The 72089-nt window shown below is 36.1% G+C and overlaps 1 protein-coding gene across 1 annotated transcript; it reads right to left on the bottom strand.

Annotated features, from left to right (window-relative positions):
• Positions 1 to 43376: 43376 nt before the first annotated feature.
• On the bottom strand, positions 43377 to 45035 carry GK2 (glycerol kinase 2). The gene has a single exon (XM_090268088.1). The coding sequence runs from the start codon at positions 45033 to 45035 to the stop codon at positions 43377 to 43379; it is 1659 nt and encodes a 552-aa protein (XP_090124214.1).
• Between the last annotated feature and the right edge of the window lie 27054 nt (positions 45036 to 72089).

Raw genomic sequence — 72089 nt, 5'->3', positions numbered from 1 at the left:
TGGCATGTCCACATCTGCTTGTCCTTCAGGTGGGGTAGCTTTTTTGGAACATCACAAACCCTTAAGCAGCTTCCTGGTTTTGGGCTCCTGTGCTACAGACTCATATTTGACTAGAGTCACCAACCGAAGGATAATACCAGTAAGATGCTCCTAATTCAGCTCCTAATTCAGTTTCATCTTAATAAATTAGTAAATACTTTCTGTCTTAAATCATATTTTAATTTAATATAAGATTTTTTTTTTTGGAATTGTGTGTATAAAGAAAATTTTCCTGCGTTATATTCTTCAATACGCAAATTCAATCATTGTTAACTTACTAGATTTTTCTTTGAAATAAATGGTTACGTGTTTTTTACTATTAGCAATTTAAAATTATTATTGGATGAAAAGTATATATAGTCTTCAAATAGCTATAATATCCCCAGGCAACCATTTACCATGACAAAATACTGGTTGTTCAAATCAGTATTTTTCTAGTCCTTGGAGATTCAAGTATATATAATCCTTCCTTTTCTCTATTGACAAACTTGTTTTTTAGAGTTAAAACTTGCTTTTCAAAACAAATTATTTCATAAGAATTGCATACAATATTTTTACTGTTGGCTATAAAATGTTAAAAATTTTAATATTGACTGTAGTTCAGAAAAGTGACATTTTCATAATATTAAATAGGATCAGAAAAGCATGTCATATTTAAAAAACTGTTTGTTCCTGCAAAACTGTAATATTGGAAGGCTTCTGAAGAGGGTTGGCTTAAAGCACTTCATTATTTTCAATGCCCGATGAATGTTCATAGTTTTCTGTTGCTCACTTTTATGTGGGGGTTGGTCTGAAGTGCAGTATATTATGCAATGGTTTTGTCATGTATCAGTGAAGATATTAACAGTCTAATGCTAAACAGGTTCTGAGGAAATGAAGAGGGAAAAAAATGACTTACGATATTTACTCTGAAACAAGATTCAATCTGCCACTGTATTTAATGCTATATTTTTCATTATCTCACAAGCATATGTTGAAACGGCTACAGATGATGAAGTTAGCTGCTGGGCAGAGTTATCATCAATGCTTTCCATCTTTATTTTAATAAGAGGAGCTAGCAAATTGTTTGTGACCTTTGTCAAGGGCTTCCTGGAAGACAAGAAACCTAACCACCAAATCACTAGCCTGGAGCCCTACTGAATATTCAAAACCACCTTTCCCTAGAATAAAATGTCTGATAATAAAACCATTGTTTCTGATAGAACCTTGTCTTGAACAGAAGGTCCAGAAGCTAAAGGGAAAGATGTATTTTTTTCTTTAAAAATATTATATGTGTAATGATGGTTAGTGGTCATGTCAGGTCTGTAGAGAAAACATATTTCCTTAAGGTCAACCCGTCCTTAGAAACAATAATGCCTGCTACCCCTTAGGACATTGTTAACCTTGACACATTTGTAAAATGGAGCCTCCTGGGGTAGGTGAAGTCATTATATTTAAATAGCAATAGTAGCATCTATTGAATGCTTAACCACTGTTGCTGTGCTAAACTCTTTACTTGGTTATCTCAAAATCCTTACTCTGGAGACAAATCCTGTGATTATCTGTTTTATAAATTGGTGAACTGCACAGAGTAAGGCCAAGTAACTTGCCTAAGGTTATCCAGTCAGTGTTGATGCTCAGATGGTGAGGATCTGACCCAAGAGGTCTGATTCTGGATGCCTAGTTACTGCTCTACACTAGAGGGATCCAGATTTCCCACATTTTTGTTTTTTGGAATGATCTTAGTGTAGGTTGCCAAGGTGGCTAAGAAAGAACCTGGAGCCAGAAGAGTCCAATTAAGGGTTTTATTAGGAGGGGACACTGTGGTCAGACGGGCTGAGTCTGTACAGAATGCAGCACCAAGAGAAGGCATAGAGGGATTTTTAAGGTCATGGAGCAGACTCACAGGGGGGTGAGTCGCCCAGCTTCCAGAGTGTAGGTGTTTGCGAAATAACAATGTCCTCTGATTAAGGATGGTTGCTTTGGCAACAAAAAGTCCAGGAGATTTATGGCTCTTGTTTCTGGGAAATGCTCAAGGGGGAGGGGAAGGAGCAAGCCAGCAGCTATGCCTCAGTTGTCTCTGATAATAGAGAATCTTGTGATTGGGAGCATGGCCGGTGATGCAGACCCTCTTCGTTTCAGCACAGATGATGTCTCAGGTCCTGCTTGACTGTAGGCCTTAGTTTCCAAGGACACTGACCACTGACTATAGCCTGTTTTGTAAGTCTTGACACAGGCAGCAGGCTACAGGGAAGGCAACACAGGATCTCTGTCCCTAACAGTTGTTACAGAAATGGTATATCTGGTATTTCTGTTAATTAAAAAGTTACAAGACTGTAAGAAGTCTTTGGCCTTGGTAGCACATACCCAATTATCCTGCTAAATTATAAGAACAATGGAAAGTCTATGTTTCATTGTAAGAAGATAGCATTTCCACCCTGAAGTTATAACCCATCTCTAGCTTGAAAGTATTTTAGACATATATTGGTCCTACCTGGAAATCAGTATATTTTAGATGACATTCACTTTATTGATATGACTTAAATGTGTCCCTACAAAATTCATATGTTAAAACCCTAACCTCTAATGTGATGATATTTGGAGGTAAGACCTTTGGGAGCTAATAGGTTTAGATGAGTTCATGTGGGTGGAATTCTTGTAATGGGATTTGTGTCCTTATAGTTATGAGACCAGAGCCCCTCCCCTCCCCTACCCACTGTTCAAGAAGGCAGCCATACAAAAACCAGAAATGAGACCTTCACTAGACACTGAATCTGCCGGCACCTTGATCATGGACTCTCAGCCTCCAGAACTGTGAGAAATAAATGTTTGTTGTTTGAGCCACTCATTCTATGATATTCTGTGACAGCAGCCTGAACTGAGTAAGACAGATGTCATTCACTTTATTGCCATCACAAAGCAAGGAAGCCCAAGCTAATGTAAGCAGGTGCTTGCAAGTTAGAGCTCATCATTCCTAAGAGGAAAATGGCCAGTACTCTTTGATTTGTAACCATAGGTATAGAACTGTTTAATCCACAAAGAAAGAGAAATGTATATTCACCGCTGTCCTCACATGTCAGTTACAGGATGATTACTGAAGTTAATCGTCTCTCGAGACGGACGGCTGCCGACGACGACGACTGAAGTTAATACAACTAACACATGAACTTTTGGTCTTTTGTGTTCATTTTCTAAATTTATTTTTGTAGTGTTTTCTATTAGCAGAAATATAATTGTCTAAAACTTTCCTATAGTTGAAAATAGTGTAGGTTAAAGAAAAAGCAGTTCTCAATTTTAAAATCTCACTGTTATTCACAAGTGATTTTTAAATCTTGACTAATGTTTAAATGATAATGCATTGAAATCACCTTTCTTTAGACAAATGCTACATAAAATGTGGTTAGCCACCTGTTGACAGTATCTAAACAATTTGTTACTAGCCCATCATGCGCTAGGAAGTTTGTCCCAGAACAGAAATTAACACATTGCTTTCTTTATTGAGAATATCTTGTAATAATAATTTTTAAAGTGTAGCTGAATCAGTGACTTCTTATAAACTTGACTAATATTCCCAGGCAGGCTTTTGAGTAGGAATGTCATTGGCCACTTTCAAGGTAGACTTTCACAATTTAAAACTATTTTTCTTACTTGACTCTTTGCTAAAAGCATTTATCTATTGCCTTTATTTAGTTTACTTAGTCTCTATATTTCTCAAAACCTTGATAAGAACATGAAGCAAACCTCATCAATGGTTCTCAATGTCCTCATTTTTTAATTAAATAACTGCAAACAGTCCTAATATTTCTTAATTAGAAAGCATATTATTGTTGAAGTTTTAAGATGAAAAACTCTGAACTAAAAGTTTTAAGACATAATTTGGTTTCTCTGTTTGCTGAATAGCCATATAGTTCTTGCTTAATCTCCTTATGACTTGATTTCTTAAAGAACAAAGAAAATCTGGTTTCATTTAAAATATAAATCATACTAATTAAAAATATATTTACATAAACTATCCTTTTAAAATTTGATAAACACTTCCATATAACTATTGCATAGAAATACTACTCTCTCATTATTAAACAGGCATATTACAAAGCAATGCCTTCAGTTTGCCCAAATGAAATGACTAAAGCCCATGACACTGAATTTCAATCATATAATTTTATGTACGTACATCTGTTAGTTGAAAAATTGAATATACACTGTCAAAATTTTTTAAACCAAAAGCTGTTTTGTAACATATTTTAAATGGAAAAATGGAATACAGTGTTATAATCTTAGCTTGTTTTATTCTTGTTTGTTTTTTTTTAGCTTCAGCAAAGAATTTCTGTCACAACATTAAAGAAATACGGACAGTCTTCAGCAATTAAATTGATAGTGAACAAAATGGAAAATAAAACCATGGTTAATCATAAAATACATAGTGAGAAGAACCAATGAGGATTTGGAAGTAGGGCAAATATATAAGTAGTTACTTATGTAAGAGTTACCTAGTTGGAACTGTGCTGTTCAGTCCAACCTGACAATCCTTTAAGCAGTGACATACAAATGACATGTCTTAAAGATAATCATGTTGATATACTTTAGACTTACATAAAGAAACTTTTAGAGAACTATTACCCGAAAGTAGTTTATTCATATGTCTTCGTATGTTATCACAGACTTGGCTAACTGTCTTTTGCTATTGGAATTATAGTCCATTTACTCTAAGGTAAAAATCATTATTAAAGGAGGAAAAGTGTTAAAAAAAAAAAAAAAGGAGCAGAATTTTGAGTCAGGAAGACTAATTCTGGAGTATCTATTGAGAGAGCCCAGATGAGCCTCTCTGAGATGTTTGTGGTTAGATGTCTGTAAAACAGAATAATTAGTTCCTACCTAATGAGATTTATTTATTTAACATTTGAAGAAAAAATACATTGAAGACAGCATAGATCCTAATAGGCAATTAAATGATCGATTAATGCTTAAATATTTTTCATCTAGGCACAATACATTCATTTTTGTTTTATAAATGTAATTCTAACTTTCCATAACATACTAAAATCATTGCTAGGTCCTAATATGAAAGTCATATTTATTCACTCATTCATTCATCTTGCATATTCAATGTATATTTGTGTATACATAGAAAAGTTTGCATACACACACGCACACCTCATTTGCCTTTAAATTGAGATGGTTTGTGGACTCTCTGAAGCCCATATAGTATTTTTCTTTATGTCCATGATTCTCAGGATAAGAAATTTGATTCTGAATCTGTATCTCAGGAAATTTATTTGGATGATTAACTTGATATAGCATCCACTAATAATGCTCTCCGCTAAATGGTTCTGCATTCCTTTGTCTTCAGTGTGCCTTTGTTGGCTAAAGAATCAGAGAAGGAACTTCTAAAATTTAATTTTCCTTTGCAAAAACTGATTGGCTATATTTCAAGCATGCAAAGCCAGATCGTCTTTGGAAATTGAAACTAAAACCCTATACTTGTGATCAGAAAACTCAGTGCTACCATTTATTAATACTATTTTGGTTTCCAGCACTTGAAAAATGATCTGTATGAACAATTGGGGAGTCTAGCAAAATAGTTTTGACATTTTGCTAACATTAGTGCTTCAACACTGAACCATCTGCTAGAGGGTTCTGAGTCTGAATGAAAGGTGTAAACCTGGATTAGCACCGATATGGTTTTCTATCAAGTTTGGCTTATTCTCATCTCACTGGATGCTTTCCAGATCCCTCTGGAAGCCAAGATTGCCATTGTAGAGTGTTATGCCATATGTTAAGATTCACATGACATATTACCTAAAAGTCATGAATTATTATACCAAGTCTCTTTACGGAGCTGTGATTAGAAATGTTTATGTAAATGCACCTCCAAAAAAAAGTGGTATCCACTGTTAGGCAACACTGTGCATAGTAGCACTGAAAAGATTCCCTGACTCAAGTGTATCTTGAGAACAGTCTAATCCTGGAAAAATGAAAAATTGACACCTTTTTCTAAGTATACAGATCTTAGAGCGGGAAGTACAGATCAGAGGAGTCAATAGGAATAAGCCAGGAACTTCCCCTCTGGAACAATAAAATCACTAAGAGAAATGACTCCCAAAGCTAACCAAAATGCTATGTCTAAAGTCAGGTCAAAGTGGCAGAACATACTATGTTACTAAAGAAAACAAAGGTGGATGTTTTGTTCTGTTGAATATTTTAAAATGTAATATATACATACACATTTATCCACACATACAAACACCCACATGGTATTCTCTAGTGGTTAATTAAAGATTCCGCAGGTTATAAGTGGAACTTGACACTTTTCTCTAATGTTATTTATGAAATGGATAAGTAAAGCTAATCTTGGGATCTAAAAATATTAAATAATATTTGGACTTTTAAATGGCTTTGAAATTGCTTTCTTTGTATTTCTTTATACACAAATAGAAGGTAAGTCTGTTAAGCTACTATTCTAGTAGAGGCAATAGACTTGCACAGCTCTAGTTACATTCTCTTATTCTAGTCCCTTGCTATAAAACTTGTTATGGGTTAATGCATAAGGATTAGACTGATTTTGGGTAAAGTGCATGTTTCTATATTCTAACCAATGTTCTATATTCTAACTAAATGTTTATAGACACTTACAGATACACATTAATACTTCACTTAGAGTATGTGGAATAAGATCATTTTTTGATTAATGTCAAATGTTAAAAGAAAATACTAATCAGTGTGGAAAAAAAAGATAAATCTTTGAGGACAAAACTGCAGTGTGCTGGCTTGTTTAATCTTCTGGATATGTGACATTTATTTGTTCTATACATGAATTAGTAATGAAAGATTAATCAAGACTGGTAATCCAATACATCACCTGCAGGAGACAAATACATTTCTATACTTGATAAATAATTGACTTTGTTAGTAACATTTTCTATGTATATTTGAATGACCTAATAAATATGTCATTCAAATGTAAGGAATGTTCCCACATATAACTAGTCTGAATTATAAAGCTTTTCAAATTCATAAGAAATTATATGAAAGATTTTTTAATATATACATACAGATAAATATGTATATAAATGTAGTTATGAAATGAATAGCTATACCCAAATTGCTGGCCCATATTCTCTTAGCTCCATAGATTTAGTGGGCATACACTCAAGGCTCAGTGTCACTGTGGGATCAGCATGATCGGCTGTCACTGGTTTCACTGACATCTGTCCCCACAGTGAGACAAGCTGCAACATGAATTATTGAAGACATACACATGCAGATCTGTGTCATGATTATGCCAAATAATACATGTTGCCATACTCTTGAGAGCTAAAGGAAGTCATGGCTGACATGTCTTTAACCCTTTTTGACAATCTGCTACTGTGTTACAGATTTCAAAGATACTAACACTTTGTGATTGGCTTTTGTCTCGGGTCAAAAAAGAAAAGTCATCTACTCCTCCTACCCCCAAAGAGTTTTTATCTGCTCTTGTTAGCAGATATTTGTCAAATGATTTGAACATGCTCATTTTGTTAAATCTTTGTTTCAGCAGGTGATTAATATCCTATAGTTATATGATAAAAATAGAATTAATCTTATTTGTAAAGTTATTTCAATTTGACAGATTAGTGTATATTACTTAACTAAAAAAAGTGTTTCTAATTGGGGTGTGTGTGTTGAAGCTGCTTACAAAAAGTAACAAATACTTGCATCAATAATCTTCTCTAAAGTTACTGCAGAACTTAAATAAGCTGGTTGTTATGCTTATCAAACAGGATGTATCCTCCAGAGTAACTTCTCAAGGGTTCATAATTTGAATATTTTGAACAACTCTGAAGCAATGCTGTTACAATACAACCCCATAATCTCACAAAAGTATAGCTAACACTTCATTTTATCTAGTATATATTTTTATACTTTATGTTTATCTATTAAAGGTTGAATGATATATACATATTTGTAATACTTGGGGAAATTATATTGCTATGCTACCAATACTGTTACAATTTAATTTAATAACATGTTTAACCTCTCTGTGTCTCAGGTTTATTCTGCTATTAAATGGCATAATAGTTACATACTTGTCTGTCATGTAGGGTTGGTTGTATAGTTGCAATAAAACAGTAGATGTAAAAATGCTTAACAGATTCAGAACACTATTATTTAATATCCATAATAGCTCCTTCATTAGCTAATAGTTGTTATAATACTATTCCTCCAAATATTTGCATTTTAACAGGAGGATCTCAGAAAATTTCCAGTAATTCTAACTATCCTGTCTTATTTTCCACTCAATTTCTATTTCTATTTCTAAAGTAATTCTCAAGCACTCAGGGACTTGAATGGTGCCTGTGGCTCTTAGAAACATGTTTTTGTAAGGCACTTGTTAGGCTAGAGTTGGACTGTCCTGTATAAAAGATTTGGGTTTTCCAGGGTCAAAGTTCCTCTCTGTAGTGCAATTAGCTACAGGCGCAGGTATCATCTGGTCCTTTCTGCATGGCCTTTGAGGACTGGGGCTCAGAACAAATGCTAATTCTCTGGCTATTATTGCTGTAAATAATAGACTTGGCCCAGGAGTCATGTCTTTTGCCAACATTACAAAACTGTCATAGGCTAACAAGTTAAACTGCTAGTATAGTAAAATCTCAGACCTATTATAGTTCTTCATAAATGTTTCCAGAAAAATCCTCCACTGTGTTCCTGTCTTGGAGTGCTATAGAAAAAGTGACTTTGAATTACACGGTAACAAAGAATCAATGGAGAGGAGTCTAAATTCACTGCTCAATCTTGTCAGTGCCAGACTGTCAAGAAAAGAAGGTTTAAATGTAGTGCAAACCTGATGGTATTGGTAATAGCAGTTTCTTGTGGACAGATATGGGTAATAAATTCCTGATCTACTCCTTTAACCTGTCTTCACCCACCACACAGCAAATGCCTGGGTTCATGAATGAAAGCAGCTCCCAGGTGGATTGTAGCCATTGCCCAGAAAAGAGCTCGTTTCCCTCCTTACCTGCTCCCATTTCCCACCCAGCTCCTAGATCTTGACATTATTATTTGGTTGATGCCCTGTTTCTTCATTGTAAACCTACTGTTTTTCTCACTATAAGCATCAATACATTTAGCTTCAGAGGTATCCTTTCATTTCTTTCTTGAATAATATGGTAGAAAATTGTTATTTGATAACTAGTATATTTTTCTCCCCTTTTTGGTAAAAATATCACAAACTTCCTTTGGAAAGATCATTCATTCTTCCCATATTTTCAGCCATATAATTGGATCAGTTCATTTTTATTCCAAGCTCTAGGGCCATGATTGGTTTGGTTAATAAGCACATTTTACACCCTTCTTGACAATGCTTCTAAGATGGACATGTAACTTAACCAATCCTGAATTTCAGGTATTTTGCTAGTTATGCTGAGTCAGATCTTGATGGAGCTGAACAAGGAGGCATAGTTCTCATTGTTGCAGCAGCCATAAACAGACCTGAGGAATTGGAGGAGACAAATAGAGAAATATAGAGAAACAGGTTTCTGGTCATATATTTTTTCATGTTAAATCGGGACATATTACCTAGTGCTATTGATGGACTTTTTATTCAACCAATAACATAAACTTCCATCCTTTTGTTGAATTTTCTGTTACAAGCAAAGGGAAGTACTCTAATTAATAGAGCTAATATATACTGCCCTGGATTCAGTCCTTTAGGGCTCAATTCTTGGCATTGGCCCTGTTGTTCTGGTTGAGCCTACAACAGATCATTGTGAAGTGATGTTTACAGTATTCTGGAGAAAGACTATTTAAAATGGGATATAGGAAAAGAGTATAGGTAGCAATCATTGTTTGGGAATATAAGTTGACCCAGTTAATTTGTATTACTTCTGGTTGGCTTGAATAAAATTTTGAAGCCAATAAAGTTGGCTTCTATAAATTCAGCATCTTTTGTATATGTCTTCTTTGTCTGTTGGAATTCTGGAAACTTTGTCTCCTTATATCCTGCTTAGGTGCCAGGCACCTGACACTCTTTCTTTTCAGACCCCTGTCCAGTCTAGTTCTCAAAAACTTCATTTACACTTAAACATTGGTTCTTGATTTGTGTGTGTGTGTGTGTGTGTGTGTGTGTATGTATGTATGTGTATGAATTCCCTTGAGAATATGTCAGATTTATGAATTCCTTTCCTCCAAATATTTACACAAATGTATTTAAACAAAATTTTTCATGTAGTTTAAGAGGGTATATTATTCCCCTAAATCGTGCCCATGGTTCATGGGTTTCAGGTTAAGAGCCTATTCACTAAGTTATAAATGCCACATAATACTTTTACTTATAGTGTTAAGACTGCCTCAAAATATTTTTATTTAAACAACATTAAGGATCTTAACAAAAGATACAGTTCTGTTGTGTAACTTTGTACATGCTCCAGTGGAGAATATAAGATAATTTGGGTGGAAGTGTCTTTTCTGTCTTCCCTGGAAACTCATTGGTCAAGGCCTTACCTATTCTAATCTCACTGACCTAGTATATGGAACTGGGCATTAATGGGAATCAGGGAGCTAGTTTCTAGTCATTATATTAGAATAATAATCTTTTGTAATAACATAATAATGCATTAATGTATTATGTTAATAATGTAATAATTCTGACTCTGTACCAAGCAGATTTGACAGCTGTCTATATGGAGTAATTTTCCCATTGTGCTCCATTATTCCCCAGGCTAGTGTGAGACCAGAATAAACATTGAAGAAAGTAAGTTTCCTTTCAAACTTCAAGAATTGAAAGCACATGGTTAACTAAATGAAACAAACCAACAAACCAACAAACCATGATGTACTTCTTGATACTTAACTAGATATGAAACTTACCAACATTATATGAGTATAAAGTTGTTGTGCCAGAATGAGAGAAAAAGATGCAAGATCTACTTTACTCCATATGTTTCATAATCCATTGTAAGCATATGTTACTATAACATTTTGTTTAGAGCCTGTCATACATGTCACACTTTAAATATTATTTGCACACCATACCTGCAGTATATATTTTTTTGAACATTGAAGCGATTTTAATTATGTTTGAATTTCTGAGATCAGGGTAGAGAAAATTAGGAAAGAGGAATCTTTATAAAGAATTCATAGTCTCATTTAAAAGGTGATTGAGTGAGAAAGTCATTTTTCAAACAATCTGTAGTTCTCTGTTCTAAGTCAATTATAAAAAGGATATATGGAAAATACTTGCATTTTTTGCAGTTAATGTACTTGCCCCCCAATGTTAACTTATTTATGAGTATGCAAATTTTATGCAAAGTTAGGAGACTCCCTGGGGGTATAGTATTCTACTGTCAGTAAGATATTTCAAAAACAGATGTTTTAATATAGTCTTTAGGATTTGATGAGGGAAATTATGAAGTGCTATGTGAAGTCAGTTTTCTGTAATTTGGAAAAATTTCAAAAGCATATTGATGCAGTCTTCCTTAGAATAGATATAAAAACCCCCTTTTACTGCAAAAAGATTTGTATAGCAGAAAAAAAAAAAAACATAATAATAAAGATGTGCCACTTTAGAGAACTTTTCAGAATTCAGTTACTTCTTTCCTTTTACAACTATTATTATAATCCTGACTTTTGGATGTTCTATATCAAAAGCCTGGACTAATTTGAGCTTTGTGAGAATGGGTTAATTATTCAAATATACTCTAAATGAAAGTACAGCTTGTTTAAAGAAAATTACAATGATAGATTCTTCACCATTTTCAGAGATTGACAGCCTCTATACAGTTACTGTAAGTTTAACTATGGAACAAAATTTCTTCAAAATGGAACAGAAAAGCCCACTGATTTGATATCTCTTCCCCTAGCTCTCATTTAATTATAAAAACAAACAAAAAGCATTTCTCCTTTTGTCCCTCATAAATGTGTGAATTAGTGGCTTTGACATACAGCATGTCAAGTGTGAGGGACAGTAGCCATTTCATCCCCTATTCCCATTTCCCACTCACCCATCCTCTATTTCTCCAGTTAATTTCTTTTTTTTTTAATGTGTTTTATTGATTACAGTATTACATTTGTTCCAATTTCCCTTCCCTCTGCTCCCCTCCACCCGGTGGCCCCCCTCCCTCCCCTTGTCCCCCACTTTTAGTCCATGTCCATTGGTTGTACATATAGTTCTTCTCAACCTCTCTCTGTCTATTCCATTCCCTCCTACGATGTTTCTTAATTCCTATACCATCTCCCTCCCTCTCCCCCTTCCCCTTCCCTGCTGACCTCCCCCCAATATGCTCCCCATACCTATAGTTCTTTTCCCACTCTCGTTGCCTGTTTAGTTTGCCTTTGCTTCAATTCCCTAGCTTCTGTTGTTTCTTGTGATGCAGTTTTCATTTTAGTGTTCATAGTTTTGATCCTCCTTTTTCTAAACCAGTCCTTTTAACATCTCATATAACAGTGGTTTGGATCTAATGAACTCTTTCAGTTTTATTTTGTCCTGGAAACACTTTCTCTGCCCTTCTATTCTGAATGACAGCTTCTCTGGATAAAGTATTCGTGGTTGTAGGTTTTGGATTTTCATTGCTTTGAATATTTCTTGCCAGTCCCTTCTTGCCTGCAGGGTCTCCCTTGAGAAGTCAGCTGATAGTCTAATTGGGACCCCTTTGTACATGATTCTTTTCTTCTCTTGCTGCTTTTAATATTCTCTCTTTATCTTTAACTTTTGACATTTTGATTATAATGTGTCTTGGAATGGTTCTCCCTGGGCCCAGTTGTTTTGTAACTCTCTGTGCTTCCTGGACCTGTAAGTCTATTTCCTTCCCCAAGTTTGGGAAGTTCTGCTTTATTATATTTTCACTTAATTTTTCAATTTCTAGTTCATCTTCTTCACCCTCTGGCAAAGCAATGATTCTTATGTTGGGCCTTTTATAGCTGTCCCAGAGGTTTCTGATCCTCTCATCATTTTCCTTGCTTCCCGTTTTTTCTCTCTGCACTGGTTGACTGTTTGTTCCTTCTTTGTGTTCTGGTTTGTTGATTTGAACTCTGGATTTTATTTCCTCACCATCTGTCTTGTATGTGGTTTTGTTCCTTTCAGTATGAGTGTTTTTCAATTCTTTCTCATCTTTTTCCAGATCTTTTGTTAATTCTGTAAGCCACCTGATAATAATGGCCCTGAACTGAGCCTCTGACAGGTTTCTTATTTGTTCATCTGTCAGGTTCTTCATCTGTTGCCTGGTGAGCCAGGTTCTTCATCTGTTGCCCGGTGAGCTGCGCCACCGGGATTTCTATAGTTGTCTGCCTCATTTTGACAGATGCGTTTTGTTTTCTTGGGCCAGCTATAGGGGGCAGTGCCTGTGTACTCATCACAACCCAGCGACCAGCGGCGGTCCAGCAACCTTTCTCGCCACGCTGTGGCACTTTGTCATCACTGCCCAGTGACCAGTGGTGATCTGCAACCTATTTCGCAGAGCTGTGGCGCTTTGTGTGGGGGCGGGGGTCCAAGATGGATTCCCGCAGTTATTCTGCTAGGAGATGGGGATCCATCCTCCCGCCCTCTGGGCCTCATTGTTCAGGGCGATGTGGTGGCTGCTTTTCCCAGCGTTGGGGTCGCAAGCTGCCGGGGTTCGACTGCAGCTGAGACTGCTCTCCCTGCCGCTGTCCCAGGTGCGACCGCAAACAGCTCCGCCCCCTTTCACTCTTCTTACCTGCCCAAAGGGCGCCACTGGTTTATAACTTTGTACATTGGGTTTCCATGTAGTTTTATTTTCTGGAATTTCTAGTTATCTTTTGTTTTGAAGTAGTTGTATACCTCTCTAGTTGTAGAGGGAGACCAAGCGTGTCTGTCTAAGCCTCTATCTTGACTGGAAGTCTCATTTCTCCAGTTAATTTCTTATTTTAAATTATATTTTATTGATTATGCTATTACAGTTTTCTCAGTTTTTTCCCCTTTGCTCCCCTCTGTCCATTACTCCCTGTCCCTCCAGCAATACCACCCTTCTTAGTTCATGTCGCTAGGTCATGCATGTAAGTTCTTTGGCTTCACCCTTTCCTATATTATTCTTAACTCCCCCTTGTCTATTTTGTTCCTACCAATTATGCTATTTAATCCCTACACCATTTCCTCATTTCTCCCCCTTCCCCTTCCCAGCTGATAACCCTCTAAATGATCCCCATATCTATGATTCTGTTCCTATTCTGGTTGTTTGCTTAGTTAATTTTGTTTTTAATTTTTAGATTCTGTTGTTGATTATTGTGAATTTGTTGTCATTTTAATGTTCATAGTGTTGATCTTCTTTTTCTTAAATAAGTTCCTTAGGCATTTCATATAATAATAGCTTGGTGATGATGAACTCCTTTAACTACCTTGTCTGGAAAGCACTTTATCTGCCCTTCCATTCTAAATGCTAGCTTTGCTGGATAGAGTAATCTTGGTTGTATGTCCTTGCTTTTCATCATTTTGAATACTTCTTGTCAGTCCCTTCTTGCCTGCAAATTTTCTTTTGAGAAATTAGCTGATAGTCTTATAGAAACCCTTTTGTAGGTAAGTCTTCTTTTCTATTGCTGCTTTTAAGATTCTCTCTTTATCTTTAACCTTTGGCATTTTAATTATGATGTGTCTTTGTGTGGTTCTCTTTGGGTCTAGCTTGTTTGGGGCGCTCTGTGTTTCTTGGATTCCTTCATTATTTTTTCACATAATTCTTCAATTTCTTGCTCTTCCTCTTCTTCTTCTGGCACCCCTATGATTTGGATGTTGGCATGTTTAAAGTTGTCCCAGAGATTCCTAAGCCTCTACTCATTTTTTTCAATTCTTGTTTCCTCATTCTGTACTGGTTGACTGTTTTTTTTCCTTATGTTCCAAATCATTTATTTGAACCCCCGTCTTCCTTCTGTTAACCACTGGTTTTGTGTGGACTTTCTTTTGTTTCACTTAGCTTAGTCTTCATTTCTTTCCTTATGTGTTTGCCGTACTCAATCATGTCTGTCAGGTCTGTGAGCATTGTTATCACCAGTGTTTTGAACTCTGCATCTGTTAGGTTGCATGGCCCAAAAGAGGGGGCAAACCAAGTTTCCAGTGGGAAAACTAAACAACAAGGAGATAGCCAGCTAATTTCTTAAAGCTACAAAAATATATTTGTTCCATAAGGAGAATTAGGCCAAATATACTGAAATTGTTAACTGTGTGACCTCCAATATTAAATATTATATAAGCTTGCATTCACCTATAGCCATAAACTAGATTAAACTATGACTCTTCTAAACATCTAAAGCACAATAGGCCTGTGAGAAGAACCTATTTTTCCAATGATGTATTCCTGTTTGTTTTTTTTTTAAAGGTGAGTTTTTGGCTCTCAATACCAATTTGCATGCTTTTTTGCATATATTTACATATGACATTCCTGAGCCCCTAATTCCAAATATGCAAAACAAAATAAAATTAATTAAATAGGGTAAGTGACTACAATTGAATTTCAACTCAGTGGGAAGGGCATGGTACACACAAAGCACATAACAGATTTAAAAATCAGTCACTCTAATTGCATCCCTGGTGAAGAATCAGTAACCCTGAAGCTGAGGATGGTTGTGCATCAAATTTTCTAGACAGAGGTCTTTTCAGGGACTCCTTTGGCATATCCTGCCCTTCTGGCTCTCCTAAAAGATGTCTAGAAAAGTCACCATCTTCAGCATAATCATCATTCTGCTTCTTTACATTTGTACATCTTATGTACATGATCTGATTTGATTTCCACATTAACCCTCTGAGGGAAGCAAGAGTAAATCATTTTTCTTAATTCAGAAATGCAGAACCTGAGGGCAGGAGAAGTTAAATGGTTTTCCCAGAATTATATTTATAGCAAGCAGTAGAGTTGCGGGGGGGGGGGCAGACTGAGATAATTTAATCCATATTTAATGTTCTTCCCTCTACTCCTAAGTGCTTCCCATATCTCCTTTAGTCTAGCTTTATAAATAAGATTATAGTTGATTAGTTTTGTGTATTTAATACCCCTATCCCCAAGCTCTTCTGGGGCTCCCTTATGTAACCTCTTTTCTCCATCATTTCAGATTCTTAACGTTTGAATTTTTTCTTCATGTCACTTCTTTGACTTGTTTTGAGGAAAATATCTTATAAACTCATTTGTGCTCCAATGCTTGTGATTTAATGTATTATAAATTAATCTTCAGCAAACTTTATGAAGATGTATTAATGAGTGTATTGAGAATCTATTATATGTCAAGTACTTCTCTAGATTATGGCTAAACAGCATAGAACAGAACAGTTAAAAATATTGACTTCATGGAACTTCAATAGTAGATTTGGAGGAAGTGGAGATAGGCAATAAATAAATTATAATGTACATGAAATGTTTATAAATGCTATGGAAGAATGGAAAGTGGAAAGAGGGTAAGGAACACCAGCGTAGTGTATGGTTGGGAAGGATTGATTCCATTTTAAATAAGGTATTCAAGGAAGGTCTTAATGAGAAAGTGACTTTTGAGCAATGATGTTGGAAGAGAACCCTACAGACATCTTAGGGAAGAGCATTTCAGTGCGATGGAAGAGCAAGTATAAAGTTTCTAAGACAGGAGTAGAGTTGGCATATTCAAAGGACAGTAAGGAGACCATTATGTGCATTGAGAGGACTTGAGCTTTTGCTCTGAGTGAGATGGAAAACCACTGGGGAGTTAACTAAAGGAGTGTCATGTTTTGCCTTGCCATTGTTTGTAGATTGAAAAACCTGGCTGTAGTATGTTTTAGGTCTTTCTGGAAAGATGTGGAATCATATGTCAGTCAGGGTCCAGTCAGGAAACAGAACCACAGTGGTTACTTGAGAGAATTGTATATAAAGAAATGTTCATACTCAGGTATAGAAATGTAAGCTACATCACTGAAATGGTGACCTAAAGAATTCTAAATTATCACTAAAAAGGGAGCAGCTGCATCCAATAAGACTGGAGGAAAGGGAGAAGATTGGACAGATACCAATTTCTGCTTTCACATGGAATCCAGATCTGATTTGTAATTTTATTCCTTTTGTTGCCAATGGGATAAGTAAAGAGATGAGACTGAGAATGAATGGATGATTAGAAGGATGGATGAATATAAATGAATGACTCAATCATTTGAACTCATTTATACCCTTGACCCATGTTTTCCATATTCCTAAAAAATTTTTTTCCTCTGAAACTGTTTTTCTGATGTACTAAGATGAATTAAGGGAAATTTACTGAAACATATCATAAAACTGTGCAGGTAGCAGAAATATGCCGTATTGTTTGGCCTGATTGCCTTTTCTTTTACAATAACTACCTCATGATCATTCTCTTCCATTTCAGAATTCTCATTACTTATCTCAGCAATATGTTTGTTTTATTAGTTCCTTTTTTGTGCATATTTGAGTGTTCATATGTAAGGTGCTTTTTACTTACTTGCTAGACCTTTCTTAATCTAAACAAAGTCTTTCAAACCATAAGCTTATTCTTGATTTCTTAATATGAAAACTCCCTCAGGTACTTAAAATAGGTAAATGAGTTACCCAAGACTGTTACACAACTGCAGGGCCCAGTGCAGAATGAACATGTAAACCTCTTGTTGAAAAGTTATTAAGGATTTCAAGATCAGGGCCCTTATAGGCAGAAGGCTGTGTGAATGCATGGGGCACCCATACATTAAGTGGGCCCTGGAGTTACCCTCAACTTTTTTATTTGTAGCCTCAGAACGTAGCTCTTTTACCACGTAGGTAGACTGAGAGACCTACCTACTATACTTTCCAGTGAGAAAAACATGTGATTTAATCATGAAGTGTCACTGAATATGTGTATTAGGCGTAGTTAGGTTATGTATATTTCTGGCCTAGTTATTGAGGTATTAAGACTTTATTGGAGCACAATTTAATTCAGATAAGTGCATATGTTAGAAGTATACAGCCTGATGAATCTTCACAAATTCATTATTCACAAGTAACCAGAAATAAGTTAAGAAAAAAACAAAAACAGAAAACAATCCACATCTAGGATCTCTCTTGTGTCCTCTTTGGTAATGTACATGCTGCCACCCCAAGTTAAGTATTATCCTGACTTCTAACAGCATAGATTAGTTTTGTATGTATTTATATACATGTAATAATGTGGAATATACTCTTTTATTTCCAACTTTTGTTGCCTCAAAATAATGCTTGTGAGAATCATATCTGTTGCATTCAGTTGTAGCCCACTCATTCTCGTTCCTGTATAGAATTATATTGTGTGAATAGATCATAATTTTTAAATCTATTCCATTGTTGAGGGATATTTGGACAGTCTCCAGTGTTTTGGGTATTAGAAATAGTGCTGCATGGAATAATGGGGCTATGAACCTTTTAGTAGTCTATTTTTGTGAGTATATATATATATATGAATCTATTTTTACTGGGTATATACCTAGCAGTAAAATTGCTAAATCTTGAGTATCCATATGTTCAATTTTAATGGAAATGGTTTTTCAAAGTCATTATACAAATTTACATTCACCCACATTGTATAGAATTCTGATCTGCCACATCCTTGTCAACACTTGATACTAATGCCTTTTTCATTTTAGCCATTCTAGTGTGTGAGTAGTCATATAATATTGTTAATTCAATGTTTGTTCCCCTGATGAGTATTAAAATTGAATCATTTTTGTTGGGATTTTTATGAAGTGTTTGTATAAGTCTTTTGACCATTTTTCTATTGGCTTGTGTTTTTTAAATTTATAAAAATTCTTTATGTTTACTGAATATATGGGTCATTGTTGGGTATAAAGAACCCGTATAAAAGACTCATGGACATGGACAACGGGGAGGGATATGATTGCGGGAGAGGGGGTGGGTTGGGTGGGGGAGAGAAATTAGGGGAAAAGGGGACAACTGTAATTGAAAAACCAAAATAAAAAAAAATATATAAAAAAAAAAAAGAAAAAAAGAATATCTTCTCCCTGTTGCCTTTTTTCCCCTTAATGCTGTTTTTTTGATGAACACTAGTTCATATTTTAAAGACATGTCTCTTAATGGAACATTATAGGAAGAAAAGAACTTCAAAGAACGAAAAGACTATAAATATATGTATCTCCATTTGTGTAAATAATACTAAATTGATAATGATGAAGCTTAAAGTAATAGAAATTTACAGTTAAATAGCAAGAATAACAGTCATGTTGCATTAAAAGCAAAATCAAAGAATTCTTCATGGAAACTGGGGAAACTATATCTGTATGCACAGTAGGAGCTTTGTGATAATGTCAAATGTTGTGAGCAGTCAGACTTCTTAGCAGAATACTAAATATTGAGTAAATTCTAATAACACACTAATTTTAACTCCTAAATAGTTAAGTTTAATAACACCTCTTAATTAAGTGGGTTATATTGGCATTTAGTATTTAGACCTTTATGAAACTTAAAATAAAGCTCTTTAACACAGATCTAATTAATTCTGAATAATGAATAATAAATGCATATTAGTTCCTGACTTTGAGTTATATTCAAATATGCCTATGGTTAACTACAACTTTCAGACTTTTTCCTCTTATAAAAACTTCTGTTAACCAATCTTTCCAAAATAAATTTGTATTATTGCTTTTTCTAACATGACACAAAATCCCTTGTGATATGCATCTTGCATAGACATTTATATTTCATCACCAGAGTATAATTTTGTTTGCTGCCTGTTTATGCTCATTTAATTATTTGTTTATGCACCCAATAAATATTAATTGTACATCTGTTAGACAGTAGGAATATAGCACCAAACAAAGATCTTTGCTGCAGGAAGCTTACATTCCAGGTGTGGAGACAAATAATAAACAAGATACATATATATATATATATATATATATATATATATATATAAACATAAAATATCAGATGACAAGAAACTCCATGGAGAAAAAATAATATGGATAATGTGGATGGGGAGTAGGGGATGTTTGCCGTTTTAATTATTGTGGTCAGGAAGGGCCTCCCTGAGAAGGTCATATTTGAGCAGAGACATGAAGAGGTGCAAGAAGAGCCCTGGCTATCTGGGGAGAGCACCCTGGGCAGAGGCAACCCAGAGAACACAGACCTGGAGGCAGGAGAGTGTTCACATTGAAGTGAGTTTGGTGCTGTTGTTTTTAATGACTTCAATTTAACACTTACTGAGTCAGAGCAACCTTGTAATCAAAGTTACCATTTGGCAATTAGCAGGTTTGACCCAGAAACTTTAGCTGGAAATAGATCTGAAACAAAATTATTTACCTACAAGATATACTGTACAGCTCAGATAATTAGAAATTAGAAACACTACATTCATCAGGCGTTGAAGGTGTTCTCTGGTGATTTTGAGGCAATTTGAGATCACAGGCAAAGTTGTGACCTGTAATTTTTATCATTAGGAATGAGAGATAAATTGTTTCTACTTTTTCACCAAAAAAAGGAAATGAAATTGGGGGACTGCTTTACTTGCTGGGCAGTGAATTATTCATAGTTTAAAATTAAGGCAGAGTAATTGTATCAGAGTCTGTTAGGAATTCAGTGCGTCAGTGTATTCCAAAGGTCACAAAGAATGAGGCAAAAAGCCACGTGTTAATGGCAGTGACCTGCGCAGACAGATGGGTGATTACCAGGCACTTTAGATTTCAGGATTCTTCTCATTTCAGTGTTCTTTTCCACATCTTCATCATTTGAGTAAATGGATAAGTTGTTAACAAAAACAGTTATTTATTCAATGTAAACGAGTGAATATGTTATAAATGTGATATTAATAAGAAAGAAGCAGTAAGTCTATTGATCAGAATTCTGTAAACCACTTTTTTTTCACCTTAAAGGTGGGATTTTAAAAAGTTATCATGTCTATGAAGTTTATTTTGATCTAGCTTAGATCAACTTTTCACTATCACTCTAAAAGAGTAATGACTTTCTGAGAATTTAAATAAAAATATTTTCATAAAGATTTGCAAGGAGTGATTATGAAAAATGTTGAAAGAGCTGTAGTGATTAGTTAAATATACCATGATTAAATTTGGTTAGCCAGAATTACTAAAATGATTTTAAAAAGTGATACATGTACCTAACCTGACAGTGCATCATAATTCTTTTTGTTGAATTCATTGAATATTGAATTCTTAGTTTAATAATTCTCAACAAAATTATAAATGACATCATTTACTTGTGAATGTATTTTTCTTACTGCATTGGTACATTTCTAGAACCTCCCTTCCTTTCTCCTCTCTTCCTTCCTTTGTTCCTTCCTTCTTGTCTCCCTCTCTCCTTTTTTCCTTTCTTGCCTTTTCTCTTTCTTTTATGGGCTTTTATTTTTATCTGTGCAACATACCTGATTTGTGTACCTTTCAGGAGGGCAGTTCTATGAGCAAAAATCACTGACATACACTTAGGACTGTGCATGTAGCGATATTATTGATACATGATGTTCCTAAGGCAGTCAGTACACTTTAACCAACAGATAATTATGTAAGCAATACATTTTACTTTTATCCTAAGCAATAAGTTTACCTTTCTATTTGGTCAAATAGGATGGATTTCTTTTTTTAACTTTTTTTTCTGTAAGCTGTTATAAAGCTCATCAAAGTTAAAATAGGTCTCTGAGTTCTTTTTTTTAATAATTTATTTATTTGTTTGTTTATTTATTTATTTTTAGAGAGAGGAGAAAGGAGAAAGAGAGGGAGAGAAACATCACTGTGTGGTTACTTCTCACTCTCACCCCCAACTGGGAACCTGACGTGCAACCTAATAATGTGCCCTGACTGGGAATTGGACCAGCGACACTTAGTTCGCAGGCCGATACTCAATCCACTGAACCACACCAGCCAGGGTAGGTCTCTGAGTTTTGATGGTAAAGTATCTTTTTTGTAGAACATGACATAATACTTGCTAACCAGAATGATATTGTATAGTATATAATGTTAATAGTTTTCAAAATAATTTCTCTGTTGATGTTCTTCATTATTTACATGAAATTTAATTATTTGAAATTACTTTTGAAAATAAGATTACCTTTCCGTTATGTTTCTTTGGTAAAATTAGATTTGTTGTGATACATCTAAGACTTAAAATGAAAAGAAAACAAGAATTTGGATGCATGTATATTAATGAAAAAGAGTAGAATTAACTAGCTAATTCATGCAGAAAATTTTATTATACACCTACAGACATGGTTCTTGTCCTCTTTGAACTTAAAATAACATATGGAAGGACAAATGACCATGGTGTGAGCAAAGAACAAGTACATAATCAGAAATTGTGATGTATGGTGTGAAGGAGAAAAGAAAAAAAAAAAAACGCACTGTGAGTGTGGATGTGCCAGGAAGGACTTAATTTAAGTCAGATGGCTTTGAAAGTTCTCCGAAGAGCTGACATTTGATTGCAGACCTGATACCAGTCTCTCTGAAGAATGCTCCAAAAGACTGGTATGTGGAAAGGTCCCAAGGCAAGGAAGTCTTATAGCTGTTTTGCTTCATTTCCAAGAAAAGCACATGTTTCCATTTCCATAATATCTGAGCAGCTACAGGACTCATTTGCCTTCCTTAATTCTTTTTTCATGACCTGTCCTATTTAAAATGTCAGTGTGGCCCTCAGTGTCAGTGATAATGTAGTTTACACGTTTTTTACTGCTGATATAATGTTGAACTAAATAAAATCACTATATATATCATATATATACCATACATATAATATATAACATACATTTTTTCTGAGTAAAAACCAGATGACTGCTGGTATTTTCACTCAGTTCAATCTGCATATTGTATTTCTTCTGTGGATCCTGGAAATATTCTAGTACTAATTAGATCACTGAGATGTTTTTGGAGAATAAACTGGAGAGAATAGACTTAATTTGAATGTTATTCACCATCTCACTTTCTGAAAGTATTGATGTTGTAGAGAAAATTTGGCTATGTGAAAGTACTTTAACCTAATTACATATCAAGTTATGGAGGATATTATGCATACTTTTAATATTTATATTTTTGTCACACTGTTGCATCACAATTCCAATATTAGACAGATTTTAAAAGCATAAAATGTTTTAAAATGTTTTTTATACCTCAAGATATTATATTTTTGTATGCAATGTAAAATACTTTTGAAGTTATATGGTGTTGTTTGGTTCAAAGTTATTATTTTTTATTTCTACCATTATTTTTATTACTTCTCTATTTATACCCTAGAGGTTATATTTCTATGATTCTGCCATAATCATGTAGGGAGCTATTCAAGTTTAGATTATGGCATTTCATTTTATTAAACTGATACCAACTGAACCAGGATCTTTGGGTATCTGCATTTTTAATAATCAGTATAGGGATTTCTTATGTACCTTAAAGTTTGATAAAAAATTCTCCAACCAAATAAATCACAGGTAAGTGTATATTGGCCTTTTTAAAATTCATTTTAAGCATGTCTGTTGTGCAGATAAGGATTAAATACAATAGCAGTTATAGAGGACAGCAAAAAAGTTTGCTTTACCACTTCAAAATGCAAAGATATGTTTGCACCCATAAAAGTAAAAAATCTTATGTAATATAGCATATGTATTTCTAAAAAGTGCCTGGAAAGAATATGGGTCCCCTGTTTTGAAAAGTGTGGTCTATAAAATAAATTAAATTTGTCAATAAATAATCCAGATGCCACACCATTTAAAAGTTAATCAGAATTATAGCAACTGCCATCCAGATTTTCAGATCAACATTAGCTATCAGTGTTGTCACCCTGAATTGGTAATAGTTCATCCGAAGTGGAAAGGAAAGGTTGTGGTTGCTTCTGTGCAGTTTGGCAGAAAAATCCATGATCTACCTTAGATCTGTTGACATATGAGAACATCCCTGGGACCCGCAAATTGACAACTACTATGCTAGTAGATACCACTTGGTCACATTTCACAAGAATGCGCAGGATTGGTGGATGATATCACTTATTCTCCCTACCATAAGTAAAAACAAATATGTTTCTCCAAAGCAGTGAGTGTGACTATGTAAACCACAGCAGCAAGAGCACTGAACCATTTAAAAATAGAGATAGATGATAGATAGATAGACAGACAGATAGGTAGATAAATGTGTAGATAATTGTATATGCCTTTCAGGATGGGGGCAATTATTTTGTGAAGAGAGTTGTGTTTTGCTCAAAGTCAGAAGTGTGATGCGTTGCTGCTTGGTGTGCTGCCTCTGCTTCCTGAAGCCTTCTCAGTGTTTGGTTGGTGAGCTTCATAGTTTGTGATTTAGCATTGGGGTAGGTTCCTTATTCCATTGAGATCAGTGCATTGTCTCTATTCTTCACACTTCAATATTTTTTTATTTTGTGTGTGTATAGTGTACATAGGATGTATCCTTTTCTTTGAGCTTGTTTTTAATGGAGTTTGACTAAAGAAATTGAGAAAAATGTCTTAAAGAGACATGCTCCAATGGATATAAGGTGCTCTTCTATGTGCAAAGTTGGCTGTAAGAATACTGAGGGAAAATATTCCAATGGTATAAGAAAATAATACATTTTGGACAGAAATCTTGGGGACGACAGCCCAGTAGTCTGCTGACCATTTCAGCTCACTATACAATTTCCTCATAGCTACACCACTAATCTCCAGTAAGTAATCTGTTTCATTTCTTCAAACTTGACTAATAATAGAAAGAAATGTGAAAAAAAAAGTAAAGTTGCATATGCAAAGCAAATGGAGCACTTCTATTAAATGAGATAATTAGCATAAAGTGCTTAGAATTGTGTCTGCAAATAGCAAACCCTCAATAAGTGTTAGACATACATCACAAAAGTAATCATTCGAGGAGACACAGGCAATTGGCTGACAAATAATTGTTCATACTCTCAAAGGAATTATAGCTCTCTCTCTCTCTCTCTCTATATATATGTATATATATATATATACACACACACATATATACACACACACATATACACACACACATAAACACATACATATGTGTAGTATGTATATGTGTTTGTATATATAGATACAGATATAAATATAGATATAAATGGGTATATAAAACTATGGTCTGAATGTGTTCCCTCCAAATTTGTATGTTTTAATCCTAGTGACCAAAGTGATAGTCTTTGGAGGCAGGGCCTTTGGGAGGTGCTTAGGTCATAATGGTGAGGCCCTTCTGAATAGGATTAGTGCTCTATAAAAGGAACCCTAGAGAGTTCTCTGGGCCCCTTTTCTGCCATGTGAGAATACAAAAAAACGTTACAGTCTGCAACCAGAAATAGGGCCCTCACCTGACCATGCTGTTGCCCTGATCAAGGATTTACAACCTCTGGAACTGAGGGAATTCAATCTATGTTTAATAAGTTATACTGCCTGTGGTAATTTTTTTATAGCAGCCCAGACTGCTATATATATATATACATCGTCGGCAGCCGTCCGTCTCGAGAGACGATGGTGTAGCTTCTTAAGAGTCTGTCTGCACCGCCGAGAATGGCTGTGCAGTCCGACTCGGGAGTGACACAGTATCTGTCTCCTCCGGTGTTGAATCGACATCTTGCGATGACGCTGGAGTGTCCTCTCCAGTGAAGCTGAAGCTACAGAGCCTGGGCAGGGTGATATGGAGGGTCTGCTGTTGCCCATGCAGCAGACCCCCCCTCTCTTCGCAGCTGAAGGGTCCAAGGGAAAGACGGAGTCAATACAGCTTGGCTTCAGGTGCGCCGCAGGAGTTGCCGCTGTTGACTACAACGTCAAACCGCCTTAGGGACTCCGGCTCCGGATTTTCTGTCGGGGTTTACTCCCTTAGCCTTTCCCCTGAAGAGGTATGCCGCAAGGCAGCGGAGGTTTTTTGGAATCAGAGTTTTCCTTCTCTGATGTGCCCTGACTGGAAGATCGAACCAGCGACACTTAGCTCGCAGGCCGACGCTCAATCCACTGAGCCAAACCAGCCAGGGGTATATATATATATATCAGAGAAGGAAAACTCTGACTCCAAAAAACCTCCGCTGCCTTGCGGCATACCTCTTCAGGGGAAAGGCTAAGGGAGTAAACCCCGACAGAAAATCCGGAGCCGGAGTCCCTAAGGCGGTTTGACGTTGTAGTCAACACCGGCAACTCCTGCGGCGCACCTGAAGCCAAGCTGTATTGACTCCGTCTTTCCCTTGGACCCTTCAGCTGCGAAGAGAGGGGGGGTCTGCTGCATGGGCAACAGCAGACCCTCCATATCACCCTGCCCAGGCTCTGTAGCTTCAGCTTCACTGGAGAGGACACTCCAGCGTCATCGCAAGATGTCGATTCAACACCGGAGGAGACAGATACTACCATGTCACTCCCGAGTCGGACTGCACAGCCATTCTCGGCGGTGCAGATAGACTCTTAAGAAGCTACACCATCGTCTCTCGAGATGGACGGCTGCCGACGCCGCCGCCGCCGCCGCCGCCGATATATATATATATATATATATATATACTTGTGTGTGTGTGTGTGTGTGGTGTGTGTGTGTGTGTGTGGAGAGAGAGATCTATAATTTCTTTGAAAGTATAGATAATTATTTGTCAGCCAATTGTCCCCTATACACCCCTCCCCCCAGCAATTACCACACTGTTGTCCATGTCCACGAATACATTTCTTTTAAAAGAAGAATTTAATTATGAAATCAAAATAGCTTTCAGTGCTCCCAGGACAGACTGATATCTAATGTTTTATACCAAATTGTATCTGGGTGAATTTAGTAACCTAAAAGAATAAAGTAAAAATCCATCAGGCCATCCTGAGTGATGGGAAGTTACAAAACCAGTCACAGACTGGAGGAATAAATGTGATAGGCCTGAGACTTCACACAATGCCCCATTCAAATACATAAGTTTTAGATTGAACTCTGTTCTGAATATTGAGATCATATCTCATCAGTGCTAGAAGACAAAGAAGCAGTATCTACAAAGTTTTGAGGAAAAGGAAGTATGACTTGAGAACTTTATACCTAGCCAAATTGCCCTACAAGTTTAAATAAAAAATATTATTCTCAATAATGCAAAAACTTAGAACAAGGAGTCTGTTATTATGGTAAATTAAAATAAATGCTTTTGTGCACTTGGCTATTGTAAATAATGTTACTATGAACATAGGGGTGCATAGGTTCTTTTGAATTGGGGTTTCAGGATTCTTAGGGTATAATCCCAACAGTGGAATCACTATATTAAAAGGCAGTTCCATTTTTAGCTTTTTGAGGAATTTCCATATGTTTTCCACAATGGCTGCACCAGTCTGCATTCCCACCAACAGTGCACTAGGGCTCCCCTTTCTCCACATCCTTGCCAGCAGTTGTTGTTTGTTGATCTGTTGATGATGGCCATTCTGACAGGTGTGAGGTGGTATCTCATTGTGGTTTTTATTTGCATCTCTCTGATGGCTACTGATGTTGAGCATTCTTTCATTTGCCTATCTCAGATTTCTGAGATTGGAAGGTTCTCCTTATTATAAGTCTTTCTTCTGAACAAAGTCTCTCTTTTTCTAAGTCTGGGCTTGTTTTGTTTGACAATATCTTATACTAATATTGATTTCATGTTTAAATAAAACTTGTTATTTTTATTATCTTTCTATTAATCTACTTAGAATTAATGCTTAAAATTAGATGATTTGAAAGATTATTTTGTTTTCAATTATGACGTGTCATTTTTATAAAAGCATAAAAGTTATTGTTGAAGTAAAACTTCCATGAAAATAAACAATATATTTTTATTTCTTATATAAAAGACAAAAAGAATGACAGCTGGTGGTGAAATGCTTATTGGCAATATAAAACTGGAGTCTATGTCTTAATTAGTTAATTCAAAACAAAGCTCCCTTTAAATTAGGAACTACAGTAGTCCCTCACTATATCACAGTTCACTTATCGTGGCCTCACTGTATCGCAGGATTTTAAAAAATATTATATGTAATTATTTATCGTGGATTTTTCACTATATTGCGGGATTTTGCAGAATGGTATATGTATGTTGTTAAAATCACGTAGGTTTTAGAGTGTAGAATAAATGTAAGGTTCCTACTTTGTGGGGGGGTCTGGAATGTAATACCTGCGATAAGTGAGGAAATACTGTCTTTACTTGGAAGTTAAAAATTTAGCCATTCATCTCTATGATTGCATTGGGTTTAATATATTAAACCAAAATCTGCGTGTCTAATAATCTACACTGTATAGAAGACATTAAAATGTTTTACTCTTTGTCCAAACTTTTTTATTATAATCTTCAGTTTTGAAATTATTTTCCTTGGAATTTATAATATAATGTAGAAGTGAAGTTAGAAAACAGGAATGTTGGTGGGTAACCCAGAAATGAGCCTTTAACATACAGTCTTTGTAGGGAGGTTATATTAAACATACAAGGAAAAGATAGGTCACCAAAGATGTATAAGAGTAGTTTTACAGCAGATATCTTTAATAAAAACAAATTTTGAAATTTCAACATTTTCTATTTAGATAAATGAAAATAAATTTCAAAAGAGAAAAAGAGTCTTAAGTCAGTGATTGATCTTGGATGAATTATCTCAATTGGAGAATAGTAGTTATGAAAATAATGAAGCCATCTAGACAGCACCAAAGTAAATTTCACAACTAGAGTTAGGAGTAACTTGGGGTAACAAGAGTAACTGTTGGAATAACAAGAGTTCAGTAACTTTGGAAATCTATACAGGAAAATAATTTCACACAAGAAGGAACTGTGGTTGTTATTGAGAAGAAGAAATAAGAAGGCGAGCTCTGTAGTTAATCATGGGAAGTCAAGAGATGCTCTTAGAGTCACACAAATACTATGGCACCTCCTTAATACTAGTGTAACCTCCCAGGGACTGTTTCTGAAGAGTAAAGTGGAAATATAGTAGTCCATTTTATCCACACTTTGTTTCTGCAACTTCAGTTACCTGTGGTCAAGCATGGTTGAAAAATATGAAGTGAAAAATTCCAGAAACAGACAACTCATAAGTTTTAGATTGAACTCTGTTCTGAGTATCAAGATGATATCTCATGCCATCCTGTTCCCTCTCCCCCAGGATGTGAACCATCCCTTTCTTTTTGCGGTGTATCTACATTGTACACACTCCCTGCATGTTAGTCACTTAGTAGCCACCTTGGTTATCAGATCTACTGTGGTATCACAGTGCTTATGTTCAAGTAACCCTTATTTTACTTCATATTGGCCCCAAAGTGCAAGAGTAATGTTGTTGGCTATTCAGATATGCCGAAGAGAAGGGTGAAGTGCTTTCTCTAAATGAAAAGGTATGTATGTGTAGGACAAAACATAGTGTATGGAATTTGGTGCTATCTGTGGTTTCAGACATTCACTGCGAGTCTCTCTTGGCACCCCTGGGGTAAGGGAGAACTAATGTAAGAGCACATAACCCTCCAGGTTGTTATAAGGATTAAGAGATATTAAATCCTTATTTCATTGTGTTTTTCATAGTCTATTTTAATCTTCCCCTAATTTCCCTTCCACCACATAATTTTCTATCAATGGCATCATGGGATAGATTGATCAGATTTCACTGTGTCTCCCAGTTCAGAATCAATTCAGCAATCCCATTCAGAAAACAGCACAAAGCACATATTTATTTTAAAACTGTATTCTTTCAAAGGAATTGCTATCAAAGTTATTTTTATGCTCAAATGCATCTGTGCCTTTCTCAGTCAAAATGTAAGTTTTTCTGTGTGTGTAAATTTATTACTTAACATCTTCAATATATTTTCTATGGATGAAACCTATGAATGAGTGATATTTAAATTAATGCATTTGATAAATAAAGTAGCCTTTGTATTCCTAATAGTAGTGCAGATGACCATCTCTTGTAATGGAAATCTGGAACTATTGCTTTGAGTTTTAACTTGAGTTTACACATCATGCAAAGGTGCTGACTAGTGGCTTATTTATGAAAAAAAGAAGCTAAAATGTGTATTTTGCATGACAGCAAGAGTCCTAATATTACATATCCACCTAGTATGACATTATCCTGAAATATACTTTATTCATTTATGCATTCATTCATTTATCCTGCACATTCACCAAGGTATTTATTGCCTACTATGCTGTGTCCTGTGCTGTGCTAGACATGGGTTCAAGCACATGATTAAACACTATAGACAAATGCCATGTTCCAGAAATTAAAGGAAGTTGCTGTGTCTAGAACACAGAGAAATGAGGGGGCACTAAGTGAGAGTTGAAGCAGGACCAGACCATGTCTAGGTCTGAGGGTTGTGTTGAAGGTTTTGGTATTTATCCTAAGAATAGTGAAAAGAATACAAAAGACACGATTAAGATTGCATTTTTAACATGCAAAGCACTCTGGTTTTAGAGCCAAGAATAGTCTGGAGAAGATGAACCACAACACTGCTATTAAAATAAAATTTCTGAGGAGAAACAGTGGTAGTTACAACTAGGGTATTGGTAGCAGAGCTATACAAATGTGAATGGATTTAAGAAATGTTTATGAATTAAGATTGGCAGGATTTTATGAAAATATGGATATGGTCTAGACAGCAATGAGGTATCTGGTGAGAGGGAGGGAGATGTCAAACAGGATTGTCAGATTTCTGGATTCCCTGACTGGGTAGTGACACCATTGACTGAACAGCTAGAGAACACTGCAGCAGGATCATGTTCAGGATTTAATCTGTTGGGATGGTTCTAGTCTAATCTCCTTGTCTTTCTCCCATACCCAAAGTTTGTAATATGTAATTGTTTCTATCAATTTTTTGCTAGATTTTTGCCTAATTATAAAAGTAATCCAGTACATTGCTTTGTTTAAAAAAAAAGAAAACTACAGAAAAAGACTTCAAAAACATTTGTTATTCTATCACTTTTAATAAAGCAATCTTAATGAAAATAGTGGCCAGCTGGTATATGCATCTTTTACTTGAGATTAAAGTTATTATAAGAGAATATTTGTTTTCAGTCTAACTTTTTGAAAAGGGCCTAATGTGCAAGTTCAGAATAAATTTAATGTGTAATTGATAAAAGTAAGAAGTCCTAGTTAACCTTAAAATTGACTAATGCTATTAAGAATTTTCTAGTCAATTGAAGTAACTTTGAGTGGTCTTAAAAGCTTTCCTATTTTTTCAAATTCATTGTTCACATCACATATAACTACAGCTGGTATTCTGGAAGCTTGTCATGGTTGCCTCAGGAGAGTGATGACACATTCAGACACGTGGAAATATTTTTACTAGTTTATATAATAAGAAGATTTATACTATGAGATTTTAAATTGCAGACAAGACCCTTGCTAATGTCCCACTGTTCAGTAGCTCCAGTTCTATTAGGTAATGTTGATTTTTCCAAATGTGATATTTTATACATAGTGGTTCTTTAGTATAATCACAAAGTGTGTCATTAAGAAAATGTGCTACATTTGGAAAGAAAGAAATGCAGACAAACATAAGTACAGATAAAACAAAATTATATCATGAACTTCCTTCTGTTCTACAGCTGGCCATAGTTGAATAAGTTTATTGACTCTTTAGCCTTAAATCAAGAAAGACAGATAGAAAACTTATTCAGTGAAAGGTACAGTTTGTCCAAAGATTCAGTATTTACAGTGGATAAAATTTAATGTCTTTAGAATTGTAGGTTTACACTTTTTTTTTTACTATGTTTTACATCTGACTTAAAATACTGCCAACTTTTTGACAGACATACAGTTCTAGAATTTGGTAAGAAGGGCCATAGGAAGATGAGCCTGCTAAGTGGTGTTTGAGATCCACGGTAGATGTGCTGAGCAATATTAACATTATTTTTAAATTTTAATTAAAACAGAGTTTCTTTGTAGCCATTTTAGAGTTCTGGATATTATTTCTGTTGGAGAAAGAATAAAGAAAGACTATAAAAACTTCAAATAAGAGGAAAATATTTGTTTTTTTTTACTCATTCATCCATCAAATTTTGTTTTGTTTTTTAACTGAACACCTATTCCCTGCCAAACTCTACTACAGGAAAACAAAGAGGAAAAAAGGAAGAAGAGAGCTCCTACCTTAAAGAAGCTTATAGTCTAGTAGACAAAAGAGACAAACACATAATTAAGGTGTAACTTATCAATTATTCCTAGAGGGGTATAAAACTTTTTATGGAAATACTGAACAAGCAGCCCAAATTTCAGCCTAGGCAGGAGCTTTATTGACTAGGAGTCTTTTGAAATGCATATGATAGAATTCAAACTCAGATGTAGCCAAACCTGAATTAATTTGCTCATGTAACTGTGCAAGTGCTCTTATATCTCCTTGGAATGGACTGTTCCTATCTAGTCCTGGAAACTGTGACAAGATAGAGAAACTGCCTTTCATTTTAGTAGACATGAAAGATGGTCAAGATTCTAGCCTCAGTCTCTTTCCTGAGCTGCTGAGAAGTAATTTCAGAACCCAAAAGCAAGGGATGAAAAGGCCAAGCCAGACTCAGAAGTCCTTTCAATAATTTGTAACTCAAATGTTTTGTTGTTCATACCCTGGTTTGGTTGGTTGAGTCGAAGAATTCATTGTAGTGGAGAGTCACTTAGGATTGCAGTTCTCGAACCTCGCTGCAATTCTCAAATCTCACTTCCATATAAATATATTTTTTAAATGGGTGTGGGGGCAAATAATTAAATCAGAATTTATGGTGATGGGGCTCTGGTATGAATATTTTAAAGTGGTTTTTTGAATGTGAACAGAATAAGAAACCTAGAGGTTGTTTTAGTTTCAGATGGTGCAGAGACTACTTGCCTGCAGAGGAAAGGATACAAGCAAGATTGTGTTAAGAACGATGAGCAAAGCAAATGACAGTCTTGTGAATGGAACACTCCTCTTTGCTTTTGCTCTAAGATAATGAACTCAATGTGAAGTTTGAAACAACCCACCACACTGACTGAAGACTAAGGGCTGGGGAGATGGCATTTCACAAGATAACTTTCAAGAAAACACATTTATTATTATCTTACCTTTGGTGTTATCCCCACTGTGATATGGCTTGGGGGCATGGAGTACAGCAACCATATTTTTACATTTGTTTGCCTATGCTACAAAAGAGTATATTCTTCAAAAGTAAAGCACTTATTTATATTTGTATTTCCACAGCCAAGCTGACACAAACCTGGTACATACTGGTTACTCAATAAATTATGACAACTGAATGAATGAATCTCAGGAGGACATAACATTATTTCAGGTTTTCTATCCTGTAGTTATTTGGATTTATTAGAAAAAGCTGTAAAATAGTTTATTTGTGAAAATAGAAGTACTTATCAAAAATGTACTTTTACAATATTTCTGCTTTAAGCATTAGCAACTCAGAAGCGAGTTATAATTCAACATAGAACAGAACTTCCCCCTCAACAAATTTTTCTGTTGCATTGTTTTTAATCAGCCCTAGGATTATACCCTAGAGGATAATAACAGGAATTATGTCTTTTCATATAGTTTACATATTCTATTTAAAACATTCATGAAAATAATAACCTCTGAAATACCAGACCATTAGGAAAAGTCAAGTTTACAATGCCACATTTGTTGAACATTTGATGCTTTGTTTTCTGTTGCCTAGTATTCATCTTTAAAATTTATTTTGATAGCAGGTCAAATACCTAATATATTTTTTCCCTGCAGAGTATTCCACATTCTCTCTAGTAATAAAGGTTCTGAATCCAGACAAGGGCAATTCTTTTGAGGACACATAAGGCAGTGGCTTATAATGCAGTGTACTTGTCCAAAGAGTTCTTGGCTCTGTAGTGTTGACAGTAACAGAAATGTGTTTGGACATCCTAAACCCAGTCAGATATGACTAGAAATACATAAAAGGAACAGTTGGATATCTTTACAAAGCAACAATTTCAGATCCACAGTTGGGGTCATGCTCATTTTTTCAGGAGATACGAGGAAGGGAACAGACAAATGTCAGAGAGAAGGTTTTAACACTCTCTGTTGGGGAAAAAATATCTATCTTCAGAGTCCTAAAGATTCTGGAAACTTAAATGCATATTATTTCAAGTTTATTATGCAAAGAAACTGAAATTTGTAACTATTGCTTTATGAATAATATATCATATTTAAAGACAAACTAACTAGCTTTAGACAATATATTTTAGCATAGAAATTGCAAGTTCTTTATTATTAGGATATGTTTTCCTAGAAAAGATGATAAGAATAATTGAATTAGTAAGATGAACCCTAAATCCTAAGACTTCTTTGGGGACATTGTAATGAGAATCTTACCATGGATCATATAGTCTCTCTCTTTCATTATTCCCTGATTGTTCATAATCAGCCATACTTTCATATCAATGCATATCACTGGTGGTGATGGTTGATGAAGTTAACCTAGAAGAATAAGTTGAAGGCATACTATAGTATTCAGATCTTAAATAGCATGGTGATTAGCTTATCTGGGAAATGGTGAAATTAGCACATGCTTTAAAGCAGCAAGGTAAAATGATCAACTTTCTGGTGTTATAGGATAGGTGTGGTTGTGTAGGGCCTGAACTGTCAGAGAGGTGCCCAAGGAACCCTGTTGGCAGCAGAGGTTGCCACATGGCCCCTCAGGCTCAGAGCCACCAGCTGCACTGAGCAGAGGTCTGCAAGTTCCAGTCTGAGTCAGGCACTGCACCAAAGCTGGTCTGTCCACATGCCCAGACAGGAGGATGACTCTCCTTTTTCCATGCCGCTCCCAAACCACCAGAACATCTCTGGAATGAGTGGGTTGAAATGTCAGAATACACTCTTATCTTTGGAGACGCCAAAAGGGAAACATGGCTGAAAATCAAGCATGAGCAGCAGATGAACAATGTGGCAGCAGACCCTGGGGACACTAGCCCACAGGGGGGCTCGAACTGTAGCCTTGACCATGCATATCTGCAGTTATTAAGAACCCATGTGCCAACATCAGAAGGTCAGAATCCATAGATACTCTCTGATGATGAAAAGCTCCTAGAGGAAGAATATACTCAAGAAATGTTCGGAGGAACAACCAGGAGGGTTTTGGGAGAACGAGGAGCTGGAGATTGGCAACTCCTTTCCCTCAGTGCCTCTGAACAGCTCCTGCACCTGAGACCTAGGGGTCTTCCTCCTGGGACTCAGAGGGTTGGGGGTTCCAAGCCAGATATAGGGCACTAAAAAAACTCAAATTATGTTAAAATCAGAGAAACAAAGATGGAAAGGGGAGATAATAGGAAGAGAGGGAGACCCACGGTAGAAATGTAGAGGATAAATTAAGGACATGGGACAGGAAAAGTTACTTTATGTTACTATACTGGACATTGTTATCAGGAGATCATGGTGATGCCTGAACTAAAAGAGAGTGAATTCAGAGAGAGGAGCAAAGAGAGGAAACCTCTTAAATTCAGTTCCCCTAAGATAATTCCACAGCACTTAAAATAATTTTGAAGGTTTAAGGGAAAATTCTGTGCAATTACCACTGCATTTCTAATTATCTGTAAATCTGATTTTAGAGAAAAGCAACAGTTTTTATTCTTAAAATTAAAATCTTCAAAGAATATTTGGGATATGGAAGAGAAGAAAGTTGTCCTAGGTGCTCTTCCCAGTATTTCTAGGCACAAGGTAGCCCTGAGACCATGGGCCATCACCTCTCCTGAACCTCACTTTCTAAATATTTAAAATAAGGGACCTGGCCTATATGATCTCTAATTTCTAGCCCAAATTCATTGAAAATCTGTTTTAAGTTTAAAGCTTTATCTGTTTAAATCTTAGCTTCTCTTCTTACAGTAGTCTCTAAGATCTGGAAAATGAAAAGTAAATGTCTCATAATATACCCTGGGGCTGGAAGGAGACGTTGAAACTGCAGTGAACTCACAGAAACAAATGGGAGAGGAACGTACAGATAAGCAGTCAAAGTACTGACAGCGATAGAGCTGAAGGGTAGAGGCTGAGGGGACGAATGAAAGGCAGATAAAAGATGGTCCAACTACTTACCAGGGCAAGCACTTAGTACATAATTCATTTTTTATACAGTTGTAATGAATGTCATTCTTCCCTATAGAACAACACACAAGATACTTAGCATGCCCCTGCTTGGTGTGTGGTAGGCAGTGAGTGCCCAATTGCCAATGCCACTTTTTAGTGGATGCTTATCTGCAGGATACTAAACAGATAACTGTCCTTTTGATGTTGGTGAATATCAGTAATAAATACCATGTGATATGACTCTATGGGTTTGTTTCAGGGAAAAGAAAAAGGCAAAGTAGAGGATAAGGAAGGGAAGGAGGAGAGGGAAGAAATTTGCCTCTCTCCCTGATATGAAGAAATGCAGTAGCTAAGTCTCAAAGGATATCAATGTTTTAGAGGGGAGTGGCAAGCTTTGTATCTAGAAAAGAATGGTACATCTACCAGTTTACCCCCAAATTCCTGGCATTTTTTATGACTAAGGAAATGGCTCCCCTTAGAATCTATAAACATTTTTTTTTTCAGGAATAACAAAGAGCACTGGAGACTAGATAATGATTTTATTATAGTTAAGAATCTTCCAAGCCCCAGATGCTGTGGATCAGTGGACTCGCCTGCGAGGCAAGTGTCACTGGTTTGATTCCCAGTCAGGCACATGACTAGGTTTCATGTCAGGTCCCCAGTTGGGGGCGCAGGTGAGAGGCAACCACATAGTGATGTTTCTCTCCTTCTCTTTCTCCTTTCCCCTCTCTCTACAAATAAATAGATAAATAAATAAACAAACAAACAAATTTAAAAAAAAAAGAATCTTCCAGAATGTGTCTGACTTAGGTGGCCATAAAAATTGTATGTGTGTATGAGTATTTGAGTGTGCACCAAATATTTGTTGGCCAAGACATAATTCTTAACTTTCATAAGAAATTCATAAGTTATTATCACCTTTATTTTCACCTTGTAAAAGTCAACAGTTGTTTGAGGTAGACAAGTCTGAGAAAAGCCCTATCAGTTGAGTGAAGCTAAATAAACATTAGAATATAAAAACTTTCATTTTCTTCTTATTTCTAACATATCTTTATAACATCTAGTAAGTGATTTAAATTTTGCACTGCTTTGATAGTGTGGGGCTAGATGATCTCTTAAGCCCTATTCAGCTCCAGGCTCTCCTGGCATTATGCAAGTAGCCTTGGAGTTTTCTTTTAGGACATTGTTTTCTGACAATACTAAATTCTATTCAAGTAATAATACTCCCCAGATGAATCATCTCTGAAATTCTAAAGCTATACCCTTTTTGGATTGGAAGGTCCTTTTCTTGTTCTTTTTCTCAATGTTCTCAACTGTGAAACTGAGCTAATGGTAGATATCTATGGCCTGTTTGAAACAGAGTTGAGAAGTAAAATGTAGTTGAGGGGAGAGAAGGAGAGAGTGACTCTAATCACAGGGTGTCTATTCATTCCCTACGCCCCTGCTCTGGTCACGTTTCTAAGGCTATATAAAGGTGGGAAAAGGGAGGTGCAATTAAACAGGTTGCCTGCTTTCTTTCAGGGAAAAAGCTAGGCAATCATTATCAGCCTTGTTTGCAATCACTAGAACATTTTTAAATATTTTAAGGAATTTACTGGGTTGACATGGGTTAATAAAATTACATAGCTTTCAGGTGTGCAATTCAATAGCACATCATCTGTATATTGTAATATTGTGTGTTCACCACCTCAGATCAAGTCTCCATCCATCACCATTTATCCCCCTTTACTCTCTTCTACCCCCCACCCCACCCTCCTTTCCCTCTGGTGATCACCATACTGTTGTCTGTATCTATGAGTTTGGGTTTTTCACCTTAATCCCTTCATCTTTTTCACCTGGTATTCCAGCACCCCTCCCCTCTAACATCTGTCATTCTGTTCTCTGCATCTATGAGTCTGTTTCTATTTTGTTCATTATGCTAAGTGAAATAAGTCAGTCAGAAAAAGACAAGTACCATACAATTTCATATATATGTGAAATCTACTAAACACTAGAATATTTTTGTCCAGGTTTTTGCCTAGCTTTCTTTCAAAGCTACTAGTATAGATGTATACCAAGTGTCTCCTTACTGTTTTTGGCTTTGTAAATGTTTTCCACACTTGGGTTTCTCCTGACACTAGAAAAACATACTTTAATAACTGAATATAAGAAAGATTTATGAATTGTTTACAATGAACTGAATTTCATATGTAGTTTAATAGAAGATTATTAACACAGTCTTGTCATGCTCTAATTTTTTATCTGCCAAAGGTCAAGGCCTTCTTTTTTTCTTTTTGTAAAATAAACCAGTTTGTTGAAGACTGATATGATAATGAACTGTAATGTATGCTAAACACATAGAGGATGAGGATCACATGCAACTTCTCCAGGCTCAAATAAATAGGGCTGTAAAGCTTGTTGATGGAAACTATGGGGGAATATTTAAATATTAAGTTTATTCATTTTGTTTTGATTGAAACAATCAGAATAGACTGTAGAGCTGTCATTTAAGTGGGGCATTAAAGTAGGTGGTTGAGATGATATTGTATTTACTCTAGACTTTGCTAGAAGATTACCCTAGGGGATCTTATTAGTTCATATGATTTTTTTAATAAGGCATAGGAAACAAATTTTCCATATCTGTCATAGAATTGGTGCATAATGTTCCACCTAAATGGAGATTGTTTAATGTAATATTTATACTTATGCAATGAGAACAAGGGCTTACCAGTGAACGAAACAATAGCTTTCCTGTGAGAATGTGGGTATTAACATAAAAATGATAATACTGTATAAGCACTAGAAATAAGGGAAAACAGATAACAGTTTAGAATTCTTTATGGGGTGAGGGGGAGAAGATGCTTTTCCCCCTGAGTCTGATGTGTATGGTTGCCACCTCTAGAACTAAGACAGAGTGATTTAGCTGCTTAGTGATGTTTCTGCATGGATATCACACAGGATGCCTTTAATTAGATTTAATAATACAGCTTATTTCTCTTTGCCTACCTTTAACATTCCTTCCCTTCCATGGCGTTTTTTGTTTCTTCTCTCTCTTTCCTTACTCTTCCTCTCCCCTCTCAGATATGACTGACTTATTTTAATTCACAAATGGCATCTTTGGAAAATAGTATCTGAATTAGGTGCTTTCATTTTCCCAGTCAGTGTTTAAGCTTCTGCTCTCTCACTCACACATGTGCCTGACATTAAATGATGACTTGCTGTTTTATAATATGCATGCAATGAGAACCCATCATCATAATTTAACCATGTAGTTCTGCTTATTGGCAATGTAGAGAAATTATTAATTAGCTAATTTTATAATAGAATATACAGAATCTTCTTTGATAGTCTTGGGGCAAAGTACTGTAATTTATCAATATCACATGATTTAAATTATGAAAATGAGACATAAAGGCAAAGATATGAGAAAAAGTAAACCTGATAATCACAGAAGTATAATATTGAAGGCGTGAGAATGAGATACTGAGTTTGAAGAATTTTAGCCTGCATTTCTTATGATATCTTGTTTGTTACCCTTCCTAAGGTCATTTGCAGCAGGTCCCAGATTGAGAATTATGACCAAATAAATGAAATGGGAAATTAATTTGTTTTAAATGATAGTAGACATTATCATGTATTTCTCCAGCCTAATCATACAAATGACTTCAAATAAAGCTCATAGAGCTTCTAGAGTTAGGAACTGACACACTCCATACTAGCAGGCAGTAGAATCAGTGAGGAGATATCACTAAGCCTAAAAGAGAAGAGCAAGGATTAACCTGCTTGACCCAACTTTGGTTATAATCCTCCTGAGTTTGAATATAATTTTTTCTTTTTTTATAAAACAGTTGTATTGATGTATAACTCACCGTATAATAAACTGCACATTTTTAAAGTGTTCAATTTGATTAATTTTGACATACATATTCACCCTTGCAACCACACCATAATGAATATAACAAACATATTCATCATTCCCCCCCAATTTTTCTTGTGCCCTTTTGTAATCATGCCTCCTACCCCTTCCTTAACCCTGTGCCCCAGATACCCTGTTCCCAGGCAGCCATTGATCTGCTTTCTGTCATTATACAATAGCTTGCATTTTTTAAGAATTGTATATGAATGGCATCAAACACTATGTATATTGTCTGGCTTATTTCACTCAGCTTAATTATTTGGAAATTTGTCTGTGTTGCAGTGTATATTGATAGTTGCTGAGTGACTGCTGTATATACCATGAATATGCAATGGTTTGTTTATCCATTCACCTACTGGCAGACGTTTGCCATGTGTCCAGTTTTTGGCTCTAACAAAGTTCAGTGCTATATCTCTTGGGTAAAGACATGTTTTCATATCTCTTGGGTAAATACCTAGAATAATATAGATGTTTATTTTTAAGAAACTCTTAAGCTTTTCTAAAATATTTGTACTATTTTATATTTTCAGCAGAATCATATTAGAGATTCAGTTCTCCATCTTTAACACCATTTGGTATGATTATCTTTTTAATTCTAAGCATTCTAGTCACTGTGCAGTTATAGCTAATGTAGATTTTCTTTCTTAAGTCTGTTAGTATGTGAAGTACATTGATTGAGTTTTCTAATTAAACTGACTCATTATCCTAGCTTTACATTCCCCCACTTGGTCATGATGTCTATCATTTTTATATATTGTTATATTTTGCTAAAATTTTGTTGATAATTTTTGCATTTAGATTTATAAAGGATATTCCTATGCAGCTGTTTTTTTTTGTAACGTCTTAGGTGTTGGAATCAGAGTGGTGTTGTAATCCTAACTTCATAGAATAAGTTTGAAAGTGTTCCCTCCTTTTAAGTTTTCTGGAAGCGTTTTTATAGATTGGGTATTATTTCTTCATTACTGAAGCTATTTGAGCTTGGAGGTTTTTTGTGGGAAGGTTTTATACTAAAAATTCAATTGATTTAATAGATATCAAGCCATTCAAATTACCTATTTTTTTGAGTTTTGGTAGTTTATGTTTTCCTTTTCATCTAAGTTGTCAATGTTACTGGCATAAAATTTTCATATATTCCTGTGTTATCATTTTTATATCCTTAGAATCTATAATGACATCATCCTCATTCCTGGGATTGATCACTTTTGTCATCTCCTTTTTTCCTAATCAGTCTGGCTAAAAGTTTATTAATTTATTGCTACTCTAAAGGAATCAACTTTTGGTTATATTTAGTTTGACTATTGTTTTCCTATTTTCTATATCATTGATTATTGCTCTCATTTTTATTTCTTTTCTTCCACCCACTTCGTATTTATTTCCAATTTCTTGATTTGAAACATTTTCTCTTCTAATACAGGCTTTTAGTCCTAGAAATTTTTCCCAAAGCATGGCTTTAGTAACATCTCATAAATTTTCATATATTGTTTTCATTTTCAATGTATTGCAAACACTTTCTATTTTCATTTTTTATCTCTTTAACACATGAATTATTTAAAAGTTTAGTTTCCAATTCTTTGGAAAATTTCCAGAAATCTTTATTGATTTATAATTAAACTGTGATTAGACAATTTATTTTGTTTGAAATCTTTTAAATTTATTGAGGCTTGATTAATGTCCTGAATGAGGCCATTATAGTAATTATTTGGTAAATGTTTCAGATGCATTTGAAAATAGTATGTATTCTCCTATTGTTGGGTGGTGTGTTCTATAAATGTCAATTAAGTTGTTTTATAGTATTGTTCAAATCTATCTTATTAGATTTGTCTACTTGTGCCATTAGATGTTGAGGAAGAGATGTTGAAATCTCTTACTATAATTATAGATTTATCTACTTTAAGTTCTATCAAATTTTGTTTTTTGTATTTTGAAGCTCTGTTTTAAATATATAAATCTTTAGCATTGTTATGTCCTCTAGATGAACTGACCCCTTTATGATTACAAAATGATCTTATTAATCACTGGTAATATACTTTACTCTGAAATTTACTTTCTGATATTAATATATCCACTCCAGTTTTCTGTTATTATTAGCATGTAATATCTCTTTTTTTTCTTCTTTTAAACTATTTTTTCTTTATATCTGAAATGTGTTTCTTGGAGGCAGTATATATTTGAATCTTCTTTTTTTATCTTATGTGACCATTTTGCATTTTAGTTGAGGTAATTAGACAACTTATAGTTAATATGCTTATTATTAATGGTTAGGTTTAAATATATTTTCTTGCTCTTTTTTATTTTCCAATTTTCCTTTCCCTTTTTCATCTCCTGTTGGCTTTATTTTGGATCAATTGAATACTTTTATGGTTCTAGCTTATGTATTCAATTCGCTTATTATATTTTGCTTTTTTATTTTAGAATTTAGAGTATACATTTTTAATTACCACTTAACTTCAAATTATGTTATAGCACTTCCCATATAGTATATGAACTTTATATTATTGCACTTCCATTTATCCATTTTCAACTTTCTTACTATCTTTATTTACTTATGCTTAAATTTCATCCCTAGATTATTTTCATTTCAATAGTTAATTCTTTTTTCCTGCTTAAAAATCAGTTTTACTGTAATAGTCCACATTTTTTTCAGCATACATCACCTAATTAAATAAAAATGTAAATGTAAGAAAAGTAGGTGAAATCAAATACACTTCTAAAAGTAACAACATAAGACTTAAATTTTAAATATTGCCTATTTAAGAAAAAGTTTTTCCTGGTAAGTAATATGCATATGCATTACCCCAAAATATATACAGTTGTTTACACTAAAACATTTATGTATATTATAGTCCACTTAAGACTACCTTTTGTATAAGCTTACTTTATAAATAGGCTATTTTATATGATTTATACAAGCATATATGTTATCATACCAAGTAAAGGACATAAAATGGAAATATAAATAGAAAAAGAAACTGACAAAAATGTTCTTCTTCCTATAGAATCTACACAGCAAATCAGTGCAATTAGGGAGACCATGTAAAATGTCTTAAGAATTTTAATTTGGCAAATATTTTCCATTAAAGTATCTAAGCTAAGAAATACTAATTTTTAATTATAGAATTTATGTTTTCATTGAACATTCAGTGAAGATATTGTGGCCTCCCTAATATGTACAAAACAGGACTTTTGGGGTTTATTAAAAACAGTCACAAGTCCTTCATTTTTGACAGGTTAGTTACACCTCTTAATCAAGTGTGTGTAGCACAAGGAACCAAATCCTTGCCCATAGCATTAGAAAGTGTTTGATGAAAGATTACACACATTCAGGAAGACTCTGAATATTCTATATTCTAGACGGCATGGAGCAGAATTTTATGACAATGGATGGTTAAGGTTAACCCCTAAAGTAGCTGACCCAACCTTAACTGCCAACATTAAAAAACACACCAAATGTTTCTACAGTGATGTTGCTGTAATTTATTTATTTCAAGCCACAGGTCTACTTGTAGGGTTCTCTTAAGTCATGCAGCAAGTGTTTTATAAATAAATGCAGTCTATGATGTTGTCATGGCATTAAGAGACAGAATTGCCAGGTTCTTTCATTATGTAAAAAGCTCGTGCTTGATATTATTATGGCATATCTGAGATGTATCTTGCTCCAATTAATATCATCAGGCTACTCACTATAAAAAAGCCCAAGGGCAGACTAGAGAAGACAGCAGAATCACCACTTTCAGGGGACTGAGTTGTAACCCAACCCATTGACTTCATCGTAGCTTTCTTCCATGTAGAATAACGATCTTCGCTTTCTGTGGCCTTGACCCGTGGCTCAATTCGTTCCATAACAACAGCTGACAAATCCTGGGGATTAAGACTCCAAACATCCACTCCTTTTGCAGCTCCTGCTGCCATGGCAGCTCCCAGGGCAGTTGTTTCAGGCATAGTGGGCTTTATTACTGGAATACGCAGAATGTCTGCTTGTAGTTGCATAAGAATTTTGTTCTTTGTCATTTTTCCATCTACCTGCAAATGACTGAGTGGAATTCCACAGTCACGGTTCATGGCATCCAAAATCTCTCGGGTTTGAAAGCAAACAGCTTCCAGTGCAGCGAAAGCAATATGACTTTTATTGGTGAACTGAGTGAGCCCACAGATGATCCCTCTTGCACTAGGATCCCAATAAGGTGCATATAACCCTGAAAAGGCTGGGATGAAGTAGCAGCCGTAAGAAGTACCTGCTTCTTTAGCAAGTTTTTCAATTTCTTCTGAGGTCTCTATAATTCCAAGATTGTCTTTCAGCCAGCGAATAACAGCACCGGCTATAGCAACAGACCCTTCCAGTGCATAACATACGGGTTTGTCTTTGCCTAATTTGTAAGCCACTGTGGTCAGAAGACCATGATCAGAAAATACACACTTACGACCTGTATTGCATAGTAAGAAACAACCTGTCCCATATGTGTTTTTGGCTTGTCCTTCCTGGAAGCACATTTGTCCCACTAATGCAGCAGACTGATCCCCCAAACAACCAGATATTGGTATACCTTCTAAGGCCCCGGCTTTCATTTTGCCATAGATCTCAGAAGAACTGCAGACCTTTGGAAGAATGTTCATTGGAATTTCAAAAAAGTCACAGAGCTCTTTATCCCATTCCAAAGAATGAATGTTGAAAAGCATCGTCCTACTCGCATTTGTTACATCTGTACAATGGATACCTCCTTTAACTCCTCCTGTGAAATTCCAGATAAGCCATGAATCAACGGTACCAAAAAGAGCTCTACCTTCTTCAACAGCGTTTTGAACTGTTCTCACATTGTCAAGAATCCAACGAAGTTTCACTGCACTGAAATAAGTGCTAAGCGGAAGACCTGTCTTGGACTTCACAAAGTTACTGTTTCCTGGAATTTTTTTACTAAGATTCTCAGCGGTAGCTTGGGTTCTTAAATCAAGCCATGCCACAGCATTGTAGAGCGGCTCTCCAGTTAACTTGTCCCAGAGTAGAGTGGTTTCCCTCTGATTGCTGACACCTATTGCTTTTATATTGGATACATCGATATTCAGTTCATTAAGTTTCTCACACGCTCTCTCTATACACTCATAGGTACTCTGAATGATTTCGTTAGGGTCCTGTTCCACCCATCCTTCTTGCGGAAACTCTTGTGTTAATTCCACTTGATGGTGAATAAGTAGAGCCGCTGTTTTTGAATTGAAAACCAGAAAGCGAGAGGAGTTAGTTCCCTGGACCACCGCCCCCACCAATGGCCCCTCAACTGACTTTGGGGCTGCCATGAAGCCAGTCTGAAGGCTCAGCCACTCTGGTGCTGTTTCCACGGTGACGAAGTTGTTGTATGGGGGAGGGGCATGCAGTGCCCCTGGAACCTAAGGCCTGTGCAGGCACGTTGGCTACCTCGAAGGGGCTGGAGGAAACCTTTGCGCCTTAAACAGTGCCATATCTTCTTACCCTGCCCCCAGCCTCCCAACTTTGCATTTATCTTTTTAGAAAGTTTTAGTTTTGTTTTTAAACAATTATATATTTATTCACACAGTGACTGTTAACAGTGCTCTTCATTCTACAATGTGGACCCATATTTCTGTTATCATTTTCTTTCTAGTTGTAAGATTTCCCTCAATGTTTCTTGTAGTACAGATCACCTAGAAATGAATTCCTCCCACTTTTGAATAAGAAGTATTTCCTTTTAATATTTAAAGATATTTTCTCTGGATATAGAATTCTAATTAACATTTGTTTATTTAAATTATAGGGCCTTGAAAACTATTGCTCCACCGTTTTCTCTTGTGTGGTATCAGGTGTGAAAAACACTGTCATCCTTTTTTTTAACACGTCTATTTTCTTTCACTGGCTCTCAGTTTTGTTCTCTTTATGAATGGTTTTGGTTAGTTTTATAATGATGTTTCTTCATGTAATTTCTTATTTTCTGTGCTTGGGGTTCATGAAACTACTTGGATTTATAGATTTCATCAACTTTGGAAAACTTTTGGCCATATGTTTATAAATATATTTTATTTTATCTTCTTTTCTCCCTTAGGGAATTCAGTCACACATATTGGAGTTGTCATACAGGTCACTGATGCTCTCCTCATAATTATCTTTTCTTCCTATGGTTCATTTTAGATAGTTTCTATTGCTATGCCTTCAAGTTTACTGATTTTTTCTTTTCCAATGCCTAATCTGCTAATTCATCCACTGCATTTTTCACTGCACACATTGTAGTTTCTTCCAAAGAAGTTCAATTGGAGTTTTTAAAAGCTATTTACTTAATTTATTGAACACATAGACCATAGTTAGAATGCTTTTAACTTTATTTTCTGCTAATTGTAACATCTGTGTTAGTTATGGTTCAATTTTGACTGATTAATTTATCTCTTTATTAGGTTTATATTTCTCTGCTTTTTTACATGTCTGATAATTTTTTATTAGATACCAAACATTGTGAATTTTACCTGGTTGGATTAGGTATTTTGTATTCCTGTAACTTAAGTTACTTGGAAAACAATTTGATTCTTTGGGGTCTTATACTTAAGATTTGTTTGGAACAGGACAGTGCTCAGCCTGGGGCTAATTATTTCCCCTTACTGTGATGAGATCCCTCAGTGTATTCTACCCAAGGCCCATGAAAAATGAACTTTTCATGACTGATGGGAATAGTCCCTATTCCCAATGCTGAGTTAATCTCTGATACTGTTATCTTCAAGCTAGTTATGTGTATCTTTCCCCAGCCTCACGAAGTTTCCTCTCACACACGCACTGATCAGGGCTCAGTTAAATAGTCACAGGGTGACTTCTGAAGATCTCCCAGAGTCCTCTTGCTGTGCAACTCTTTTCTTTCCAGCACCATGTCCTGCACATTCTGGTAGTCTTCATCACTCTGGATACTCCACTCCACCTAGTCACCACAGGGTTTCCACAAACTTCCCCTCCCAGTGCTGTGGCCTCCAAACACTCTCAAGGCAGTAAGCTGGGAAGTCTAGTACTCATCATTTGTTTTTTGCCTCTTAGAAAGCACTGTTCTTCATTGTCTGGTATCTAGTATCTTGTGAAATGTTGCCATATATATATATATATATCGTCGTCGGCAGCCGTCCGTCTCGAGAGACGATGGTGTAGCTTCTTAAGAGTCTATCTGCGGACTTCCGGCCAAGATGGAGGCTTAGACGGACACGCTAGGTCTCCCTCTACAACTACAGTGGAATACAACTACTTCAAAACAAAGGATAACTAGAAATTCCAGAAAATAAAGCTACACGGAAGCCCAACATATGAAGTTATAAACCAGTGGTGCCATTTGGGCAGGTAAGAGTTAAAGAAGGCAAAGCTGTTTGCGGAGCGGGCGGGGCGGCGAAAAATCCCGGAGGCTTGGCGCGACTCCAATCAAGCCCCTGCCGGTGCGCGACTTCGGGCGCTGGGGAGAGCAGTCGCAGCATCGCCTTGAACAGTGAGGCCCAGGGGGGCGGGAGGACGGATCCCAGTCTCCTAGCTGAATAACTGTGTGAATCCATCTTGGACCCCCGCCCCCACAGAAAGCACCACAGGGCTGCGAAATAGGTCGCGGACAGACAGGCGACTCCGATCAAGCCCCTGGCGTGCCCGACTCCGGCGCTGGGGAGCAGCTGCAGCATCGCCTTGAACAGTGAGGCCCAGGGGGGCGGGAGGACGGATCCCGGTCTCCTAGCTGAATAACTGTGTGAATCCATCTTGGACCCCCGCCCCCACAGAAAGCACCACAGGGCTGCGAAATAGGTCGCGGACGGGCAGGCGCCGGCGGTCGCTGATTTGTGACGCGTACGCAGGCACTGCCCCCTGCCCCCGACAGCCGGCCCAGGAAAACAAAACGCATCTGTCAAAATGTGGCAGACAAATATAGAGATCCCGGTGACACAACTCACCAGACAGCAGATAGAGAACCTGACAGATGAACAGATAAGAAACCTGTCAGAGGCTCAGTTCTGGGCCATTGTTATCAGGTGGCTTACAGAATTCACAAAAGAGCAGGAAAAAGATATGAAAGAAGCGAAAAACTTTCATAACGAAAGGAACAAAACCACATACGAGACAGATGGTGAGGAATCCAGAGTTCATTTCAACAAACTGGAATATGGAGAAGGAACAAGCAGTCAACCAATGCAGCGAGAGGAAATAGGAAGCAACAATGAGAGGATCAGAAACCTCTGGGACAGCTATAAAAGGCCCAACATAAGAATCATTGGTTTGCCAGAGAATGAGGAAGATGAACTAGAACTTGAAAAATTGAGTGAAAATATAATAAAGGAGAACTTCCCAGACTTGGGGAAGGGAACAGACTTGCAGGTCCAGGAAGCAAGGAGAGTTCCCAAGAGACTGGACCCAGGGAGAACCACTCCAAGACACATTATAATCAAAATGTCAAAAATTAAAGATAAAGAGAGAATCTTAAAAGCAGCAAGAGAGAAGAAAAGAATTATGTACAAAGGGGTCCCAATTAGACTATCAGCTGACTTCTCAAGGGAAACCCTACAGACAATAAGGGACTGGCAAGAAATATTCAAAGTAATGAAAATCCAAAACCTACAACCACGAATACTCTATCCAGCGAAATTGTCATTCAGAATAGAAGGACAGAGAAAGTGTTTCCAGGACAAAATAAAACTGAAAGAGTTCATTAGATCCAAACCACTGTTATATGAGAAGTTAAAGGGACTGGTTTAAAAAACAGAAGCTAGGGAGATGAAACAAAGGCAAACGAAACAGGCAACGAGAGTGGAAAAGGAACTGTGGGTAAGGGAAACATAGTGGGGGGAGGCCAACAGGGAGGGGGAGTGGGGAGAGGGAGGGAGATGATATAGGAATTGGGGATCATGGTAGGAGGGAATGGAATAGACGGAGAGAGGTTGGGAGGAACTGTAAGCACAACTAATGGACATAATCTAAAAGGGGGGGACAACTGGAGGGAGGGGGCCACCGGGTGGAGGGGAGCAGAGGGAAGGGAAAGTGGCACAAATGTAATATTTTAATCAATAAAACACATCAAATCTGTAAAAAAAAAAAAAAAAAAAAAAAAAAAAAAAGAGTCTATCTGCACCGCCGAGAATGGTTGTGCAGTCCGACTCAGGAGTGACACGGTATCTGTCTCCTCCCGTGTTGAATTGACCTCTTACGATGACGCTGGAGTGTCCTCTCCAGCGAAGTTGAAGCTACAGAGCCCAGGCAGGGTGATATGGAGGGTCTGCTGTTGCCCATGCAGCAGACCCCCCCTCTCTTCACAGCTGAAGGGTCCAAGGGAAAGACGGAGTCGATACAGCTTGGTTTCAGGTGCGCCGCAGGAGTTGCCGGTGTTGACTACAACGTCAAACCGCCTTAGGGACTCCGGCTCCGGATTTTCTGTCGGGGTTTACTCCCTTAGCCTTTCCCCTGAAGAGGTATGCCGCAAGGCAGCGGAGGTTTTTTGGAGTCAGAGTTTTCCTTCTCTGATATATATATATATATATATATATATATATATATATATATATATATATAGTAAACTTTTATATATTTTGTTCATTTTTATTATTTCCAATAATAAATGAAAATAAATCTAATATGTTACACCATATTTGCCAAAATAGAAGTCTGCTTAAAATTTCAATGAATGGCAATTTTCTGCATTATGCCATAGATTCTATTTTTGAGTTAGCTCAAGGATATAGCTCATTTATCCTTAGTGAAACCAAGAGAACAATACAGAAAATGGCATAAAAATCAATAATATTGTTACTTTACTATATAAACTTGATCATATTTTCCATTTAGGTAAAAACAATCCAAGGAATTTTATGAAGTCAGAAAAGCAAAATAAGCAACCAGACTTAATTTGCATAGTAAGAAATCAAAATCAACGGTAGATGGTATAGATTTTCCTGATAATTTCTTTGTTTGGTTAAAAAAATTCTATCACAAAGTTTCTAAGCAAAAATGTAGAGACAATACCTATCAGTATGTCATTTTACCATCTTATGTTTCAATTTGCATGGAAAAGATTGTTTTAAAATTTTTTAATGTTATTTTTTTCTTTCCAAGTATTTGGCAGTAGTAAACATTATATGTATAGATTACTCTACACAATAAAATGATTTGACCCAAAATTTCATCTTTACACCTCCTATACCACAAATGTTCCCAATCTTATTAGTTTTTGGACTTAAAAAATACTTGAAATAATTTTTCTTTAATTCAACTAGCATTTATAAAACTATTAGTTCTAAGTATTAGTTTACATTTAGTTTCACTATTAATAAATTATAGCCACTAAATAACCAGATAAAAAGTGTCTCAATTTAGTTAAGAAAGAAAAGTTGACCTGATTGATTTAACTTTCTTAGAGTAATGACAAATTAAAGGATGGCTTTAACCAAAGCTCACTAACAACGCTTTCTTTTTTAACTAAGAAAATTAAACTAACTCCTCTTTTTTTCCATTTCAAAAACATAAAAATTTCTGCTTGTTAGTCTATAATAGCCTTCCTAAATTCTAATTTAAGTACCTCTGTAATAATCATCACTTCTATCTTATTAGTGAAGACATTCAACTTTAGAAGGAAATTGTTTATTTATTTGCATTATATTCCTTGCAAACAGAAATGCTTTAATGGAGGACATACTATTCAGAATAGCTCCCCCATCACATATTTCTTCAAAAAGTCTTTTAATATAGGATTGTTAAAATTAGAGTTGTTAAACCAATTGACTTTCTATTATTATTTATGTACCTTTAAGGCTATTATTTTAGAGTGCTGTTCTTTTTCAATATACAGTTGTTTAAATGATGTTCATGCTGTAAATTTTAAAATATATTCATTTATTAAGTAATTTGACAAATATTTTCTAAGTGGTTGCTATATATGGGCTTTATTATAGGCAATTGTTTTGTATAAACATTCTTTCTGCACTATTACAATTAAATTTCTTTGTCTATATTTACAGTTTTTTGCACATCATGTTTTAGAGAGCCATTCATTCAATTATTGTTTTTCCCCTGTCAAGTCCACTAATTATAAATTTAATGAGGGAAGGTATTTGGCTATTTTATTCAATCTTGTGTGTTTGGCACTTAGAGCAGTGTCTGATCTGAAGTAGAAACTCAAGAAATATTCGTTAAATGAGTTTATGAACATTATATATTATTCTCATTTTATTAATAATAAAGTCAAGATAATTTTAATCATTGAATGATCTGTTGGGTATTGATTTTACAATCTAATATAATAATGTAGATTGATGAATAGGTAAAAAAGGATGGAGAAATGAAGAGCTATATGATAAAATTAGTATAGTAAAATATAATAGAATCGATGTGGTAGATGCAATGGTGATGGTGGTAAAGTTCTTAAAACTTTTCTATATGTTTGCAAATTTTTATAACAAAATATGGGGAAAATGTGATGAAAATAAAAAGTTGGTCAAGCTGCAAAATACAACCAATAGAGATAAATTTCATACAGGTTTTTTGTTTGTTTGGAAGGACAGTTGATAGGAATAGAAGTGTCACTGCCATGTTTACATTAATTTGAGAGAGTCTGTGGTGGAATAATTCAGCTATAGTTGTTTATCTCAAGAAAATGTTAATTGTGAATCCCTTTTATTAAGATATTTGCACTTTTATTGTAGGGATTTTCCTCTGCCATTGTAAACCTTGTAAATCCTAGGAATCCAGGTGCATGTTTAACTTCTTGGCTTTTAACAAGAAATATCAGGCATTCAAAGATGCTACTACTATTTCATTCTCTAAAGAGAAGAGATCAGTTTTGAAAGTTTCAATTTTACCAGATTTGGACATATCGTAGTCTTTAATTTGAGAGTGTGTGCCTTGATGGTAAAGACATTAAATTATATGTTTTGTGGCTAGGAAACTTAACTTTTTTTTGGTCTGTGTCATAACCCATGCATCATCACAGTTGGCAATCTTTAAAACACTGATGCATTTTTCTACATGCTGTTCCCAAATGTGCTGGACCAGCTGTTGAGAGCCATGCCATCCAATCACCTGGGAGACCTCTTCTTGGACCACACATCACCTCTCGTACTGTCCCTCTTTGTTTTAATAAAGAATGGAAAAATTAAAGCAAGTTATTGTGGTTTATTACTCATGTTTTCTCTGTTAAGCATGGGCTGTGGGAGTCATGGCATCCACATTAGGAGGCCTTTGCATTCTAGGTAAGCATTCATAACAAACAAGCCAATGAGTTTAATATTCATGGCTAGGAAAGTGATTTTATGAATGTTTGAATTTTGAAATTTTTTATTGTGTGTGTGTGCATGCATGTGCTTGTGTGTGTTCTTTGTCATTTTCCCAGTGAAAATTGCCCTGACACTGATCTCAATGTTAATGTATTCCTGCTTACATTTGACTTTGGAATATGTTACGGCTAATTATCATTACACAGGATGAAAGATCAGAGCCCTGAGTAAGGTGCTTGAGTTTAGGAACAAAGGGAGGCCAATTCGGCGTCTTGGCTCTAGGCCCAACAGTTGTAATCGAACATCTTGAATCTGGTGGGGTCTCTGCATTTATTTCTTTTACTTTTTCTCCCTCAATATTTGAAGGGGCGATAGGAGGAAGGGTTAAGGGTTTGAAGGGGCTGAAATTTCCCCTTGAACATGATGTCAATATGTTGGCATGTCTCCTTTTATTAAGATGCCATCCAACTGATAACAAGTCCTGCTGTGTTTTACCAACATAAAAAATTAGACTGGAGACCGAGGAGCGGCAGGTGGCTTTTGGCACCAAGAAATAATCACACTTGATGTGGAAAGTAAAGTAAAAGGAGCCATCTGTTCACTGCAGGAGGACGTGAAAAATCACATTAACATATTGTCACTAACATCATGAAATACACAGTTAATAATAAATTTAGTTATCATGGCAAGTCATGTTGGATACTTACTCTGAAAATGCAGAATTTGAAAGATGCTCTTTCTTGCCCACCCATTAAAAAAAAGTACAGACTTTAAATCCTTCCTTGGTGTGTGTGTACATGTGTGTATGTGTGTGTATGCGTGTGTATGCATGTGTATGGCATGGCTCGGAGGAAGAAAGTGTTCCATTTCAAAGCCTTGCTGTGTTTCATTGTTGCTGACTAAGTGAGCAAAAGAGCATTTTGTGCAGATGGAATGAATGACTTCTTTGATTCAATCCACTTATTATCCACCATGTTATTCTGTAGCTTCTTACCTGGATGGAGAAAAAGATGTAGGAGAGAGGAAGGTTGTTCTGATAATGTCCCTGCATAAGATTCAGGGCACACAAACCCTTCTAGGAAAAGCATGGGGCGGCAGAATGCTGCCATGGAGGAGACTCAGTGACTGTGGCTTTCCTTTGATGTGTAATTGGCAGTTGAGTCTGCTGTTAGCCAGTAGTGTTTCTGCTGCATGTTTCCCTAGTAAATTGTGTGTGAGATGCCCACACATACTTTAAAAGAGAACAAGTGTGTTAAGACAATGTGATGGGAAGGTTTTTGGCACTTTTCTGTGCATGTGTTCTTTACACATGTCAACAAAGTAAAGAAGCTTCAGAGGTCAAACTGATCTTGGGAAAATTGGAATTGTTATTTCTGAGTCATTATGAAAGCCCTGTTTATACACTATTAAAATATTTTTTATTTTTCAATTACAGCTGACATAAAATGTATTAGTTTCAGGTGTACAACATAGTGACTAGATATTTACATAACTTACATAGTGATCACCCTGATAAATCAAGTACTCATCTGACACGATATACTTTTGCTGTAACAGTGTCTTATAGTCATTGCTCACTGTCACTACAAATTTGTGGCTCAAACCCACATTATTGTCAGCATTATTAATATCAAGGTCTCAGTCTCCCCAATTACAAAATTACAGTTGTCATGTAATAGAATCTTTGTAAATAACTTGACCAATAGTTATTTCCTATTTATGATTGTTGATCTATATCCAGTCATTATCACATTTGCTAGGTAGCAGAAATATATAAATAACTTTTAAAATATCTATATACAATTATGTAAAGAACATTAGAATAAGAATCAAGATTTTAGTTCCATCTCTGATTCTACTTAGTTTTATGATCTTTAGAAAGTAAAAGTGCCTCTGAGGCCTTTTTACTCAGGGGTGAAATGTAGGTAACCTCTAAAGAAACTTTTCTTCTCTTAAATTTAAGGATTAAAAAAATGCTGTCCAGTGAAACCTGATTTTTAAGTTAATGGAAGAAAAATAGCATCTAAGTGGTAGTCACTTTGGTAGAATTTACTCATAAAACCCAAATGATCCTGTAAGGTCATGTGTAAAGGAGTGTTGCAAACTTTCACTCACTTAATGACTAGATAGGTTGTGATGGTACTTGGGAAGAGATCTGTTTTCTTGGGAGTAAGGTGGTGGTGAATTTTACTTTTGTTACATATATAGCTTTCTATTACTAAGGGAGAATGTCACCATGTATTCCTGACTTAGATGTAGACTCTGCCACCTCAGTCCAGTCATCACAGCGTCTCATGAACAGAGATTTACATTTTAAATATATATATATATATTTTTTAAACGATAGAATTTTTACAATTTTTATTCTCTCATTGAGATGATCTGGATACAAAATCCACTGTCAAATGAAGAACAGCTGCAGACCTGATAATTTTCACCAGTAGTCTTGGATCATATGTAGGGGACCCTCCAAAAAATACCCAGAATTATCCTCTGGAGTGTGGACCCCTTGTTATATAGGATTCCCCTGCTAGGTGAGTGTTCTAGGAACCCATCTGTGTCAGTGTACCAGCTGGCATTGTTCTGAGAGGCTGTGTTTGGCTTTAGTGAATTTGTCTTGAAGACTCTTTCAAAGTGTCTGCCCATTTCATGATGGGTGATCTATGAGCACACCTGCTCATACCATACTCAGTGTTCAGCAGTTTTTGACCAAAATAGCCTGATCCCTGTGCCCCATCCTCCATATTCACCCAATCTTGCCCTGAAACATTTTTGCCAATGTGGAAGAGGTGAAACAAAAAATGGCAAAAGCACTAAAAGGCATCAACATTGACAAGTTTAAAACTCTTGAGCAGTGGAAAAAAGTCTCAATAGGTGTATTGAATCAAATGGAGGGTACTTTGAAGGTGACTGAAATTTAAACATGCAAGAATAAATACACAATTTTTAATAAATAAATTCCAGGGTTTTTATGGATCCCCCCTACTATGCTGGTTCACTTCCATGAACAGCTTTCCTTCTCTCCTATAACATCTCTTAGGTAACCTCAGACCACTTTCTTTCTCCAGGGAAACCCTTTGTGACTGGGTAACCTTAGTTAAATCCCTTCTCTATACTTTCCCATTGCACCTTGTGCTCCCTTTTTTCTGAAAGTCATTGCACATGAATTAATGATTAAGTGTGTGCCATCTTTGCTGAATTGTAAACCTTGCAAAGACAGCCCCTTGTCTGTCCGTCATGGTCAACAATGATGTCAGGCCAATAGAGCCATTTACAAACATCATTTTATTGATTGATGGTTACACCAAACAACATCACATTTTGAGGTTCCAGGGGAAATGGAATTTGTCTATGATGTTGGCATTATCCTACAGTCATCCTGAAAGCCTTAGGTGAAATTTGGAGACTGTCCCAGAGGTTATCATTCCCATGGTAAGCACAGTTAGAACTAGACTCTATTTTAGGGTTTCTCTGAGCAATTAGTGTTTAAAATTATACTATCATGGGCATCAAAACAGTTATGGCTCTGGTAAGACTCTTGGATATATTTTTTTATCATAGCCTGAAAATATATTATTGAACAGGTGAATAATGTATTTAATAAATTCTTAGCTGGTCCTGAGACCAATCCAACATTTTGAGCCTACCAAAGCCTTTAAATCATACCTGGATAAATTGTTCTTCAGTACATAATTTTGCCAAGTTTTATTCAGCTTGGGAAAACTTATAAGTTTAATTTTGCAGACATAAAAACTGGCAGAAAAATATGTTTTATGTTATCAATTAGAAAATATATATACAAGGTCTGTCCAAGGGTATTCATCCATGTAATATGAAAAAGAGATATTTATTGAAGAAGATGCAAGATACAAGAGACACTGTACATAGGACAATGATGCCTTAGTCCCCTTCAAAATAGGCACCTTGGGACTTCACACAGTCTCTTACACTGTTCAAAACACCCTGCATAATCCTTTGTTGGAATCACCATCAGCTGCTCTGTCGTATTTCCCTAAATTGCATTGATGGTCTGATATCTCTTCCCTCTCAAAGGTGATTTTAATTTTGGGAAAAGTCAGAAGTCACAGGGCACCAAATCTGGGCTGTAGGGGTAATAAGTCACCTGGGTAATTTGATGTTTCACCAAAAAACTCTGCATGAGACATGATGCATGAGCTGGCACATTGTCATGATGAAGCTGCCAATCACCAGCTGCCCATAGCTGCCGCCTTCTGAATCATCCAAATAGTTTCCATGGAGGAATGTTCAAGCTTAACACAAAATTTGATGCAGATTTGTTGCTCTGCTGGCTCTGTCATTTTGAATGTGACAGCCACACAGTACACATGCTCACTCAACTGCATCTATTGCCCCCACTGGCTAGTACAGTAAAGTCATCATTGTTCATGCATGCTCATTCTAGTCCACTCCCTTTGACTTCCAGGTTACATTGATGTCATACAAACTGTTCTCATATTAAGAATGGCTGGGCTTTTTTTGGACAGGCATATCTTTATGTGTTACCTTGCTATAATGTTTAGAATGAAATGGTCAAGTGATTATGATTTTAAATGATGAAATGAGTTACTGGTGTCCTCCCAAAAGTTATTGTTACATAGACAGTCATATATATTATATTATATATCATATGCATGCTTAACTCACTGTATCTTTAATATTTTAGTACATATTTTAAAATCTTTATTGATAACAATAAATACCAGGTAATATACTTATTGCTCCATTATTTTATAAACTGAAAATCTGGTAAAAAAGCCACCAGAACTGAAAATGTCTGTGATAATCATTTACAAAGGTTGATAAAACCAAGAAATCATCATAATGAATGATACTTAATTATACTCTGTAGGAAGTTGCCTAATGTTTAGGCTTAGGTTGGGAAGATTTTACCACATGCATAAAAATTACCTCAGACCCTTAGAGGCAGTTGTACAAACTGACAAGCATTTTCAGAATTGACAGTCCCTCTTACCCAGTAGATATTTCATTCCATGCATGCTGGGCTTCTTTGCAGTTGTTGAAAACTAAGGCAGATGGGCACTCCAGTCAGCCTGAGGGGACAGGAGTAACACACTTCAGAGCACCGGATGCCATGAGATTTCTTCTTTTCATCAGACAGGCTAATAGACCCAGGGAAGCCAGGAATTCAGTGATAACCTAGAGGGTCTTGCAGGTGGTTATCATTGAAGTGCCTGGTAGACTTCCTGCTGACCCCTGGTTTCATAGGAAGTGTTGAAAGTGTGACTCTTTCACTGTGACAGGCCAGGCTTTGACATAAAACAGCAGATGACAGAAACTCTGATGGTGTGCAGTATGGAAAACATTCAGAGGTTGATGTTAGTGAAGAATCATAGTGTTTTTATTTTCTCTTTCTTTAAAAAATTGTGATAAGAACATTGGACATGAGATCCACCTTCATAACAGATTTTTAAGTGTGCAATGCAGTATTGTTATCTCTAGGCACAATGTTTTACAGCAGATCGTTAGAATTTACTCCTCTGGCATAACTTAAATTTCATACACATTAGATTAGCAAATCCCCATTTCCCTACTCCCCCCAATAAAATGGCGGTAACCATTTCATTCTTTGCTTCTGTGAGTATGACTATATTTGATAGCTCATATAAGTGGAACCATGCTATATTTGTCCTTCTGTGACTGGCTTTTTTCTCTTTCGGTTGGTTATTTCCACATATTGTCAGTAAATCCATCTATCAGTAAGTACCCTTTGCTCTTTTTCCTCTGAACTTCTGAAGCATGCAATGGCTTTTCATTGAACACTAGGAATACCTCTTTAATATCCAGTATTATCCAATTTCAGTGTAAGGTACCTGAGGGAAGAAAATAGCCTTAGATGTTTTGTTGTCTTAGTTGTGCCTTGCAGCTAGGAATAATAGTCTATACTTTACCTCTTCTTCTTTTCCTTTCCTTCATTCATTCAAGAAATATTTACCCTGTATCAACTAGTTAATAGTTTCTGGGATTGCCTCTAGGAGACAATTGTAAACTAGATAGACACAATCCCTGTCCTTGTGAGGACCTAGTGGGTAAATCAGACAAGAACTGAGTAAATAAAGGTAAACTCATTATAAATTGTAATATGTGTTAAAGGGGAATCAATGGCTAAGACTTAGAATAACTGTGGGTAGGAGAATGACTAGTGTTTCTCTGTTTTCTAGCTTTTATTTTTTAGCCATTTTTATCTTGGCTATCTCCTTATCCAAGTCATAGATTCCAAATCTCTTCTTTCAGTTGGGTATATATCAACAGGATAAGAGCTCTTAAAGACTAACCACTATTGCTATTCTTCTTTGTCCACTATATCTCTCCTTGGTGTGTAAGCAGATGGCCCCTAAGGTAAGGAGAGGCCATGGCTTTTCAGTGGCCAGGTGCAGTATGCCTTATAGATACCACACATTCCACAAATTATGTATAGGATAATTGTGATTAAATTAGAATGCAGGAAATACTCTGTTAACACTGAAAAGTTAGACACATTCTGACATACAGTTTTTATAAGGCAAGAGCCATGCTTATAAAGCCCATGAAAGGTTCATGATGCAAGAAGGGCAGAATGATAGGTCTGGGTGAAAATTATTATTATTCCTTAATTGATTATCCTAGTTCAAGACAGGGTATATATGCCACTAGATACCTCTTGGGTTTGTAATTGTACTTTCTATATATCTTCAAATGTAGTTTTAGAGTAGGAATAAACAGCTACACAGGCTTACTCTGAATTAAGTTGAAAACTATAAATATGTTACAGTTGATAAGAAATCAAATATGGAATATGGGCTCATGACTAAATAAAGGAAGATGATTCTCGATTGCACATAAACACCAGTAGATCCATCAAAATATCTGCTTTTACATTTTGCAGAAGGTAGACTCTCAAGACCATTATGGGATCAAGAACTTATAAAGAAATTATACCTATAAATTTAGAAAATAGAATTTCTGTAGAGATGTCATATTAGCTTGCAGGGCTGCCATAACAAAGTACTGAGTGGCTTAAACAACAGAAACTTGTTGTCTCACAGCTCTGCGGGTGAGAAGTTTGAGACCAAGGTGTCCATGGGGTTGTTTCTCCTTGGCTTATAGGTGGCATGTGTTTTCCTCCTTATCTTCATATGGGTTTTCCTCTAAGTGCACCTCTGTCTTAAGTACAACAGTCAGATTGGATTAGACCCCACTCATATGACTTCATTTTACCTTATTTACTTCTTAAAAGACCCTATCTCCAAATAACAGTCACATTCTGGTGTACCACAGGTTAGGACTCAACATACAAATTTGGGGGGGGGGGCAGATCAAACATATAACAGATACTAAAATAAGAATTACTGAACAAATCAGAGTCCGATTCTACCAAGGAAATAGAAACCATTTCAATTATTTACAACAGGTAGAATTAAAAAAAAAAAACCAAAATATTAGTTTCATGGATGATGGAAGAGTTGCAAATCCAAATGCAACAGTGAGAGAATCCGAGGGTTAAAACAAATAAAAGTCCTTATAAACCTAAATTAGAGAGACACAGTACTAGCAGAGGCAGGGATGGGATTACCTGGTGGAAGCTGGAACCATGGAGGCCCAACTAAAGGGACTGAAAAGAATGAAGCCAGAAAAAGGAAATACAGCTGCTATCAGAGATTTTGCTCAAGGCAGCCACAGAGGGGAGAATGCCTAGGTTTCTCCCTTCCTGCTACTCTATTTTTCTGCCAACACCCCTTAATGGCCAAACCTGGACAGGGGTCAGCTGCCACAGGAGCCTGACGATTACAGCCCCTGGGACTGGTCCCCTCTGTTACAGACAGAACAGCAAGATGTAAATTTGAGGGCAAACAAGTCCATGACTGGTACAAGTGATAAACAAAAGAGAACATTATCAAGTGGTTCAAAAGGGTCCTTCAAATAAATGGAGAGTTACATGTTGGTATTTATTATTAGTGACTGTTTTATATAAATCTATTCACCCTGGCCAAACCAGACTTACTTTATTTTATCTTGTAATTAAAAAAAAAAAAAAAAAATATATATATATATATATATATATATATATATATATATATATTTTTTAGAGAGAGAGGGGGAGGGAGGGAGAGAGGTAAAGATCAATGTGTGGTTGCCTCTTACATGTCCCCAACTGGGGACCTGGCCCACAATCCAGGCATGTGCCCTGACTGGGAATCAAACTGGTAGCCCTTTGGTTTGCAGGCCAGCACTCAATCTACTGAGGCACACCAACCAGGGATATTCTTGTAATTTTTGTAAAAATGTTTCTGCTCTTCTTTGCCTGGAAGAGCCATTCTCCTTCCCACCCTACAATCTGTGCATTTCTAAATTCTAAAAATTGTTCAAAGCCTTGCTTAAATTTTCCTTGAAGTTTCTCAAACTTTTCTTTCCTCTACTTTCTTCTTAATCCCCATTACACTCTGTCTATATTGGTCTCAAGGCACAAAGAACTTTCCCATTAGCAACTATTCATAAAACACAATTATGTGCTTTTTCAAGCAACTATTCATATACACAATTATGGACTTTGAAAGGTCAGGGCCAGGGTCTTTATATATGACACAGTTTTTAATCCTTAAAGTCTGCACATTATTGATGAGCAATAAGTATATCTAGTAAATAATTATACTTAAGAAAACTCATAATATTGGAATTAATCCCATTTAATGGTTTTAATTTTATTACCCTTTCTACAACTTTCCATCATCTTTACCATTCTGTGTAACAAACTAAAAAAAAAAAACAAGAATTTTTTGCATTTTGATTTCCTTTTGAAGGACTATGTATTTCATTTTATGGTTATGTAGATGAGACCTCTTAGCTTGGGATTCAAAGAAATATACTCTTGTCTTATCTAAATGTCAAAAACACATGAAATATTGAATGAGTATTTTAAGCAAATAGATCTTTTCTTTCCCCTCTTTTTATGGCCACTTTTGTAGATCTTGAAATACATCTATTTCTTCCTCTAATATTTATTGAGTACTATGGGCCAGGCATGCTCTAGGCATTTGAAATATATCAGGAAAGAAACCAGACTCCCCTTTCCATTGTATCATAGTGAGAAAACAATAACAATAAAAATATAAATTGTAAGTTCACTTGAGGTGACATATAATACGAGGAAAAAAAAGAGAGAATGAGGTTAGTAGGATCAGAAAAGCCAGGGTAGAGGTGGGGGCCGGTTGCCATTGAAATAGGCTAGACAGAGTCAGCCTCGTCATGAAGGTGACCTTTGAGCAAACTCAAAGGAAGTAATGAACTTAGCAATATAAGTGGTGCCTGGAAGATTTCCAGGCAGATGGAGTAGAATGTAAAGACCCTAAGGTGGCAGAATGCCTAGAACAGATGTTTCCAAATCTTTCAGTTCATGGAACTCAGTGTCTAAGTAATTTTTTTCATAGTGCCTCTAGACCAAAAGGAATACCAAACATATCAGTTCATTAAGTAGTTTGTCATAAGCAACTTAAAAATTTTTGTCCAGATAACTTAGTAGTCATTTGCAAAGCTAATACACATATATTACAAAAAGCTATTGTTCTTTTATTCTTAAAGAACCACAGTTACTTAAGAATAGATTATGTGTACCTGTTGGGGACTTACCTTGATGAGATGCTAGGATGTATTTTGAATATATTTTGAAAGTAGACCTAGTGGGGTATGTTGATAGATTAGATGTGAAATATGAGGAAAGGAAATGAGTCAAGGATGACTCTAAGGTTTTTGGGTTGAGGAGCTGGAAAGAAGGAGTTGTTGCCATTTAGAGAGGCAGTGTAAACTTCAGGGAAGCTGGAGTGGAAGCTCCATTCTGGACAGGTTCAATTTCAGATGTCAGTGAGACATGAAAAGGGAAATGTCAACTAGGCAGCTGGGCATATGAGTGTGATGTTCAGAAGGGAGACATGGGATGCAGACACGCTTTGGGGAGGTGAGTGGTACGCAGGTGGTATGTAAAGCCCTGGAGCTAAATGAGGTCCTCTGGAGAATAAATGCCCATAAGGGAGAAAAAAGGTCCAAAGACTGAATGAACCTTGGGACACCCAATATGAATGAGTCTGGGAAAGGAGAAGGAATTAGAAAGATTTTAAAAAGGGGGAAAAACCAAGAGATTGTGATACCCTAGAAGCTCAGTGAAAAAAGCAGCTCATCTATTTTGTCTAATACTGTGAAGTCAATAAAGACCAAATGCTATTGGTCAGACACTTCAAAACTCAAAAATAGAAATTGTCTTTTTTACAAAATAGTGTTACTGTGTCACCTGTCAATCAATGTGGAATTGTTAAACATCTTTCCTTTTAAAGAATGAGAAAATTAGGATATCTAATAGTTCTGATTTTATAGTTTATTAGCAATACCTAGTGATACCTAAAATGAGTTTGAAAACAAAATGGCTAATTGTTAAGCCTTAAGAAAGTTAATTAAAATAATCATAGTAATCTTGATAGTTTGTTTTCAATTTTTTAAAAATTGGCAAGAAAAATATATTTGAGTTCTAGCATTGCTTTTGTATAATGACTTAAGACATATTGTGATGCTGAGTATTTGCAGAACATCTGGTAAGAGCAGGTAGCAGTTTTCTTTTCAATATGTTTTAAATGGAAATTTAATAAAGCTGGAAAATAAGAATTTTAATCTTCATTTAAAACTGACTTTGCAAAGATGCAATTTTATTCCTATTTGCTCTAACTGCTTGAGTTGATTTCCTCATTTCAAAATAAAATTTTCTTAAATAACTTAAAAGAAAATATGTTAAATTATATTTCATCTTCTAAAACAAAATCTCCACTATCTCATTTTCTTACTTGAACCTTTTATTATAAACAGCTTAATCTTTATTCCCAAGGTGCCATTTTCTGACCCTATGAAGACTGTTATTATTGTGATTTTTGAATGTTTGCATAGCCAAAGGGACTTCTTTTTGCCTCTCTCTTTCCTACACCCTGAATCTAATGATTCATATCTGAACTATACTTTCCACTCTGTATTAGTCTGGGTTTAGTTAAAAACAAAACAAAACAAAACACAAACAGAGCCACACTAGATATTTAAAACACATGGAAATTAATATAAAGGATTAATGTAATGAATGAGCTGAAAAACCTTAATAGTAGATAGTGAGAAAATTCAGAAACAACAAGGTTGCCACCATCCCCAGGGCTGAAGAGAAAGCATGAAGGAGTAACATTCCCATAGTCCAGAAGCAGGTCCAGTGACCTGCAGGGAACTGTAACTATGGTGAGGGTCATTTGGCTGGAGCTGTTTTCATAAAGGGAGAGTACATGCAGAGGTTTGGAGGAGATACAGCAGCTTCCAGAAAGACCAGTCAAAGCAGAGCAAGAGGGCTTAATTAGCCCTAGTGTATCTATCATTGAATCCAATCAGAAAAGAGAGTCCACACTGATTTATTATTATTATTGTTGTTGTTGTTGTTGTTGTTGTTGTTATTGTCATTATGATTATTCCAGGTACACAGTATTTATTGACTGAATGAGCAGGGCATGGTAAGACAAGGATTTAAAATATAATGAATATAGTGAGACAGTACACTGAGCCATAGACAGAGCTGCAAATGAGAGTTCTGGAAACCTTCAAATTTCAGTGCTATATGAGAATTAATCAATAAAAGCCCATGAGGAGAAGGGATCATCTCTTACAAGGAGGTCAGACACAGATTCATCAGACAAATGGTCCTATTTGTGAATGAATAGACCACCAGCTTCCTTGAGTCAATAATGTGTCATTCAAAAGTCACTGTCTCTTTTTTAAGAAAACTTTTGTGGGCTTTTGATCCAAGATGGTGGAGGAGTAAGTGGAAGCTACACTAACCTCCCAAAACCAAACCCAAATTCTGCACAAGAGCCAACTCTATTTCTGTGTATATCTGATTATGCTGCCCTTCTGCATGAGTATATGTTAAACTCTAAGCTTTTTCATGTGCCATATAACATCCTCTGAGTTGGAGAAACTGTCTCCTTTCTAGCCTCATTTCCTGCTGCTCTAAAGTCATATTTATATTTTTGCAAAACTGAACTGAGGGTTCAGAAATAAGGATTATCAAACTCTTTTTCCTCTCTGGGCTTTGCTCATGCTACCTTCTATAACATCCCTCCGCCAGCCCTCTACTTAGCCAAGTGCTCCTGTATCTGTTGGACTCAGCTAATGAGGTTTTTCCCTACAGGTCTCCCACATCTAGATTAGGCTCTTCTGTTTCCTTTTGTTATGACTATTGCATTTTCAGTAGCATTATAATTATAAACCATATTATTTGGAAATGAGTTGCTATTTCATGTCCCTTAAAAAGTTTGTGTGTGTGTGCAAAGAATTATCCAAGGGCTTATTCAACACCTAGTTTGTGTTGTCTTATTTGTGTTACTTATAAGATAAAGTGCTAAGTGTTGGGATTTACAAGCATAAATAAAACATAAATCTGTCTTGCAAGGGCAGATGGCCATGGAGGAGTGATGTGGCAAATGGAGAGTCAGCTAGTTTATAAGGTAGAGCAAGGTAGGAAGTGTTAAGTGCAGAACAGCAGTGAAGATTAAGTACTGAAAGAGTTAATGTGAGATAGAGATTACTTCTATATGGCAGATTTTGCTGGGTATTCAAAGCACTAACTTAAATATTTTGACATTATATCAATTTGATTTAAGAGTTATGATTTTTAATCATATTGCAACTAAAACTTCAGGGCAAATATAGCTTGGTTTGCAAACCTTAAACTCATTGCTGGACCAGTTGTATCTCTGCCTGAATTTCTTTGGAATTATTCATTTCTTTCTATTCCATAAGCCCTTGCCCTGTATTCATCCACAAATCTTTTAAAATTATTTCTTTATTTTTACATTTTTCTTCAAGAATTTTAGAAAAAAACAATTTAACAAAAAACCCAAACATAAATGCCATTTTCAACCAGGAGGTAGGTACGTTACAGAATGAGAAAAGTGATGATAACTGACAGTAGAAAAGGTGCCCAAATGAACAAATAGCTACATTAACACAGCTCCCTAAAATTTGTAATGTAGACATGATTACTTCCATCTTATGGAAGAGAAAATTGAGGCTCAGAGTTGTAAAATAACTTATCTAAGTTCACACATCCATTATCTTCAGAGCTGAACTCAGTGCTACAAAAAAGAAGCAGAGTGGGGAGGAGGAGGACAGGGAGGAGGAGGAGAAGAAGAAAAAGGAGGAGGAGAAGGAGAAGGAGAGAAAGAGAAGGAAGGGGAGGAGAAGGAGTGGGGGAGGAGGAGGAGGGGGAGGGGGAGGGGAGGAGGAGGAGGAGGAAGAAGAAACATATAGGAAAAGATATGTCACTGTTGTCTTGAGAAATACTTATGCAAAATGTTCAGAAAGTTTATAGTGTTATTTAAGATAATTAACTTTACATTTGAGATGTGTGTGTGTGCCCATATAAAATCAGAAACTGAAAATGTAAAGGTTGTCCTAATTTAGTTAGAGCTTGGTCATATTTCTGAGCTTGTTATTCAACACTCTCCCTTCACATTCCCAGTCCCCCATTCCCCGTACCCCAACCTTGGCCCAGTTCACCTTTCTTGTCATAAATCATACTACAATGAACAAAAGCTCTCAAACTCAGGCAGTCTGGACTGCTCCCTGTTTGTGGAACATGCAGTAATTTCCCATCTTCATGCCTTGGTTCCTACCACTCCTTTGGCCTGAAATTCTGTCTCCTGCACAGTTCACATTTTGGATTCTCACTCCCTTTTTTATTTTTGAAATCTAGATTATATGCCAACTTTTATAAAGGAAATTTCCTGATCTATAACTGGAAGTATAATAATTTCTCTTTCTTTTATGTGTGAACCATAGCAACAACTAATGTTTGAATACTATAAGCTTAGGTAGTTCTTTCAGAAACACCACTCTATTTTAGGCTCACAAACCATCTTGTGAAGAGGGATTACAAGATCCACTTTATAGTGAAGAACTGAGGGTCAAACTGATCTATTGGCAAAAAGAGTACCTTCTTGGATGTGAACAGGAGGTGTGACTGTCATGGGCTCTATATTCTAAGACTTCAGTCTATCCTTTATCTGGCTGTGTTCTTCCCAAGGGGTGAAGAACCTACCAACTGAGAGGAGCCTGTGCTACATCCTTTTCTGTTTCAAGGACTCTGAAATTCATTACTAGTGTAACACTGAACCCACTCTCAAGGCCTACTTGGGCCTTCTTTTCTTGGCTCTATCCCTCTTAGGGCAGGTGGGACAGCTGGTATGTGTACTCCTAAGCTAGTTGTGGCAAGAGACAGCTGTTTTAAAATAAAATGGAGTGAACTTGGAAATGGTCCAGGAGTCATACCTGTGACTTGAGGCCCCTCACTCTAAACAGGAACTAGGGATGGAAGGTCGGGCCTGTAGGCTGAGATCCAGAGGTCAATTTTCCCCATGTGTCCATGCTCCAGAGAAAAATATGAGGAGTCTGTGAATCTAAATTTGAACTTGACCTTCCAGGTTATTATAATGTGATTTTGTCAAGGTAGTCATGTTTTATTTAATAATTTTTAAACTTTATAATTTTTAATGTTAGGACATATGGAACAGGCATCCATGTATTTTTTTGCCCTTGGCTCCATAATCTTAAGGACAGACCTGTGTCTTAGTTCACCAAGTCAGCCAGAGACGGAACCAAGACTATCCAGGTGTTTTATGTTTTCACAATAGTGTTTCCCAAACTTTACTGATCATAAGAATCATTAGGGTGCTTGGAAGGTGGCTAAAGTGAAGACTCCTTGTTTCTTCTTCAAGAACTCAGAGGTTTGGGTTGGTGCTAAGAACTCCGCAAAGACTCAGGAGAATTTTATGCTCAGGCAAGTCTGGGAAACACCACACTGCTGAATCAAGAATCAGTCATTAATTACTATACCATTTAGATTGTACAATAAGAAACATTATACAATAATCAGTACCCCTGGCTGGTTTGGCTCAGTGGATTGAGTGTCGGCCTGCGAGCTAAGTGTCGCTGGTTCGATCTTCCAGTCAGGGCACATCAGAGAAGGAAAACTCTGACTCCAAAAAACCTCCGCTGCCTTGCGGCATACCTCTTCAGGGGAAAGGCTAAGGGAGTAAACCCCGACAGAAAATCCAGAGCCGGAGTCCCTAAGGCGGTTTGACGTTGTAGTCATCACCGGCAACTTCTGCGGCGCACCTGAAGCCAAGCTGTATTGACTCCGTCTTTCCCTTGGACCCTTCAGCTGCGAAGAGAGGGGGGATCTGCTGCATGGGCAACAGCAGACCCTCCATATCACCCTGCCCAGGCTCTGTAGCTTCAGCTTCACTGGAGAGGACACTCCAGCGTCATCACAAGATGTCGATTCAACACGGGAGGAGACAGATACCGTGTCACTCCCGAGTCGGACTGCACAGCCATTCTCGGCGGTGCAGATAGACTCTTAAGAAGCTACACCATCGTCTCTCGAGACGGACGGCTGCCGACGACAACAATAATCAGCCATTGTACCACTTAGACGGCACCTATAAAAAAAGCCCTGCATTGAAAACATGTGGATAAGTGTATTATTTCACCTAATACAGCTTCACCTCCCTGACTAAAGGAACAATCATGTATAACTTTTTATCTTATATAGCACTCCCCAGAGTACTTTTTTACATTAAAGGGATAGTAAACATTTATTAGATGAAAAGATAATACTTGGAACTTTTGTGTAGTATCTATTAATAGCATGTATAAAAGGGGTATAATTTTATATCTTCTCATTATATGGAGGCTAAGAAATTAAGAAGGTTGCTTTACTTGTATTGTGTATTCTTATACATATTTCTATTAAATTTTAATATTGAGTATTGAATATCTGTTCCAGTGGCTATGAATCGTTTGATGTCAAATGTCCCATTTGATGTCAAATGTCCCATTTGATTTTTCCATGACTTAGTATAATGAGCATGGAAATGCATTGCCAAGACCTATCGTTAATTAAGGACTCTTTCCCCATTTATTGACTGGTCACTGTTGAGACATAAAAGTCTGACCATTTCAGCTCACGTGAAACAATTTTCCTGGGCTGCATACACTTTAAAGCTCCCCGTGACTCTGGCCAAGGCTTTGCTGGGCCTGAACTAAAGTTCTACTTCTCCTTCTGCCTAATTCTGTTCTTTTTTTTCCTTGTTCTTTCCAGCTATGTTGAGTCCTAGTAAATATCTGACACACCAAATACCTTCTCAGCATCTGTCTCCAGAGAACCCTGCCTGTGACATCTAGCCTATTGGAGACTCAATAAATATTTATTGAATATTTAGAAGGTACATAATAACAACAATAATAGCCAACATGTAAAGTGATTACTATGTGCCAGGCACTGAGTACCTTTTATATATTATATACATAATGATGACATATATTAATTATATATTTATACATAATAATATTTTTATATAATTACAGTATATTGTTATAGTGGAACCTCAGTCTCAAACTTAATTAGTTCCAGAGGGCTATTCAAGAAGCAATTCGTTTGAAAACTGAATCTTTTTTTTTTCCATTAGAAATGCAGTAGCAGCATGAAAGGGATGTTAGGTCAAGAACTGAAGTTTTATTCAACAACTGAGACGCTTTTTCTATGAACAACTTGGTCAAGAACTGAATTGTTTGAGATGGGAGACATTTGAGAACCAAGGTTTGACTGTATAGCAATAACAATGTAATAACATTATTGCCATAAGCATTATTATTATCCCTAGTTTACAGATGAGGAAACCAAGGCACAGAGAGGTTATGTTGCTTTTTCAGGGTCACCCAGTCAGTAAGTGGAGCTTAAATCAGAGTCCAGGCAATCTGGTTCCAAAGTCTGTGTTCTCAGGCATCAGACTAAGATGGTGAATCTCCGAAGATATTAATAGTCACTGGATGAATAAATAAAAACACATTACTGTGTTATAAATTGTCAGTTAACATGCTATTGATTGATTTATGCTTTGGGGTAACTGAAAACATTGATCTCATTTACAGGTTCTAATAAACTTGTTTTTATTCTTCATAACAAGGGCAATTTTTAGTTTACTCATTAGAAAATACTTATTCTTGATTTTTCTTCCATATTCCAGATAAAACTCATGTTTATTTTCCTGTTTACCATCATCATTCTATCATGATAGTAGCCAACCTTTTGTATAAGCTTTCTTTTTTGGAAATGATTTGGAAAAGACCTAGTCATAGTTTGTGGCTTCCTATTCTTAGTACATGGACTCACTAACTTTCCCCTGTGGTCCTTGCTTCTCCTCAGCCCAAGGTCCTACCTTGGCCTCCAATGAAAGAATATAATAAAGTGGTCTTGGCAATGGTGCACTGGCCAAGCCTGAGTCAGTTCAGGGTGAGTTTTGTTCCCACGTTCCTACTTTGGGTTGCTACCTTGTTTGGCTTACTTCCAGCACACTTCCACTTCAGTCACTGGGCTCCTGTCTTGTCCTTGGAATTGCATTTTCTGGCCAGAACATCTGATTACCAATTTCCATTTTTATTTTACGTCTGCTTTCTGCTTGGGTGATCACAGGTAGCAGAACCTATAACTAAATCACCACCAGATGCCTACACTTCTTGATAGATTTCTCTCTAGTTTCTTCTGTTTTTGGAATTTTTGCTAAAGGTACTGAACCAACTGCTTTTTGCTCCTCTTTCTGTGAACTGATCTCCTAGTTCTCCTTTCTCTTTTATATTTTCATCTGTCTGACACTAAAATAATTCATCCCAGTCTTACTTCTTTGTTCAATACTCTTGTACATTTACTGATTCTATAGTCCATTGAGAGAGATTAATTCTGGCCCTATTTTATCTAACCCAATTTCTCATTGTCTGAGTCTGTTATATTGATCTTATAGTCACTTAAAAGTAAAGTGGCTTGTCAAGATATTACAAATTAAATCCCTACAGAATATTGTTCCAAAGACAAAAAAATTCTTTTTCAATTTTTTTGGATAATACTTCACTTTTAGGCCTGCATTATTTAAATGATTGTCCCACTGTTCCATTGACTTTGCTAAAAAATATCAGATAGCATGACATAGAAGTAAATTCACTTCATTTTTTTCTCAAATCTTAGTAGTAAATTATTTATTGGCCAATAATTATTGAGTGGCCACTATGTGCCCGGCAATGGTCTAGGTGTGAGGCCTGCTTCCAGGTGCAGATAATGAAATGTTTTCTTTACCTGCGTTTCTTATTTTTCACATATACCTGCACCTTTTAGCCAAAACTCATGATTACTCTATGAAGATACTAAGGAAAGCCGTATTATTCTCATTGCAAAAATGAATCAACAAAGCCTTAGAGAAGTTCTAGTGACTTGTTCAAGTAGTTGCTGTAGAAAGCACTGAGAATAAGACTTTAGTCATTCTATGCCAGTCTTCTATCCATTAAGCACATGGAAGATTAGGCACTAAGAGATTACAACTCATAGAGAGATGCACAGTAGACATATTCATATGGAATTGCCTACTTATACAAATCTGATCAAAGGAACTCTAACACATCTATAGAATAAATAAATATTTGGAGATTTTATTTTTAAAGAGATATTCTAAATTAATTTTTTTTTTAATGAAAATGGGATGAACTCTGGAAAATTCCTCAGTTTCATCAGGCATTTGTTAGTAGATGCATTGTCACTGAACTTATGGATGGCCATTTTTCTATTATGCTTTGTTTGAAGTACCTTGACAAGAAAAAAGAACAAAACTATTTCACATAGAGAAATGTACTGCTGGGAGAATCCAGTCCACTGGTATTTCTGGGATACTTACTTGCATGATACAGTAAATATAGTCAATGAATGGAGAGGCACAATATAAACTGTTACATTGATATGTTTGCTTTTGGCACAACTTCATCACAGGCGTTTTACAATTTACAAAGCAGTATGGAGTAATGCTGACAACTTCTGTGTTTACAAATTCACTTGGTCCTCTTTACTCAAGGCATGATTTTTGGTTTTGGCACCTCTGCAGATGTTCATCATTTCTTTCCAATGTTTTTGCATTTATTACCCTTTACTCTATTAGAATTGATATTATTTTATTCTAATACAGTAGAACCTGAATGGGCTTCATTGAAGCTATGTGACTTCCAAGAGGAAATATTTATTATCCAGCTGGATCTGATGTAAGGTCTTAGGAAATGCCTGGCTTCATTGCATTTATACATCAAAGGAAGGATTTTATTTTAGCTTTACTGAAAAGCATGAAAGCATAAATTGTGATTTCAAATGATAATCTTCATCTTTTTCAATGTGAGATGCTTAAGGAAACTTTGGAAACTATTATTTAGTCAACTTTAAGAAAGTAAGACATAATAAGAACAGATCTAAAGCTGTTATTACTGTAGTATTAAGTAATACCTTCTTTGGCAAATTTTAATATCTCTTGGGTGGTTCAGATGTTACCATGCCTATAACCTGAGAGAAGGAATAATTAAGTTAGCAAGTAATAAGAATAAAAATATTAGCAAAAATAATAGGTTCGCTGACTGGTGCGGCTCAGTTGGTTGGATCACCATCCCATACATTGAAAAGCTTGCAGGTCAGGGCACATGCCTCGGTTGCGCATTTGATCCCTGGTCAGGGCACATGCCTAGGTGGGGGTTCGATTCTCAGTTGGGGCACATACAGGGGACAACCAATAGATGTTTCTCACATTGATGCTTCTCTCCCTTTCTCTCTCTCTTCCTCTTTCTCTAAAATCAATAAACATATCCTTGGGAGAGGATTTAAAATAAAGAGTAATAAGTAACATTAACTGTAGGCTTACTCTATGTCAAACAGTATTTTAAGAGCTTCATGTATGTTACCTCATTTAATCCCCAAAACAAGTTTATGAGGGTTTCATTATCCCCATATTACAGATATGAAAACTGAAACACAGAAAGATTAAGTTATTTGCCCAAAGATATGTAGCTATTAAGTAGCAAATCTTAGAGTTTATCCCAGGAGTTTGTGCTAATTAAATATCAACTGCTGCCTTCAGTGGACTGAAGGCAATGTATATGAAACATACATCGTATAGCATTCACTATTGGTTTATAAAGAGATTGAGAAATGTACCTCATGGATTGGATAGTTCAATATTGTTA

This window comes from Furipterus horrens, unplaced genomic scaffold, assembly GCF_987537825.1.
Source record: "Furipterus horrens unplaced genomic scaffold, mFurHor1.1.pri manual_scaffold_2, whole genome shotgun sequence".
In the NCBI taxonomy this organism is placed as follows: Eukaryota; Metazoa; Chordata; class Mammalia; order Chiroptera; family Furipteridae; genus Furipterus; species Furipterus horrens.
Note: the sequence above shows the minus strand (reverse complement) of the source record. Positions and strands in the feature narration are given on the sequence as shown.

Coding starts and splice junctions, on each gene's coding strand:
- GK2 (XM_090268088.1), bottom strand. CDS start 45,035: ATGGCAGCCCCAAAGTCAGTTGAGGGGCCATTGGTGGGGGCGGTGGTC.